The 60,948-nt window shown below is 36.9% G+C and overlaps 3 protein-coding genes across 5 annotated transcripts; 2 read left to right on the top strand and 1 right to left on the bottom strand.

Moving 5' to 3' along the window:
- Positions 1-1,185: 1,185 nt before the first annotated feature.
- LOC110793181 (translationally-controlled tumor protein homolog) lies at positions 1,186-3,344 on the bottom strand. The gene is made up of 5 exons (XM_021998029.2): positions 3,186-3,344; positions 2,393-2,466; positions 2,150-2,278; positions 1,914-2,071; positions 1,186-1,560 (listed from the first exon to the last, which is right to left on the bottom strand). The coding sequence occupies exons 1-5, from the start codon at positions 3,211-3,213 to the stop codon at positions 1,443-1,445; spliced, it is 507 nt and encodes a 168-aa protein (XP_021853721.1). The 5' UTR covers positions 3,214-3,344; the 3' UTR covers positions 1,186-1,442.
- A 7,622-nt stretch (positions 3,345-10,966) lies between these two features.
- On the top strand, positions 10,967-26,661 carry LOC110779262 (E3 ubiquitin-protein ligase RFI2). 3 transcript variants are annotated; one of them, XM_056826994.1, is made up of 6 exons: positions 10,967-11,456; positions 16,551-16,717; positions 22,761-22,810; positions 24,492-24,517; positions 24,598-24,985; positions 25,774-26,661. In XM_056826994.1, the coding sequence occupies exons 1-6, from the start codon at positions 11,300-11,302 to the stop codon at positions 26,231-26,233; spliced, it is 1,248 nt and encodes a 415-aa protein (XP_056682972.1). In that variant the 5' UTR covers positions 10,967-11,299; the 3' UTR covers positions 26,234-26,661. The 3 variants fall into 3 exon arrangements, with proteins under 3 accessions (XP_056682972.1, XP_056682973.1, XP_021839483.2); XM_056826995.1 differs by lacking the exon at positions 10,967-11,456 and adding an exon at positions 13,245-13,523; XM_021983791.2 differs by lacking the exon at positions 10,967-11,456 and adding an exon at positions 13,758-15,832.
- Positions 26,662-29,772: 3,111 nt separating this feature from the next.
- On the top strand, positions 29,773-33,217 carry LOC110793183 (scopoletin glucosyltransferase). The gene is made up of 2 exons (XM_021998032.2): positions 29,773-32,049; positions 32,315-33,217. The coding sequence occupies exons 1-2, from the start codon at positions 31,089-31,091 to the stop codon at positions 32,806-32,808; spliced, it is 1,455 nt and encodes a 484-aa protein (XP_021853724.1). The 5' UTR covers positions 29,773-31,088; the 3' UTR covers positions 32,809-33,217.
- Positions 33,218-60,948: the final 27,731 nt, after the last annotated feature.

The raw sequence follows: 60,948 nt of genomic DNA, 5'->3' as shown, positions 1-60,948 counted from the left end.
CGTGCTCCAGCGGACCAAAGGCATGCCCAGATCGTCGCGAGAAACAAAGTAGCAGATCTGAGCCTCGGTTTTGGTCTTGTTCAATCGATTTGGGTGTGTGAGAGAAGGGAGAAAATGGGATTTTGAGTGATGGGTTTGAAGAAGGGATTGGAGAGAAAGAAGGTCGTGAAGACAGAGAAAATCGAGAGAAGAGCAGCAATGGAGAATCCAAAAAAAATTGGGGGTAATTGATTTTGATTTTTGATTTTTTTAGATAATAGTTAATTAATTTGTTAAGAGTTTAATTAATTTAATTAAGGTTTATTAATGTAATTAAGGGTTAATTTATGTAATTAAGGGTTAATGTTAGGATAAATAGATAAAACGATTTATTAAGGGCAAAAAGGTAAACATACGCTAACGGGGACTTAACGTTCGTTAGCCTTTTGGGCATTTTGTGTATTTATACTAAACCTCGGGGGTATTTGGTGCATTCTGGAAAGTTTAGGGGTATTTTGTGCATTAAGGCAAACCTCATGGGCATTTCATGAAAAATCCGAAACAAAATTGATCGTATTAATACTACTCCCTCTGTTTCGAAATAATATGGATAATTTGAATTTTAATACTTTTCACAAATTTCAATTTGACTATCATTTGTAATAAAAAATTATAGTCGCGTAGGGTCTTGTTTGATTCGTCCCAAGCGTAAAAAGCTAAACTGTCCCCAGACCAGTACCAAATCAAGCAATTTTTGACATACTTCCTCGAGATATCCCCTACTCTCTCTAAGTTGTTCTTAAATACTCCGTACTCTCCAGTCTACTGTCATGAACTACCTAGAAAATTGAACCATCTCTTCATTGACATCAGTAACTTGCAAATGGCATCCCTCTCCAACCATCAACACCATCAACCATCACAATAACACACACCATTATATCAACATAACCTACACATCCAATTTACATACCTAATCTCATTTCAAATTGAGCTGTAAACAAATTTCTTCTCGGCACCATCACTCATATTAAGGACTTGAGTTTATAACTATCACAGACTCCGGCATGGAAGCATCCGTTGATTAGCAAATTCTAACAGCCTGTCCAAGGATCTCCATCTGTACGTGTCCAGTGGTACTGATATACATACGCCCCAGCCTATAGCGGCATAACCGAGTACTCATCAAAGGATGCGGATCAAGGATTGCTTATTCTCAAATGGGGAGTAAATATATTAATATATCCAGAATTCTCAATTGAACAAAACAGTGACACACAAGGGAAGGCTAAACCAACTGATTTCACCATCCCACTTTTCTCAAAACATACAAGAAGTCTGACAACAAGAGTTAACAAAAATACTGCAAAACTGAAACTTAAAACATCTTAACCTATAAATATCAGAATTAAGAATTAAGGCGAACCCCTCTTGAGAGATGGATCACACACAACTCCTTTCACTTAGCACTTGACTTCCTTCAGACCATGGGAGAAGTACAAGAAAGTTGGGTCAGCAGCACCCTCCTTGTAGTAAGCAAACACTGTGGCACATTCATCTTGCATGCTCTCACCCACAAAACTGCACAGACAGAGAATTTGCATTAGCAGAATTCCATGGAAATTAACTAATAATGCAGGTTTTCAAAGTCGACAGATGACACTTGCATTGAAATTAGCAAATTACTCAGCAGCATGATTTTAGAAGTACCCAACCCCATGTCCAACCCAAAAAAAGCCAACAAAGACCAAACAAACTAGTTCCAAAGATGAATAGGCTGATTTAAAATGTCACACAAAGTTCAATTACCCCAATGCCTTTTAAAACTCTAGCAAGGTAGGTTGGTATTTGATGCATGCAACCTTAATTCTATCAGTTATGGGTTGATAAAGAACAAAGATATGTTAGATAGAATATGAATATCAAAAACATACAATTGAAGGTCGCTGAGCTTAGACATAAGATATTTGGTTGCTGCCTCAACATTCTTCTTGAACTCGGCAGCTTGTTCACCTTCCAATTTGGCAGTCAGGTTCTTGATGTATCTCTTAACCCATGCAACAAACTGCTTCTTGTCATAGGAAGGTTGCTCCTGAAAAGAAAAATGTCAATTCCACGATTTAATAGCCAAGGACTTTCTTGCGTAAACTTGAATCTAGCCAACAATTACCTGGAGCCTGAAGACGTCAACAATGTCAACAACCTTTTGAGCTTGGTCATCGACACCTTCATCTTCTCCACCATCTTCAGCAGAAGGATTGGCACCAATGTCGATGTCAACACCCCCTTTGACAATCCACTGCAAAGTACAGGAGCACATAGCACCACAATAATTTAGTTGCAACTCAAATTACAGTTACAAAGAAAGAATAACAAGTTATAAGAATTGCTAAATGTACAAGGAGATCCATACCTTTCCTTCTACCTCCCAAAGGCATCCATTAAAGAGTTCCTTGTAGGGGTACGAGTCGGACAAGAGCTCGTCACCTGCAAATCCCAATAGCACATTAGATAGCAATCTTACAAAACTCACAATCTAAATACTTAGAAAGGTTCAAATTTGAACACAAATTCAACTACAAAAATGATCGTAACAAGGAATTATAGATATATGCATCATATAGACATATAGTTTGGCAACTCATGAAAAAACTAAATCCCACCATGATCAGCATAAGCAAATCGAACAATAACATCCAATCCAAAGCTAACGTATAAATCAAAACCCTAAACCAATATGAATATACATGATCAGAACAAACTGTAGAATTCCACATAGACAGCGCAACAAGGTGCAATATCCTATCATAAATCAAACAGAACGCAGATCTATTCGTCTAAAATGCTTTAAAATCACCATCAATCTTCCCAATTTCATCTACTTCAAAATCAATCAAACACGAAAATGAAAAACCCTAAATCTAAAACCCCAGGAAACAAATCAAATCCAAGAGATCTCATCATCAACACTAAACTCAAACAACCAATCAACCATAATCATCGTTAAACATGAAAAGTATTGAACTTTAATCAATCCCAGTCAATCGAATCTAAACTAAATCGGCCCAAAAAAAAAAACCCCAACTTTCCAGCAGAAAAATCCAGCTCAAAACAAATGGCACAGAACACTAAATCGTACACAATTTCAAAAAATAAAAACATAGAAAAATAAAAGAATAAAAGGGAGAAGAATAAGTTGGGATTACCGGTAAGGAGGTCCTGGTAAAGGAGCATGGTTGCAGAGTAATTCTCTCTCTCTTCAAACTTGGGGCTGTTCTGTGAGATTCGTTACGCAACCGAGCACCAAGAGAGGAGAGAGAAAGTGGGGTGTAAACGAGAGAGGGGTTTCGGTGGTGCACCTCCTTTCTATATTTATATATCTAGGGTTTAGCATATTATCTACGCACATCGGAATAATCTCTCCGTTTTTCGATTTCTTTAGTGTAATTTACCTTTTTGGACACCCTTCTTCTTTTATTTACGAGAGTACTAGTATAGAACTCGTGCAATTGCACGGTTTTATAAAGTTTGTATTGATATTTAAAATAAAACTAGTTTTTGGGCCCGTTCATCGATATGTTGGTACTTAGTAGTGTAATGGAGTTTAGAAGTTATGTTGTTTTTAAACTGGTGTTAGAAGGTGTTTAAATCAAATGACAATAATAAAACTTTACGGCCTATGAAATCTTGTCTTTTTAATCATTACATTTTTCTATTTATGTTCATCTCCCCTGAAAAAATAGATTCACTTTAAATCACCTATTACCACCAATAACATATCATTTGTACAAAAATCAAACAAAATTGTTATAGTGTACGACTATACTCATGATATCCAATTAAGGGAAATGCTTAACTATTGAACTATATTGACAAAACTTTTCTTATAGGAGAATTAAAACTATGTGTAAGTTCCCTAACAACAAACATATACAAATAAACCACCTAAAAGGCTCAAAATGTTGAAGACGGTTTACCCACCTTTAATCATTTGCATGGAAACCATACAGTATAAGATTTCCTTTTCTGCAAAATGAATTGTAACTAATTAAGCAAGAAAATAAACAACATACTTCCAATATGCTTAAGAAAAATCAAGAACAACGTGCTTATAGAGAGAGAGGGGGGAGGTGGTACTACAACTTGAATTGCATCAAAATGTTGAATTCAAACACCCTATAACCTCTTACCGTTTCAAAAAGGATAAGTCAAAATTCTATTAGCGGGAGGTTAAATTTTGAATGAACTCTACAGGAGAATGAGAGAAGATTTGGGGATTGAATTAAATTGACATTTAAACTAATTAAGGTTGGAGAGTTAATGGGAAGATGAAGAACGGGACGGTTGTTTAGGCATAATTAAGTTGAGTATCGGTCGTAATTTTTGGTACTCCCTCTATCTCATTTCTATAGTCCTATTTCTATTTCGAGCGTCCCAGAATTAAGAAAAATCAAGAATAATGTGCTTAGAGAGGGGTGGGGGTGGGGGTGGGGGTTGGTACTACAACTTGAATTGCATGCATGAAAATAAACAATTGAAATGTTGAATTAAAACACACTATAATCTCCTACCGTTTTAAAACGGACCAGTCAAAAAGTTTATTAGTGGAAGGTTAACTTTTGAATGAAAGCTACATGAGAAGGGTAGAAGATTTGGGGATTGAATTAAATTGACATTGAAAATAATTAAGGTTGGAGAGTTAATGGGAAGTTGAAGAATGGGGAAGATGAAGTAGGGGACGGTTATTACTATTAGGCATAATCAAGTTGAGTGTGATCCTAATTTTTGGTACTCCATCCGTCCCATTTTATAATTTTGTTTCTATTTCGAGCGTCCCAAAATTATACTCCCTTCATTCCTAAATGATCTTCCTATTTGGTGTTTAGGGTGGAAAATAAGAAAATGGAATCTTGTAATGACTAGGTGTAAGAGTAATGATTGGTTGTAAGAGAAAATAATAAATAAATGAAGAAAAGAAATAAAGAAGAGAGAAGAGAGAAGATATTTTTATTTAAGTAATAAAAAAATCATAAAAGTGGGGTTGGGTGGGTGAATGGGGAATGTGAATGAATTAAATAAGGGGTGGTGGGGAAATTTATGGTAAAAAGTCATATCAAAAAATAGAAACATGAAGATCAAATAGGAACGACATTTATAGAAACAAGAAGATCAAAAAGGAATGAAGGGAGTAGTCATGTTTCTATTTTTGGCCATTAACTTTTCTATTTTCCCATGTACTTTAATATGCATTGAAAACCCAACAAAACTTCCCCATGTACTATATTTCAATTATTTATGTACTATATTCCCTTTTCTATGTAATATATTCCAATTTCTCATACAAATCAATTATCAATGTATTATATTCCAATTTTTCGTGTACTATATGGGACAGGGGGAGTATAATTCTAATAAATTAAAGAGACGGGGATTAGTAGTATTCTACATGAAAACTAATAGCAATAAAGTGGAACAATGAATAACCATATTTTTTTTTATAACAAAAAGTAAATAGAAAGACTAATAAGGTTTGGACATGTGTCTTCAAGATGGGTTGCTTATGTGTAATTGAAATGACGATGGTTATGTTTTTTAAATACTAGGTATTGATTGTTTAATTAAGTGATGGTAAAAGTTTGAATTGTGCAAATCATACGGAGTAATTAATTAACAAATTATAGTTTTTATGACTCTTTACAATACACGTTGTTAATCTTACACATTTTAAAGACCGTATTTTACTATAATTTTTGTTCGTACACACGTTATGTATATGTTTTATTTTATTTTTTAGGTACCCGGACAATTGCACGATTTGAAAAGCTCAAATATTAAATTTATATTATTTTGAATATCTAAATGATCTAAAAAGTTTTTTCAATAAAAAATCATAATTTACATATCATGAAAAATTTATAATAATAAAGTTAAAAATTAAAATATTAAGTTGTAATATTCTTAAATTATGCTGAAAATTATTAGGTGCACCCGGATATACCGTGCACCCAAAGATATTTTTATGCTCAATGGTGGTCCATACCACATATTCTCCTCACATTTAAGGAGAAAATGTAATAGGATGCACCGTACACCCGAGTACGTGTAATGTGCTCTAAAATTATGTTGCTAGTTAAATCTAGAGATTAATAATTAATCTATTGCTATTTAGTTTTTTTTGGCAATGAAGTCAAACATACGTACATCAAAAGACTCAAGTCACATTTTCCTATTGCTATTTAGTTCCTCCGTCCATTTTAGACATTTGTGAGCATTTTTAAGGATTTATTATTAATATATATATATATATATATATATATATATATATATATATATATATATATATATATATATATATATATATATATATATATATATATATATATATATCCTACTCGAAAAATTAAAAAGTTTTGAACTTATAGAAGATATATAAGTAGAAATAAAAAAAAATCAAGTAACATCAAGCAATAAATTCTTTTTAGTGAAGAAAACAATAATTTAGGAACAAAGTAAGTTATTTATAACGCCCATTACATTTCTCTTACTTCCTATTTTACCTTTTTGTATGGAATAAAGATTAAGTCGAGAATGCGATCAATTTTTTCATAAATGTCATAATAAATCTAAAAACGAGGGTCATATATAGGTTATAAAATAATTTTTTCAATGGTTCCAACCATCTAAGTTACGAAAATTAATATAGAGGGATCGTCAAATATTTTCGTTCATGAATCCGTAGTATGTCTTTTTAATGTTTAGAGTAAATACAAATATAAACGACCTTGTTTTTTGGTTTTTCCCCTATTTTTCCGTCTCATTATGCATTTTTACATTCTTTAGTATAACATTTTATTTTGTTTGCCTTACGTTTCACCGATGTTTTCTTACAATGGTTCATGTTAATTGACCCTAAAACCTCATTTAGGACTTGTTGTTGTTGTTGTAATGAATTGTAGATATATCAGAACAATCTCCATTAATTATGTGACTGGAAAAAATTCTAATACTTTATCTACCACACGTCCACACCACCCGCCTAGCTAGGTACACATATTCGCCCAATATAACAACTCACCTTACCCGTTTCACCACCCACATTATCTGCTCGAGCAATCATCTTCATACAAAGCTTAATTACCTATCAACTTTAAATTTCAAAGTTTGTAAAAAATACTTAATTACTACGTATATGTTTGCATATATGTAGCATGAGTCTTATTAGGTCGATCTTGTGTAGCCTTAGATGTTAGAACTCTCTAATGTTAAGCAAAACATACTTTTGATACTATGAATACATTTAAATCCAAAATATCCATACTATGAATTCTATGAATACATTTAAGCAAAAGAGATAATTAACTCAAAGTGGTCCATACTTTAAAGGGTTTCTTTTCTACATGCTACTCAACTATAATTATCTCTTTCCTATATGATCATACAAACTTTTATATAAGGCGGATTTACACAAAAGACCGACTTGATATCATATAAGTTAAGCAGTGGAACTAATTAGTTAAGCACTGAAACCAAATAGTTAAGCAATGAAACTGATTAGTTTAGCAATGAAAACAATTACTAAAGCCGATGAATTGTACATTTGTAAAAACACCAGATATTTGTAAAAACTTTCAAACAATTTCTCTAAACCATACATAAAAAAGAAGAAAAACTACACATTTGTATAAACTTTCAAACAATTTCTCTAAAATATGCAACACTTCATGCAACTTCATTTACCACATGGGTAGTGAATATAGTGTACGCGCGCCTTTATATGGTAAATGATTTATGATTTTAACAAAAACAATTGCCCATTTAGACTGAACTTTGTGTTATAATTATTCTGTAATACCGTACATGTAACACTTTTATACAAAGTATCACGAAAATGAGCTTAAAAAAAGTATAATTCTATATCAAATTGTTAACTCATCTTAAACATAAATTTACTAATCATAGACTTTTATACTCCATATTTCTTTTTATTTTTATATGAAATAAAAAAAATATATCTCTCAAACTTGGTTTATTAATTAATTGGTAGTTTCCCCTATATCTTTATCAATTTAGGAACGAGAATGAGAATATAGCATGTACGTAGCAGACTTGCAACGCTGGTGCCTTAGTTTATATTTTCTTTGTTGTTTAGACTGTTGTCTGTTAATTTGTTGCCAACCTTTGTTTGTTATGTTGCCTGTCTTTTGGCTTTGGTTCGTGTCTTGTAATGTTTGTATTAACCGCCTCATTTTGGTTAATAATATCTGTTATTTACCGGTAAAAAAACATACAATATGTATGTAGCGTATTTCTTAAGTGGATGAAACTTACAAAATTAATTTTGAAAAAAGGTTAAAGTTTTAATACAATAGGAATTATATGTAGAAATACGATAGTGTATTTTCTAAGAGGTATATACTACCTCCTTTCCCGAAAGTTTAATATGCCTTGGAATATGTGTCCAAAGTATGAAAATTTTGACCGTAAATTTTCACTATTATATACATCAAAACGTTGTCATGTAAGGTCTTGTTAGATTAGTCTCGATATATATTTTTAGAATATTAACTTTTTATAATTTTTTCACGTACGGAATTGGATAAATTAGTGGTTAAATGTATTAAAATTCATGTAAATAGTAAGTGCAAAGAACTTTAAAGAACAAAGATAGTACAATATATAATTTCTACCAAAATAAATACACAGTATCTTTCATATAAACATGAATATTTTACAATTCAAATAATTTAATTGCACTTCACGGTTTAATTTAGTTCTATACTACCCACTAACTTTCGATTAACTATTAATCCTTTAAGTGAAAATAAAAAGATTTTATTTATTATAGAATCTGACATGTTCTTCTGTAGGATTTTTGATACAATATTTAAGTTTAGTTAATATCTTATGTGAATGTAAATAAAATAATAAGAAGATATTGTTGTCATAAATAAAAAAAGATAACATAATTCAATCCTTTTATTTAGGGGGAAAAAAGCGGGAAAACTTTTATTGTGAGAGCGACACGTGTCATCTTAAGTTTTAGGAGCCCCTCCTTTAGTATAGTTATAGATTATCTTAACCCTTTAAAAAGCAAGAGATGCCTCAAATTTCCTTAAGAATAGTGAAATTACTGTCAAACTCTTAAATCCTTCCTTGAAATAGACCCATTTTCTCTTAATAACAGTGAAATTACACCCCAACCCCTTTCACAGTTTCACACCCTTTTGTCTGGCTTTCGTTGCTGAAATGATGAGTACGTGTTCCTCCTTCTCCTCCTACTCACTGCTTTCTCTCTCCTTATCGTTTTCTTCTACTACTCTTCAAAAATGGTAAGAAAAAAAAAATTGTAATTATATTAATAGGGGAAATAAGGAGGAAACCCCCAATTTGCTCCACCTGCAATTTCGGCTTGCCGAGTTGGTAAAACATGATCAATAGCAATACCCACACATGTCAATGGAGATTTAGCGGCGATGGCGGTTGTTCTACCTCATCCTATCCTCCTACTTGCTACTTTCTCCTTCCCGCATCTCAATCTTTTCTCTAGGTTTCGTCATTCTTGTTGTGGCTTCACACATAATCACATTATCTTTTTACTACAATAAATAATTCACCGGCTACCCCACTTTCGTGCCAATCAAAATGTATCATTTAATAAATGGTTTTTTCATGAATACCCATGAGGTTTCACGGAATGCACCAAATACCCCTCATGTTTTCAAAAAGCACAATACGGAGTATACCCCTATTTAAACTTAAGTACACCAAATACCCCTCATTTTGAAGGTCTGTTAGGGCTCCGTTAAGTCATGTTTATAATTTACCAAATACCCCTATTAATGAACTTATTGCACTATGTACCCCAATTTTAAACTTGTTATACCAAATACCCAATTGTCTTTTAAAGTGTTGAATTAGCTTCTATCAGCTAGTTTTCTGAACCCTAAAGAACTAAATATGGCCGTTAGGTTCTTTGTGCTTATAAATAGTATACCGCTTCACATAAATTCTTCATTTCCCACTCTTTTTCTTTTTTTGATTTTCTTCTAACTTTCCATGAATCCTCATTCAAAAACCGAATCCTCTCCCATTCCATATTTATCATACATACGAGTGCCAAATAAAAATTGCTATTGTGGGAGAAGATTTGCCATAAGGAGCTCAGAAACGCCTAAAAATCTACAAAAGCTTTACTACAAGTGCAAGCCATGTGACAATTTCAAGAGGTGCAACTGGTATGCTGAGTAGAAACATGAAGAAGTCCATAGCGAGGGAAGCAAAGATGAACAAGGGCATGAAGAAAATAGGGGAATGCATGAAGAAAACAAGGGAATGCATGAAGATTTCATAGACAAGCTTTTGTGGATTTTTTAGTTGTTTCTGAGTTCCGTAGGGGTATATAGTGCAATAAGTTCATTAATAAGTATATTTGGTGAATTATAAACATGACTTGAAAGCCCTAACGGACTGTCAAAATAAGGGTATTTGGTGCGTTACGTGAAATGTTAAGGGCATTTCATGAAAAAACCATTTAATAAAATACGGAGGGAATATGATGCAAACCCTTATAGGATGGAGATAAGTACATCTAAAACAAGCCGAATAGAGAGTAACCAAAGAAAAATATATATACTTCCTCCGTTCCGGAAATATCGCACCATGGTTGACTTTTACTCATTTAACCATTACTTTGGCTCTTAATACCTTAAATCGCGTACAAATAAAAATTATAAAAAACTAATATTTATAAAATAATATATCGACACGAATCTGACATGACTCACAAGACTAAAATTCCTTACGTAGGAAACACAAAAAATGACCGAAGTCGTAGTAAAAATAGTAAACAAACAAATGGTACAATATTTTCGAAACAGAGTAATAAATATAAATATAAAATATTAAAATAGTACCCAAGGAATTAACACATTGATAATCCATTATTTTTGACAGGTCATGAAAATGGGCCCCCTTCTCTCTCACGAACTCGACCAGTTTTTCCCATAATCTATGTCCTTTCTCTCCCTTTCTCTCTCCTCCACCCTTCCCTTCTCCCAACACCACCCCACTGCTTCACCACACATTTCCCCATTTAAAGCCCTAATCTCCTCATCCTAATCCTATATTCCTTCAAAACCCACCTTCTGGATTCGGCGATTCAACTTCGATCAATCAACAGTTCTATTCCATGAGGAATAACCTACCCACTGTTGTATTTAATTTTTAATTTTATGCTAATTTAAGATAATCGAATCTCTCTGAAAATTCCGAATTAGGGTTTTATTAATCGAATTGGAAAAAAAAACTGAATTATAATACCATGGGACTTGATGAAACCGATTTAATTGATGACGGTGATGGCGGAGGTAAATCGTTGAGCTCATCCAACGTTTCCTGCTCAATTTGTCTGGAACCCGTCACCGACAATGGTGGTAGATCTTGGGCTAAGCTTCAATGCGGTCATGAATTTCATCTGGGTATGTGTTTTTGTGAAGTAATTTGAGATCTAGGTGTTCATTTTTGCCTATTTTTTATGCTTGTTTGATCCGATTACTTGATGAATTTTGTTGGGAATTTTATTGATGATGCTACTGATCCATGTGAGAAACTTTTAGAAACGAGTTCATATTATTAAGGATTAGGAAATTAGGGGTTGGTGTTGATGCATGATTGGGAAATTTAGGAAAATTGGTTTTTGAGAAAGGATGATCATGCTTTCGAAATTGAGCTGGAAGTTGTGCATGGATTAACTTAGCTAGAGAAGGGTAGTTACTGTTATCCTCAAATTATTTCAGCAGGAGAGTTGTGTGTTTGGGTTTGATTAGTATTGCACATGCGGCCATTGTCTGCCAAATCTTCTTTCTCATGCTTTCAATTATATATGATGACTATTTACAGATAAGGTTCGAGTATAATCTTTCGTCAGAATGTGTTAAACCTGTGACTTCTTAGATGTACCCTTAAAGCCTTATTCTTCAAAATGGATTAAAATGGGTTAGTGTGGCTCCCGCTTGTTGTGATATGGCGATGACAAGGTATAACTTCTGATGGATCATTCATGCAATTCACAGTTAATTATGTCTCAATCTTCCTGTTGCTTGATGTAACTGAAATGGCAACAGTGACAAGTGAGAGCTTTGGAGAGACTTCATAGGGTTGAATTTTCTGTTTCACTACAGCTAAGACTAAGTACATGGATTATTGGATTGTAAATTTGGAGAAAGTAGGGATGGTTATACGGAAAGTTTCCTCAGTTTTTATTTTTTATTTTTATGAAAATAGCAACCACACCCAACAGAAAATTCTATGAGATAGCGGTTGGAACTTAAGACATCTCTAGTAATGAAGAGACGGGAAATTGAGGATACCTCATCAGTTTTGAGTCAAATCAGAAGGGGTAAAATTAGGATTGAGGTGATAAGAGACAGGGTTGACGTAATTACTGATGGTAAGAGGATGTAAATAAGACTTAGGTTATTAGGACATGTTAGGAGGAGGCATTCCAATGCTTCAGGTGGTAGACGTGTGAAAAGGGGGATTGTAGGAGAAGAAGACTTAATTGTGGAAGAATCGAGATGAGATTGTGGAAGATTTATTCCATTCCTTCCTCCCTTGTGATTAGATTAGGTATTCGATTAGTCAAGCTTAAGTTTGTCCTATATTGCTCATGAATTCATTTTGTTACCAATGACCTGTTTAACCTTCTTTCGATTTTTCTGTTACAAGTGTTGCGACTCTTCGGCTGCGTGTTGGCACAAATATTATCAGTGTTTGCATCTAATTTTTAGGTTTTATTTCCTATTATAAATCCTTTCATTTTAATTTTCTTGTTGAATTTTTAAATACATTTTTTATTCAAACTCTCAATGTATTCTTTCCAAGAGAAAGAGAGTAAATCATTGCGGGTCTCTCGGAAACAACCTCGCCTGCTACTTCCGCTGTCCCTCTAAGTTTTCCCCATTTATTAGTTGTCACTATTTGAAGAGCCAAGGAAAATTCAAGTGAGTTGAAACATTTTTCCTTTCTTACTTAATTAAGATATATTATATGACTATATCCATTCACAATAGATGCACTATTTTGACTTTCTCAATTATCAACGCTCATCCTTGACCATACTTTCCTTAATTATCTATTAGTAAAAATTTATATGAAAAATATATTTTGAAAAATATGCATTAAAAACTATTCTAACAACATTTTACATTTTTTTTTTAATATATTAGTAAAAGGAAGTCAAAGTTAATAAGTGAATAGTTCAAAAACTCAAAACAGTTCATCTATTGTGAAACAAAGGAAGTAATATTCTTCTCTCTCCTCCAATAAGCATTTCCTTCCCATTTTCCGAACCACCCCGTTTCCTCCATACCACCACTATGGTATTATCCCCTCTCATCCTCTTCCTTTCTCAAACACAACTAGCCCTCCCCGACATGAAAGTCACCGGCATTTTTACTTTTCGGCGTCCTACCTCTCCCTCACCATTCCTTTCGCCTCTTGGTTTGCCGAACGGAACTGAAAAATTTGGATCAGAAATTCCAGCGGTGTGTGTGTCTCTCTTTTGCGGATTTGAATAACTTGTGACTTACTGTAATTTCTCGTTTATCTGAAATCTAAGAGTCTTCTTGTTTGATTTATGTTTTATTTTTACACTTCCTTTGTTTCCCTAAAATTGTAACAAGGGCGCTGGGAATAAAAATTAAGAAAGTGGGTGAGTGGGGAGAGGGAACCTCAAAAAGCATGAGAAATACCCACAAAACCAAGTGAGTAAGGAGTTTAGGAACTGTCAGTAAGGGAAAATTGGGTATTTGTAGTGTGAAAAGAGATATGAACTTCATTAAATAGAGATGTTCTAATATTTTTCAAACTTCCTTAATTGGTAAATGTTGCAATATTAGGGGAACGAGGGAAGTATATATTTTTCATTCTTTAGATCCCTGCTTCTCTCCTTAAGATTATGTGTATGGTGTTATATCAGTTGGTATTAGGGTGAGGGTGGTTTGTTAATGGTTTTGGTGATAATGGTGGTCTGGCATGTCTTGGTAAGGGGGCAAGGATGGTGGTCATGATTGACTGACGTTACAGTCTGGCGATGCGTTTAAGTGGGTGGATGGGTGGTGGGCGATGGGTTAGGGGATGAATGGGCAGCGCCGCTGGTGCTTCAGTAGGCGGTGTCCTGGTGGGTCAGTTGGGAAATGAAATGTGTGTCTGGGTAGTTTAGTAATGTAGATTGAGGTATTCAACAATGGCTTTGGGTGGTTAAAGAATGTTTTATTAGGGGGTAAGGTGAGTTAAGTGGTAGAGACATGTTACCAAAAAGGGAATGGGGTAAACTCAATGGACAACCAAAACAGGAATATGGGGCAAACTTGGAGGGACATAGGGAGTACTAGTTAGAAGTAAGCTCACTACTTCACTACTTGTATAGTTCCAAAGACTTTACTTTGGTGAAATTGAACTACATGGCCGAGTTGAGGTAGGCATGATATCTTTATAATGATTTTAGGACTAGATGTCAATTGATGGGAAAATAAGAGTCGATGACAAAAAAGTAAGAGAGTTGAATGCTCCACGGAAGCCAGGTTTCTCCCCTTGTCAGTGCTCTTGAAGAGAAATACACAAGTAAAGGCAATACTTGTCCTCCACGACCAGGAAATAGAATAAATGGTATTTTGATGAGTAATTTACAACATAAAACGTCTTAGACTAAGAGGCCCTAAAAGAAAACATCTCTTACTAAGAAAGCTTTTTGTATGGAGACATGGAGCTACTATTTGCGTCTTGACACGGGTAAATGTGGATGCTTAGCATCTAATTTTCACCCTTTTATTCAGATGAGGAGCGAGATTCCTTTATGGTGTTTTACCTTTCTGATTACTGAGAAGGCTTATGAGAGACCTGGAACTACCTGCCTTCTTTGTCGGTGTATTTTAACTACAATTCTCTTCCTCTCTGTTTCCGCAGCTCGGTTAATAATGATCATCTAGCAGAGTTTGACAGCAGTTTACTTGTTTATTTGTTGTCTTAGAAAGACACCAAGTTGCTTTCTATTAGAAGCAGAGACACATGAACTTCACTTGCAGGGTAAGCTTAGAACAAGCCTCACGAGAACTTTCAGAAGGGAGGCTAAGCATTGTTGAACTGTTAATTAGATGCATCTCATATGAGTACCAATGATGTTTTGATGCTTTGTAGTGAGATGAGTTGGCATCAACTTCTGTTATCTGAGTGTTTTGGTTGAGAAGAAGGCAAGAAGCTGAAAATGACTGCAGAGAGTGACTAAAGTTCTGTGGTTATGTGTATTTCCTAGGGACCATTTTTTGTTGAATAAACTTTTGTTTCCCCCCGTCAATTCCGGGTTGATGGAAGAGCTTTTAAATGCTGTAACGTGGAGAAGTTATATGCTCCAGACTATTGGTATTCACAGGCAAGCTTTTAAAATTCTTTTGGACATTCAAGCAGATGGAATATATTACTTGTAATTATTGACGAGCCCTCTGTTTGAACAAGTATCTTGTGAGTCGTTGGGTTGGACTTGGATCGTGATGCCACAAGAACCCCAAAACTGATCCCGGCATCACACATGCCTGTTTATGAATATAATAAGATATGCTGAGTGATTGGAACTCTTGGAATAACCGTCATCCAAATGAGTAAATGCCGTAAATCAAATATCTCCAACTGTAAAAGTTAATGCGTCTATCCCACGTAATTTGAAAGTTGGGCTCTCTCTTGCTTTTGATGTTCTGCAAACTTTCATGATAGCATGACATGGAAGGAGCATACCTACTAAGTACACTGTTTAATGTTTTGGGACAGGGACTTCATTTAAAGAGAAGATGTTTCAGGACAGGTAAAAATAGGTATTTGTGGATTTGAATTATTTTTCTTTATTTTTCGGCTCGAGGGGGGTTGGGGGGGGTGGAGGTGGTATAGGAACTAGAAAATGCCAATTCTATGGCTTGTTTGGTTTTTGAGTTGTTGCTAGTGTGCTGACAACTTGACATTGTTCCAAACTTGCAATAAAAGGACCTTTTTTATTTGACCAGGGGTTTTTAGGAACTAAGAAATGCCAATTTTATGGCTTGTTTGGTATTTGAGTTGTTGCTTGTATGCTGACAACTTGACATTCAGCCAAGCTTGCAAAAAAGGAGCTTTGGGATTTGACATGTATTTAGTATGTGAACTTGCATAGTTTGTGAATGTCACTTTTGCAAAAGAGGAATGCATTTGAAATATGCTTTGAATATTCTATGTCAATGATCAATTGATCATATAACATTGCATATTATAGCTGTGACATTGATGTGTTCTGGTGAACAATTTATCGTGAGACTGGCCCTTTTGCGTGTGTGTGTGTGTAAATAAATAAGTAGGGGCTTCGAATCAAAGAGAACTCCGTTGTTCGTTTCGTATATGCTCTTGGCTTCTATTAGTTGGCGGGGTTACTCCGGTATCCCTCTTTCAATGTTGAATTTGTTGGATACTTCTTTTGTAGTTCATTTGGTGCTCCTTTATTTGTTTTAGCTGATAATTACATTCCTGTATTCATAAGTCGTGGTGATCTGCAGATTGTATTGGTTCTGCTTTTAATATCAAGGGAGCAATGCAATGCCCAAACTGTCGGAAGATTGAGAAAGGTCAGTGGCTTTATGCTACTGGTTGTCGTTCATTTACAGATATTATGGATGACTGGCCCCACGATGAGGATCTTTATGACCTAAACTACTCTGAGATGGTACTTATTTGCTGTTATTTTATCAATTTAAGATTATTTAACATAGTCATGATTACGGTTTGGAATTTCTGTCTGTTAGTTTTTATGAGCATCTTTCAATTCTTGAGGTTGCTTTATTTGATTTCAACTTGGATCTAGGCTGGTTCATTTTTCCTAAATACTATTCGTGTATGTTCCATGAACATTAACACCAGTATAGTTATTTGGCTTTTCATGTCAATAATTTATTTAATTTTGGCTGGCTGACTGGCTGACTGGCTGTATTTTTCTGAAATTTGGTGAACCAATCTTGCCTAAGAGTTTGCATTTATTCATAAAAGTTTTCATGTGCTTTTCATCATTCTCTTGGCCCTATTCCTCCCCATCCTCCCTGGCCAAAATTGGGATAAAAGGAAGAGAGAGTGGGGGGTCCATGCTATCACTATCTGAAACTATATGAATTACTTGGACCAATTTGGATGTTCATGGATGGCCTTGTTCTGCTTTTCTGCTGGTTTGTTGTCTTCAGATTGTCATACTTTTAATTGCAATTTGTTCGTTTCAGTGGGTAACACATGAAAGTGATATTTTTCTCAGAGAGTTTGTTATTTGTTTCTTTAGCATGATATGCAATTTTAGTTGCTTTATCTCTTAGTGTATTTGATTTTATGAAACTAGCTTGCTCTCAGTATTTTGGAAAAGGGTATTGGAACCAGAAGTAAGGGAATGGTAATGCATTTTGGCGAAGAATCCCCCCCCCCCTGGTGATAAAAGATGTTAATTATGTAAATGCGTCCTCTTTGCTTTAATTGTTAATTAGAAGGTATGAAACCAGAAAAATCTTGAAAGTATAAGTGCTCTTAGTTCATGGTCTTTGAATAATCTTGTCTTACCTTTATACATTTTATATGTGCATGCTCGCTTGTCAACTGTGGAAATAGTAGTTCATATTCTTCTAGAAGCCAATGCTTTGTTATTGTTTTTTTGGATGTGTGCACTCGCGGTTGTGGTTCTAGGAAAGATGTTGACTACTTGGTTAAGCATCTACATAATTTAAACCATGCTTTCATGTGTTTATTCGTATGGTATTTTATCATTATATGATGAGTTTCTTTTAAAAACATTATCTCTTGTGTTAGATTGTAAGATACATCTAATTTGACGTAACTAAGTTGGATGATGTGTGAACCGTGGTAGAACCATGAAAACCGATGTCAAGCATCGGATTATTCTATGTCGATGGCCCATTTATTCAACAAGATTTGGAGGACTACCTATGTACCGCAATATTGGAGGAAGATCACCTTGTCACCAACCTATAAGAACAAAGGGGGGTGCTTAGGATTTCTCGGTATTTCTACGTATTAAGCTCATATGTCATACCATGAAATTGCTGGAGAGAATGATAGAGAAGATATTGAGAAATTAACACGTGTTTTGGAGAACCAATTTGAGTTTATGTCGGAGACCGTGAAGCTATACTTTTTTTATAGTGCAAATGGCGGAGGATAATAGGGCGAGGAAAGGGTTACACCAAATTGGAGAAAGCGCATGACAAGGTGATGAATGATGTGATGTAGTGGATAATGACTAAGAGGTGCATTTCTCCTTAGTATATTGACCTAGTTAAGGATATGTATCGGGACATTGCAAGGACTTGTGGTGGAGTAACACATGCTTTTTCTATTATGATTGGACTGCACCAATGACACCAATGACAAACATTGAGTCCTTTCTTCTCTATAACAATATTGGATGAATTAACTAGATCTATTAAGGGTGAGATACCATAGTTATGTTGTATGTAGATGACATTATATCGGCGGACGAGACTATAATTTAGATTAATGCTAAATTGGAGCAATGGGGCAACAAGTAGCATATGAAGGGTTTAGATTATTACATAGCAAACTTGAGTACATGGAATGTGGTTTTAGCATTAAGAGGGACTCGAGCGAGGGTGCAGTAGTGTTGACTAGTGTTGACCCTTAAATGTAAGGAGTTGCCCAAGAGTGAGTGTTTTATGTATATTGGGTTGGTTCCATAGAGGAATAGAGAAATTGACCAAGATGTAAACCATGGGATAAAGTCCAGGTTGCTCAAATGTAGAGCGAAAGTTGTATTGTGTGACCTAGAGGTGTTAATTGTGTTGAGAAGCTTGCGAGCAACTCAAACTCGACAAGCTACAGCCTGACTCAAGACCTTAACGAGCCGAGTCGAGCAAGCTCCTACTCGACTCGATATGCTAGTGAGCAACTAGATAACTTTTATTATTATTAATAGTTATGAATTTTTTTAATTTTAATTAAATGATTTGGCACCTTATTTAAGAGAAAATTGGCACTTACTAACTGTAAGTTGAAAATGTAAACAACTACATCAGTATTATCTAAACAATTAAACAATTTTTAACAAAAGATGGGAAAAAATTAGAACCGCAAACACATTTTTCAACTCCTTAAACCAAAGATGTTCATTAAAATAAGCCTTCTTATGCCTACCACAAAATTTATAGGGGAAACATGGAAAATGGAAGAATCAAAAGATGATGAAGACTACCACAAACGCTGTAAAGTGGGGAAGATTGATTGAGACTGAACAAGCAATGTAATAAATGTTAGAAGAAGGAAAATAAAATGCAGCAGATCATTATCATCCTCTTAGGCTTAGGCGCCCATATTACGAGTTACAAGGGACCAAGGGAGTGTTGGCTAGCTGATTATTGTTGGAAAAAATATTATACTCACAAATGTTGAACAAACAATGTAATAAAATGCAGGTGAAAGAATCCTATATGTTTTCTAAAAGCAATAACTGATTTTAATGGGGTTGCTCACATTAGTGTTGTTATTGCTAGCTCTACAAGGTACAAGGTTTTCCCTTTAATCAATTTTCATGCTTTTATCACAAATGGTAAACTTTGATGAGTTTGCCGGAGATTAAGAACACGAATGAGAGAAAAATGATGGAGGAACTTGATGAGTTCGCTTGAGATGGAGAGTTGTCTTATCTTTGATGGAGTTGAAGAAATGAATAGAGAGATTCTGAAATATATCTAGTCCCACATCAAAAGAAATCTAGGAGTAATAGCGGAATATGCTTATAAAATCGAAACACAAGCTAGTCAATCTGAAGTAAATGAGTCCCATTTCTAGGATTTTTATGAAGTTTAACAATGAGCCTATCTTTGCACTGTATTAGTTAATTTTGGGCCTAATTAAGCTCCATTGTTCGAGCGCTCCATGGACTAACCAGAGTTTAGAAGAAAATAATTTAGTATACTTGTTGAGTTCCGAGTCTAAACGAGCTCCAGTCGAGCTACAAGTATCTTTAATGAGTAGCGATCACGAGTTGAGCACGACTGAATTTTTTTCGAGTCAGGTCGAGCAACCAGGTTGGATCGACTCGCTCGGTTAGCACCCCTAGTGTGACCATATTGTCCAGTGTTACCTGATTCGCTAGTATGAGACAAGGCACGGGGACGCAATTCGCTACCTAATTTGCTAAATTAGACCAAAATTGTACCATTTTCATGTTATAATTTGCTTTTTCGGTACGCAGTTCGTGGGGGGATTGAAGAATTAGGTAACACTGATATTGTCCCTTTGAAATTAAAGGGACAATTCTCAGACGACCATTTGACCAACGCTATTATATGGAGTGTTATTATATGGCTCGGAATATGAGAGTAGCAAGTAAGCTGGCATGTGTATGTTGAGGTGGGTGTGTGAGACACCTTAAAGGATATAATTAGAAATGAATGCATTTAGGAGGAAAGTTGGAGACTTGGAGTTATGGATCAAAATAAGGGAGACTCGTTATGCTAGTTTGGGCATGTAAGACGGAGACTAGAAGATGCCTTGATAAGTGATAAGGATAGAAACTAGAGGGTTGTGATCATGAGGATCTTAGAAGTAGTTAGAAAAAGCGGAGAAAGACCAGAAGATGATTTGATGGAAGGAGTCAAGGATTTGATAATGATTTGAAGAATTTGGGTTTTTGAATATAGTGGTGAAGATGTTAGTCGTAGTGATTGAAGCCTTATTGCCTTATTCTTCACCTTTTTTTGTTTGTTCATTATGTTGTGCATTTTGTAATGTGAATCTCCTGATCTACAATGACGAATATGAGAATATCTAACTTCTGTCTGGATCTTTCCGATTCAGGCGGCTAAGGAATAAGAAATGGTAGTGGTTACAATTGTAAAGATAAGTGAGTGTTAGGTAGGTATGAGAAAAATTAAAATAAAATAAAATAAAATGGTGGTGGCGGTGAGTTTGGGCTAATCAGCTAGTGGCACAGGTAGTACTTTGGTAGCACTTTGTCGCTGGTGGTGACATTACTACGACAATAGTATCTGCAAGGTGTGGTATTGTTGGATCGGTTGAGGTGTTAGACGGAAGTGAGGGTGAATGGGAGGAGAGTTTCATGATGGAATGGGTATCCGATTCCTGGTGTTGGGTTGCTATTTTTCTCTCCTTCCCTGGTCATTTCCAAAGTTGGGGTTTGGTGACTCTTGGGTCAATATCAACTTTATTTTGGGTATTACGGAGTAGATATAAAGGACCTTTTTATTTCTTTTATCAAATTTTTGGTTGTTACTTGTTAGAGTTCTTTATTTCATATCACACTCAGCTTTTCTATGTTTAACACCTTCCATCCCATGCCCCATACATCGACAACCACTGCATCTTCCTAGGCAACAGCCCTACCTTTTGATCCCAAAATCTCTGCCACTATGCTGGGAGCATCAGCAACTACTTACATAGAAACAAAGACTGTATCTCAGGCCTTGGTGGGTACTGTTAAGATTTGTGTGTAATCACTTGAGTCTCGATCAAAAGGCATGGATTTTAAGTGGATTAGGAGGCATTAAGGGGCAAAGAGGGGGATGGGAGGAGAGAATGAGGTTGTTTGGAAAACGGTGGGTCAGAGTGATATGTGGGGTGGGTTGTAGGATTGTCCCTTTTTCCCTGTAGATGAAATCTCATTTTTCACTTTCATTGACTAGAAACACCCTATTCTACATATGAAACTAAGAGACCCCTGAATTAGCATCAGTTGGGGAAATAAAACATGTTAGTGTAATGCAAACTTAGAAGTTTATGTAAAGACCTGCTGTTGTATCCCTATCATTGGGGGGAAGGCGGGACATGAGCCATGGGACATTAATAGAAGATGCAGCTCAAATGATTCCAGGGTTGTGCCATAAGACTTATTAGATGTGATTGATCAAGCATTATTTTAAAAATAGAAGTAGTCTTTTGTTGCTCTCATTGTTACTGCGTAACCTCTCATTCACCAACACAGTAGCTGAATATCTGTAGTTTTGTGGAAATTGAGTTGTCAATCACAAGGCCATGTTGAATTCGCTTGTTTGCTGATCAATTATTATCTTATTTGCGCTCAACTTTGAGAAGAATTAGTAACTATTGCACCCCAGTCTGCCCCTTAAGAAATGTGGTTTAACAGTTGTGGACACGTGGCTCAGAACTGGTGTGCTTCCTCACTACATGCCCCTTAATAGTAGGGGCTGAAGCATCCTAAGACCCAGATATCCTTGCTGGAAGGTGCTGAATTTTGTGGATGTATGCACTTTGTATATGCTTATTTTGTTCTCTGTAATATCTGTCAAAGTAATTGCTTGTGGAAATTAGGTTTCTTTTTGGGCCACCTCTAGGGAATTTAAGTTACTAATTAACTTCTAGTGTCTCATGTGATGACCTTACGTATAATTTCTTTCCTTGCCGTGAGTAATCTGCATTTTTCTTTATGTCCCTTAAAATGCCATTATTGTCCTCTTTTGTATAATGCTGGTGGATATAGGTGTTTGTATAATTATAAGGTGGTGTTATTTCTTCTGTTCCTTGTTGAATCTTCCCTCAGCTTTGCTAGAACTGTATACCTTCTTGTTCACATTCTTAAATTTAGGATTTTGTATATTAGTGTCTATTGTCAATCACTCTACAATATTATACCAAGACAATCAGCTGTAATTGCTTTGATATGCATCTGTATGTATCAGGTTTATTCACTTTAATTTGTTCATTGTTTCCATTTGCAGTTTGGAGTTCAATGGTGTCCGTTACCGTTTTCACGGCTTCCCTTATTGGAGTAAGCATGCCTTCACGAATTAATATTCAGTTATACTGTGCTCTAGATTTCTTAGCAAAATTTGTAGATTGTGTCCTATTACATTCTTTTTTACTGTCTCTGAGATACAAATTCTTCCCCAGCCCTGTTTGCAATTATACAGTTGTTTAGAACAGAGTAGTGCTTGTTATCGAGCTGGAATCATGCTTGCCTTGTTGCCTGTATGCAGCTCTAGCTCATGGTTAACAACAGGTTTTTCAGGTAGGTTTGTTAGTTTGTTAAGGCTACTAGGTCTCACCCCAAAAATAATTATGTGACCCACCCTTAACTAGCGCAAATTAGAAGGTGCAACCGGGTTAAAAACACATTTTTACGGTTTAAAATCATATTTTTTCAATTTAAAAACACATTTTTGCGGTTAAAAGCACAATTTTACAATTTAAAAGCACATTTTTACAGTTGAAAAGCACATACATTTTTTCAATGTTCTTTTTATTTTAGTGATTGTGTTGTACTTCACAATATGTGCTTTTAAAACGGATTGTGTTTTTTGTTTGTAAAAATGTGCTAGTAAATATGTGCCTTTAAACAATTAAAATGTGCTTTTAGAAGGATTAAAAATACAAAATGACCCGGTTGCATGTAGAGCTACATGCAACAGGGTGTATCTTCTACTAATTGACAGATCCTGTGTTGCATTTTGAGTTACTTCTTCCCGGTACCCGTCTTGGAACACACTGTTTTTATTAGACTCTTGGGGCGCTTCAACCCAAAATAGACAACTTTCTATAATTCACTTGCGTGACCAATATGTCTTACTTACATTATGTACACAATCATGATTGAGTGCCTTGTTCTCTCTATACATAAGATGGGTTTCTGTGAACCAACTAAAAGCTCCTCCAACTAGGGATTCTGTATAAGTGTATAGTCTCATGATTTACAAGATGCTCTTCTATTTGCATCATTGTCAGCATGGATAATACTGGTTCCATTTGGAACTTGTAAGAGAAATACGATGGTGCAATTTTTTTGTTCCGGGGGAATTCACAGTCTTTTTGGCTGAAGGATATAATTTTAAGGTTAAGGTGAAGTTCTTTCAGCATTCAGAGCAACACACGTCATTAAAGCGGCCTTCTTCAATATAATTTGTTACAATCAATGACCGACAATGTAATTGTACTAATTTGCCCAGAAAAATGTGCTTGGCCAGGCATTACTTACAACTTATTTCATGTCATTTTACTAGGTCCCTTTCCTTGTGTCATGATTTCATGCAGTCTACTAATTCAAATAATTATCCATCCCATTCCATGCCTGCGTCATGATGGTCAATGTACTGGGTTATGGTGGTTTACATCGATCTCGGGCTAGTAATGAATGTGAATAATTATATGAACATCATAGGTGCATGGTGGTTTATCATTCTTATTAAATTGTTACTCGATAATTGGGCTTTCTTTATTTTTGTGTGGATCCATGATTTCCCTTTGTAAGTAAAAGATGTTGTGTGCCCGTGGTGCCCTACTTTAAACTTGTGAAGGTTGTCCAGATTAACTGTACTCTTGGTCATTGTTTTTTTTTGGACTTTTATGTTCTATTCTAGTCCAAGTATTTGAGTACTTGACTGGTAATCTGCCTTTTTTAATCTATTGCTGATCCATAACTGCTTCTTGATGCGTTACTTTTCTTATCTTTGCAGGGAGGGGGAGTTCCCATCTACTGCTTGTAAGTTTTTGTTATTGTCCGGTAACAAAATTTAACTGAGTGTATAGACAATAATTGGTATATTTCTTGTGCTTCCACAGATCATGATTTTTTGGGTCAACAAGCCGTTTTTGCTGAACATACAGCTGTTTCATCTTCTACACATCAATGCCCCTATGTTGCATATTATGGACCAATTCATTCCTCATCCTCAAACTCTGTTGGAAGTGTATCTGATGGCTCCAATTATAGTAATCGTTGGGGGGGGCCATCTGGACCCAATGAAATGCCAAATTCGTATGCCTTTACTGGCATGGACCCTCATTACCATGGTTGGGAGCAACATTCCCTGAGCTTCTCAGCTAGTGGCACTCGGTTGGGTGCTTCTGATCAACCTTCAGCTCCATCTTTGACTCCGAGATCATCTCGAGTCAATTCTGATTTATCTAGATCAGGGTCATTTGTCCATCCATTTGTCATAAACCACAGGTATGTGCTGACAGCCACAACAATGCTCTTTGTTATTCATCTTTGTTGCTTTATAAGCTTTTTTTAAGCTTCCATCCTCTTGCTTTTAGGGCCTTTTGGGGTTGCCCAGCTGGTAGAGAATGTAGTTTGCACATTTACCATGGATATTCAATCTAGCCTACTTGCTGAAGGTGGTATAAAGAAAAATAGGACTTCAGAAGAGCACCAACTATCCAATAAAGTAGAACTTCCTATGGAAAGAGCTTTCTAAATATAGGTTTCTGTGCCCACCCTTGTAGCTGTGGTACTCCTCCCCCTATCTTTAAAGAATAAATCTCCCATACGGAGTTTGGTTCCTCCTGCTCTCTTTTCCTTTTAGTTTGCATTGTGTGACGGACATATGCTTGCCCTCATTTTTTCTAGTAGGGGAAGGGACTTCTTTTTGGTGCTAGCTTAAAGATCGATTTGTTACTGTGATATGCTTTTGATTATCATGTTAGAAGCGACAACTTTTGTATATACAACTCGATTCAGTATCAAGTTTTACCATATTCTCTAGAGCTTATCAGGCAATGTGGTTTATGATTCTGATTCTTATTTGCACACGACATCACTTTCCCCCTTTGTGTGTTAAATACTTGCTGTTGAATTATAGGCTTGGCTTGGAGGTCCATGGTATTGCGTAACTGATGGAGCAACAAACTTTATTTTCCATTTTGATCATCCTATATGACCACTTTTGGGTTTCATCTACATGTATAACTTATTTTCATTCAGTGTCATTTACTCTATGTTTATTATTATCACAGTTCTGGCGGTAGGGTCGGAAGTTCAGTCACCTCATCAATGATTCCACCATATCCAGGAAGTGCAGCTCGAGCTCGTGATCGTGTACAAGCTCTTCAGGCATATTTTCAGCCACCAAGCAGTTCTCCTCCACCGATGTGGGCACCCATTATGTCAAGTACAAGAAGATCCAGTGGTCATCGAGGTATGTCCCAAGGGGCTGCTCCAATGCCCTCATCATCTGACCAGTCATCCGGAGGATTCTTTGTATACCCACCAGGTTCATCCACTCGGAGCTTTCCTGAACCGGAGAATCCAACATCCAGCAGATTCCACGGGTGGGAAAGAGATCATTTGGCTTCTTTTCCATTAAATCAGGGTGATAGAGATTCCAGTTGGCTTCCCCACCAGGTTGTTGGTGGTGGGTCCAGCAGTTTCAGACAAAGGCATGGATCTGAACGGACACCACAAAACCGGTCATGAAAGACCACCACCACCCCACCCCGTCCATCCTTTTTCGTTTTTGGGTGAAAGCGGAAAAGAAATTGGAAATATTACAACTGCAGAAACCAAAAGAAGTATGTAATGTGTGAAACTGTGCAGAATGGTTTTAATTTGGTGTTTCACTAGGTCAAGCGAGACTCCTACATGTTGTTGAGTGGGTCCTGAAATGGTCCTTTTGGCATTAAAAAGCTTAATTGCTTTTGAGGGTAAGTAAAATAAGACATTGAATCCTGGATGACCTGTGGTTTTTGCGGGGAGGTGTCTGTATGCCTTAGGAAGTGAAGTGGAGTTATCTTGCTAGAATGCCTCAAGGTTTGCGAGTAAAGGGGGAACTGAACTCTGTTGCATAAACTTAATCCCCGTATATTTGTGATATTTGTATGCTAAAATTCATGAAGTTCTAAACATTTATGCCGTCTCATTTCATTTTTAGTGGTACCAAGTGCTTTGCTTCGATCAAAGGTTTTAAACTCGATGAGACAGGACCTTTTGGCAAGTAAGCTAATAAACGAGGTAGGACTTGCATTCAGTTCTAGAATTGCAATGAGATAATTTACACACATAATAAGTGAAAGGTTCGCTCATGGTTTTTGTTAGACTAAGGTCTGTGGAAAGGCGGGTACTTATTCGGCCCCGTTTTTGGTGTTGTAGGGGAGGGATTGACCTTTTTAACGCATATTTAGTTGTACCTATGCCCCCCATAGTCTTTGCAAACACTAAGTCAACTCCTGGACTAAACCGCTGTTAAAGATCTATAATCAACCCATTAGTATGATCAAGGGAATGTTAGTTCATCAATTATGTTCTCTCCATAATCAAAATTGCTCTATACTTTCTCCGTATTTATTTAAGAGATATACTTGGTCGGACACGGGTATTAAGAAGAAAATTGAATGAAATAAAATAATAAAGTAAATGAGGTTGAGTAGATATTTTAATAAGTAAACAAATGGGGAACATGTTATTTTGGGGGTGGGAGGTGGGGTGAGTTTATGAAATTATTTATTTAATAGGATGATGGGTCATAGAGTAAATTAGATATATTATTTAATTAGATGGTGGAGTTGATAAGTTACTAAAAATGAAGTGACTCTTAAATAAATACGACCGAAAAATACAAGTGTATCTCTTAAATAAATACGGAGGGAGTACCTTTTAAATCCCTTTAGTCTGATGAGCAAAAAGTTTTACATGCACTTGGCCACCTAGGTGCACCTAAACTATAAAAAAAATTGCTCATTGTGCTTACTTCCAAATCTTCTAATTGTAAAATTTATCAAATGAGCAAAATAAGAAAAGAAACACGACGGTGCACTTGAGTGCATCTGTGCATGAAAAATGTTTTATTGACATAAAAAGATGTCGTTTCCAGAATTTGTAGCTCTTTGTATTTCTATGTGCATCAATATAGTAGAAATGGAAGTTTATTGTATAATCATTAGGAAATTTGCACCATGGTAATAATATAAACGTCATAAACACCAAAATGTCCCAACACAACGTAGGACTAGATAATAAATCACCTCCACAAAGTGTCATAATGAACATTTGAAGAGTACAAGAAACCGTCTTTCTGTTCACGGTTGATGGTTCCATCACAAAAAATGAAAAGTTAATGAAGAAATTTATTAAAACAAAGAAAAAGTAAAGACATAATCACATGAAACGGAATTATTACCATAGTGTATAGGATCCTCGATCAGGTTCGATGTTGTTGTTACTATGCATTGGTTCCGAAGTACAAGTATTATATGTAGTCATCATTGGCGTTTTTAGTTTAGCTAGTACCTCAACCCCCAACATTGAATTCTCTACATATATTCTGAGATGTTCTACATGTTGGTTTATGGTTCCTGTGTTCAAGCGCTATTGTTCTGAGTTCTGACCACCCACTCATCTTCCCTGTTCTTCATGCAATACATTTAAACCGGATATTCACATTTCTTTGAACATTTTTCTCACTTCCCAACAATGACAACATCTACCCTTTTCCCATTACACACACATTTTTCTTTCAACTTTGTTTTGTTGATTTTTGGAAGTAGCTTAACTGAGTTTTGAGTTTTGAGTTTAAAGTTTAAACACACAAGCTAGGTTTCTCATAGTATCCCTGTTCAAGTTTTGGCGGCCTGTTTTCGCAAGCTCGTCTGGAATATCCGGGACTTCAATCAGAAGATTCAGAACGGTGCCAATGGATTTTGCTGCTCTAGTTAGCTAGATATGGCTGCATATCCGAACCCTGTTTTCTAACGAAGTTTTGGTTTTTGATGCACGTACATGGTAAAAATACGACTCTAACTATTACCAAAATGTGTTGGACACACCTTATTAAATATGATATGGAATTTAAAGTACCTAATTGAAACTTATTAAATCGTATCTGATTGAAACTTATTATGCTGGATCTAATTGGAACTTTTTAAATAGGGTTTGGTTGAAATTTATAAAATCAGTCACGAATAAAATTTGTTGTAATTGAGATTTTTTAGATAAGGCTTGATTGAAATTTATAAAATCAGAGATGATTAGAATTCGTTGTACGTCTTGTGCCTAGTTGAAACTTTTTAGATAGGGGTTGATTGAAATTTATAAAATCAGACATGATTACAATTAGTTGTACATAATTAAAACTTTTAGTTAGGGATGGATTGAACTTTATAAAATCGGAAATGATTAGAATTGGTTGTACCAGCTTGATTGAACCTATGAACCTATGAACCTAATACTACGTAAAATTATTTTGATAGTGAAAAAGGGTGATGATAAAGGTCGCAAATTGCGACAACATTTAGTTGTCGCAATCTTACGTGTCGGAGTTTAATTGGTACATATAGGCGCCACGTAGGCTATGAGTCATCATAATATTTTTACTATCAATGCAAAAATTTTACTATGTAAATAAGGTAATCGGTATAAAAAAAGAAATAAATTAGAAAATTAAGATTTTCCTACCTTTATTTTAAACATGTATAATAGGATATATAAACTAAATATTTTAGATTCCAATTTAAATCATGACACATAAGCATGCCATGTCATCATTGTGACACGGCTTAAAGGTCGCATGTTGCGACCTTTATCATTTTCGAGTGAAAAAACACCCTGGGTGATTCAGAATTCCTCCCATGAAAAGCACAAGGATAAGGGAGTCCATCGACCACCGATTAGGGCCAAATCTTCCCAAATCAGACGCGCGCTCTCTTTGTCACTCCCATCTATACGCAAAAATCTGCAAAGCAAACATCTAAACTGGGTTGTCTGGGATTTCCACAAATCCAATTCCTCTCTTTTATGACCCAATTAAAGCTTGTGATTTGATCTCCATTCAAATTCAAATTTAAGCGACCAACAATTTATTAATTGGATGTAATGATGTGAATGTTAGTATCCTTGATCGAGATCTCAAGTTCAATTATGGTTTCCAGGCATCCGTCCTTTTTCTTCAACAACTCAAGGTTTAATCTTTTCTATTTCTTTCTTTCTCTTTTCTCTCTCTCCTATTTGTGGGTGATGTTGATCTGGGTATTTGCGTTGACTTTGATTTTAGTAAAGAAGTTGAATTGGGATTGCAATGGGCCAATGGCCCTATAATTTGATGTGGGATTTTTGCTTTTTTTTTTTTTTTTTTTTTTTTAAATTTCACATGGTTCATTATTGAAAATGATACTCAGATCCTAATATTTTGTTATTAGCTTTGAGTTTGATTGATTGCTACGGAGTATTGACTATTGAGAATTGAGATGTAGTCACTCTCTTGTTTTATTTGCTATATTTGACCTAAATGGTTTTGACATGTGCATATGAGAATGCTCCGTTTGGGTCTGAAAAAATATATAACGCAATCCGTCGTTGTTCTCTATTTAAAAAGTCTTGTTCTATAATCGGTAGTGATTTAAAATGCTATACTCACAATATAATAATAGTTTGCATTCTGCCTTACGTAAAGTTGCTAGAGTACGATTAACCTCTGGATTTGAAATCACTTTTTTATTTAGTACCAAACAAAATACTTTGGTAGAAGAAGAATAGTAGTTGCATTTTCTCATGTGGACAGAGTTTTGTAAATTGGTTGCATTTTTATTTGGTACTCACAAGTCAAAGATTAATGGTATTTTTCGTGGACGAAACTCAATTTTATTACCTGAAATTACCATTTAGCCTTTAATATACCACATAAGTTACTATTTTGTCCTTAACATACCATTTCTAATCCCTACCGGTTAGAAAATTAGAAGACCCTGTTTCCCCATTTACATTTCTGGTGGCTTAACATGGATAATTGAATATACTGCAAAGTTTAACGTCCATGTAGGCTCTAGTCATGTTACATGTAACCTGGACCTGCTTTGCACTCAATAAATTAAGATGAAAATTGAAAAGATCGCAAACTCGCTAATAAAGTTGTGCAACTTTTTATTCCATTCTCTGGCAAGGGTCGCCATTCGTAAAATGCCTCGTCAGCTTATTTCGCCTGCTCATGATCTTGCGACCTCTGCTAGGAACAGGGTGATTCTTAGGCTTCGTTTCTAGCTTAGTTTGTTTCCTTGCTTTTGTTGTTTCTTTCTTAGTCCTCTTGTTAAAAAAAAAAAAAAAAAAAAACTTAAGGTATGGACTATGTAATCTATATGACATAAGCGCGTATCATGTGTATGATTAAATTTTTATTTTTGACAACAATTCATGTGTATGATACTTGTACGTATCAATATATTGTAAGCCATCCATTTAATGTTATAAAGTCGCTCATACACTTAACTTGGAGCAACCAATATTTTTTCTCTCTCTCTCTCTCACTCAAAATTCGTATAATCCAAAGTCCAAACAAAAGCTCAATATGGCTGTTGAAGCTCAAGAGCTTCATGTAGTTTTCTTCCCTTTCCTGTCCCATGGCCATATGATTCCAACCCTCCACATTGCGCGCCTCTTTGCTGCTCGTGACAATGTGAAAGCAACCATTATCACCACCCCTCTCAACATGGCCACCTTCACCAAACCAAATGAAAACAGTACGGAAACCGGAGCACCAATTATCAACATCCAAGTATTCAAATTTCCAGCAAAAGAAGCCGGTTTACCCGATGGATGCGAGAACCCGGATCAATTGTCAGGGCCTGGAATGATCAAAAACTTCTTCAAAGCTACAGAGATGCTAAACGAGCAGCTTGAGCAGTACTTGGAGAAGATCCGACCCGATTGCCTAGTCGCAGACATGTTCTACCCATGGGCGACTAAATGTACATCAAAGTTCAACATCCCGAGACTAGTCTTCCATGGGTTTAGCTGTTTTTCTCTTTGTGCTCAAGAAGTTATCAGGCTACATGAGCCTTATAACAATGTGTCTTCTGATGATGAGTTATTTGTTCTTCCTTCAATCCCACATGAGATACAGTTAACAAGGTTACAGATACCAGAAGCTTTAAGGATAGAAGAGGAATCCTTTTTGAAAAGCACAATTAACAGGGTCATTGAGTCAGAGGTCGAGAGTTATGGAGTAATTGTTAACAGCTTTTACGAGTTGGAACCAGATTATGCAGAATTTTTCACTAATGAATTGGGAAGGAAAGCGTGGAATATAGGTCCGGTTTCAGTTACTAACAAAAGCCCTGATGTTAAAGCAATAGATAAACACGAGTGCTTGAAATGGCTTAATTCAAAGAAGCCTAATTCAGTGATTTACATATGTTTTGGTTCCACAGCAAGATCCATAGATCCTCAACTACATGAGATCGCAATGGGTCTAGAATCATCAGGGAAACAGTTCATCTGGGTTGTGAGGAATAAGAGCAACTCCAATGGTGAGCTACAAGATGTTATAGCTAAGTTTGCCACATCAAATTTCTAACTACAATTGATTAAAACTACAAATTATCACATTGGTGGGCTACAATATTTTGTAGCTCCATATAATATTTAATATAAATAATTTATTTATTAGAGCTATATTTTTTTTGAGCTACGTAGCCTAAAATAGCTACAAGGTATTAACAACTGCTTATATCATTGTTGTATTAATGGTGGGCTACCTGCTCACATGCTTTTTTTTTATTTTTTTTTGAGCAGAAGAGGGAAAGAATGAAGAAGTGTGGTTGCCACCTGGATTCGAACAACGGACAGAAGGCAAAGGCCTAATAATAAGAGGATGGGCCCCACAAGTGTCAATCTTGGAGCATGAAGCCATTGGAGCATTTGTGACTCACTGTGGGTGGAACTCGACACTAGAAGGGATCACAGCTGGTGTACCAATGGTTACATGGCCTATGTTCGCTGAGCAATTCTATAATGAAAAATTGGTGACTGAAATATTGAAGATTGGTGTCCCTGTTGGCGTTAAGAAGTGGAGTATGATGCCTTCTGTTGAAGATATGATAAAGGGTGAAGCTGTAGAGATGGCATTGAGAGAAATCATGGATGGAAAAGAGGTGGAGGAGATGAGAAACAGAGCGAACAAGTTGAAGGAAATGGCGTGGAAAGCTGTTGAAGAAGGTGGTTCATCATACTCGGACTTAAGTGCATTGATAAATGAGTTAAGAAATTATCAAAGTGACCAACTTTAAATTTTTGTCTAGTGTTTTTAGTCTTTGGCTTCATGAATACACTTCATGGTTGCGACGAGTCCGGATCCTCTAAAATTATAATAAAACTCTACAAGGTAGAGTTGTATCTAAACCATACATTTTAAAATCAATGGTTTATATTGATGAGGAAAAATAGGGGAATTTTGAAAAGATAATATATGAACCATTGATTTTTCATTCAATGGTTGATATGCTCAAACTCTACCGTGTAGAGTTATTTTAGAACTCTAGAGGATCCAAAACCGCTTGCGATTGATCTTACAAGTTACAACATTTCGCTATTGTTCGTAATTTACTACTCCGTATTATTATTGTTATTTATCATTTTCCTAAGACCATTTCACCAACTTATGTTTGATTTATTCTGAATTATCTTCCACTTTTATTATCTCTAAGTTGCCAATATATTATATTCAACCTAGAAGCGGTGGAGTAGGAGTTGTGCTTTACGATGCAGATTAATGATTGTGGATTTGTGGTGATTGTATCAGTTATGTATTTTCTCTAAATCTAAGCAATGAGCTAGTGTGGTCAGATCACATGCGTAGTGGTCCGTACATATTACTCCCTCCGTTCCTAAATTCTCTTTCCATTTTCCTTTTGCACACTTGCCGATACACATTTTACATCGTCAGTATCTCTAATTACGTGTTATTAAAAATTATAAATTTTCATATTGTTAAAGTATTCATTGAAACGAATCAAACAACACCCACATGAATATATATATTTTTTTTACATATTGAACATAATTCAAAAAATTCTCCTCTATTGTAAATAGTGTCAAGATTTCAAATAGGAAGAACAGTCAGAAACGGATGAAGTGGTATATTACTTTTTTTTGCCAAAAGATACCGTGGAATAAATATTACTTTAAATTTATGTAAATGAATAAAAGTATTGTAGATTAATTAACTCAAATAGTCAAATGCTTATCACATTATTTAATAATCTAATTATGTTTCTTAAATGGAGTTATGGGATTGTAGTGTAAATTAAATAGCAATTACTCAGCCTAAGAAGCATGTGCCTTAGGTTGAATTATTGTCAAAATTGATTGAGAAACTGTCTTTTTGATTGGGCACGTTAACAACTAATACTATCCTGCATGAATTGAATTACATAATTATTTTAATAATTTAAGACCAATTCCCTTGCTTACCCATAGGGGTTTAAATAAGCCAATACTCTAAAAACAAGCAACTCGAGTTTGGACTCGGATAAACCTCAGTTTATGTTCATTTTATTTAATAACTTGGTCGAGAACAAAGTTTAAATCTCATTTGATAAATAAGCTTGAACATGAATCTATATGTACTTGTTCGTATAAGTTCATGAATCTTATTAGGGTGTTATCTTCAACTTATATGACCTTATGTAAATAAATTTTAAGTGTTTAAAGTTCAAATAAGTTTCAATATGATCCTAAAAGCCTCAGTTGTTTTTTAAAATTAAAGTAATCGTGCATTCTCTCACGTTGTAAAAACAAGTCATCGGGTCGGGTCCGGGCCGGGTCATCTTGGGTCTCGAGCCATGATCAGGTCGGGTTGTGTTGGATCATGTTAGGATATTAATATTGACTCTTAGAATAGGTAATATTCTAGATTACATTTAGTCAATAATTACCAAATATACCTAGCTTAATTGTAGCAATTTAGAATCCTAATTGTAGCAAATCAGAATCATTAGAGTCAACTAACTCCTTGATACTAGGAGTATGTCACGCAATATTTTATGTAATTGCTATGTAAATGGCTGTATATATTGACAAGATTACAGGAATAATAATCAAGCAATTCTACCCTATTCTCTATTTCTTCATGGTATCAGAGCCACGCGGCTAAGATACGTACACTACCTATCACCATCATGGCCGGTGGAGAGGATGCACCTCCACCTTCTCGAAATGACCATAACTCACCTTTTTTTCTTGGCTCACAAGACAGACCCGGTGATCTGATAACTCCGGTTCGACTTCGAAACAATAACTATGATGAATGGGCAAGATCTGTGCGTCTTGCGCTTCTGTCTCGGCGTAAATTCGGCTTCGTTGATGGCACTATTCTAGAACCTAAAGCCCCCTTCACCACGGAGGATTGGCAAACTATTCATTCGATGCTTGTTTCTTGGATAATGCACACTATCGACCCAAAGGTTAAGTCTACTATCTCCTTTACTGATGATGCAAAGCTTTTGTGGGATGAATTAAAAACACGTTTTTCTGTTATTAATGGCCCAAGAATCCAACAATTAAAATCTGATATTGTTAAATGTGAGCAACCTAAAACTATGTCTATTTCTACATATTTTGGGAAGATTAAGGTTTTGTGGGATGAATTAGCTAACCATGAACCTATCATTACGTGTAAATGTGGTAAATGTGAATGTAATTTGGGTAAGGTGCATGAACAAAGGAGAAATGATGAACGTCTCCATCAATTTTTGATGGGTTTAAACTCTGAATATTATACCCAATTACGTTCTGCTTTGTTGTCTCAAGAACCTTTACCTAGTCTTGATCGTGCTTATCAACAAGTAACTCAAGAAGAACGTATACGTGGGATTACCCGGGCTAAAGAATCTCCACCAGAAGTGGTGGGCTTTGCTATCCGACCAGAAGGTCGTGGAAGGGGGAGACAAGAGAAGGTAGATAAATCTGGGTTGTTGTGCTCACATTGTCATCGCACCGGGCATGACATTGTCAACTGTTTTCAGCTTCTTGGATATCCTGAGTGGTGGGGGGATCGGCCTCGCACTCAAGGTACTGCTCGTGGTAGAGGTGGAAGTAGTCGTGCTACGGAGTCTCTTGTGGTTGGCCGTGGTAGAGGCGCAACTGTACGGGCCGTGAATGTAGATGCAAGCAACTCTATAGTACAACCATCTACGCCATCTCCAGTTCCTCTTCCTACCATGACTACAGAACAGTGGCAGTCCATAGCTGCCATGTTTGGTAATCTCAAATCTTCTTCTACTGATCGGTTACATGGTGAGTTCTTCTCTACATCCTCTTGGATAATTGACACAGGTGCTTCTAATCATGTAACGGGAGATGATTCATATTTTTTCGACGTTCACAATATTGTTGCATGCCCCGTCGGACTTCCTGATGGACAACAAATTGTTGCTACCAAGGAGGGCAGTGTAATGCTTGCTGAAGGATTTTGCTTAAAAAATGTCCTTTATGTTCCTAAATTGCATTGCAATTTGATTTCCGTTACACAACTTATTGATGACATGAAATGCTTTGTTCAATTTGCTTCTAATATATGTGTTATACAGGACCATCAAACGAGGAAGCAGATTGGAACGGGTGAAAGGAGAGATGGACTTTACTTTTTCAAGCAACCGTCAACAGTGCATGCTATTACAGTGGATGGTTCTTGTTCTTCTTCTTCGGTGGAGCTTTGGCATCGACGACTTGGTCATCCTTCGGAGAAAGTAGTAAAGTCATTACCTTTTTTCCGTAATTCTAGTGATAAACTTCATAAGCCATGTGATATTTGCCCTCGTGCAAAACAAACTAGGGACTCATTTCCTATTAGTGATAATAAGGCTTCTCGTATTTTTGAGTTAATTCATTGTGATTTGTGGGGGCCTTACCATACTGTTTCTTCTTGCGGGGCTCGATATTTTTTGACTATTGTGGATGACTTTTCTCGTGCCGTTTGGGTATTTTTGTTGATTGATAAATTGGAGGTTTTCCAAATGTTTATGTCATTCTTTGCTATGGTTGATAGACAATTTGGTCAAAAAGTTAAAGTAGTTAGGAGTGACAATGGAACAGAGTTTAATTGTTTAAAAGATTATTTTCTTGCAAATGGGATATTATTTCAAACCTCATGTGTAGGAACCCCACAACAAAATGGGAGGGTAGAGCGTAAACACCGTCACATTTTATCTGTGGCAAGAGCCTTACGTTTTCAAGGTCACCTTCCTCTTTCTTTTTGGGGTGAATGTATTTTGGCGGCAAGTCATTTAATCAATAGGACACCCTCTAGTGTTCTAGAGAATAAAACTCCATATGAAATGTTATTTCACACCTTACCCAACTTTAATGAATTACGTGTGATTGGATCCTTAGCTTATGCCCATAATCAACGAGCAAAGAGTGACAAATTTGCAAGTCGCAGTCGAAAATGTGTGTTTGTTGGATACCCGTATGAAAAAAAAGGGTGGAGGCTTTATGATCTAGAAACTAAGACTTTTTTTGTTTCTAGAGATGTCCAATTCTTTGAAAATCATTTCCCATTTAATGAGCATGTTGATACGATCGCTCCTGATATTACTATTGGAAATATGAATTTGGGTGATGATGATTTTGCTATGGATAATCAAGACACGTTGACAACTCAAATTCCTAACCACCAACATCCTAATACTTCTCCACAAGAACCCACAAATCCCATTTCCCTTGAGCCCACACAAAATACCCCACCTGATTCTACACCTCCTACCCAACATGAGCCCATTAATGATCCAACAAATGATACCCATATTACTACCCAACCTGACTCCCTTCAAAATATACCCCCTGAGCCCACTACTGAACCTTCGCCTATTATCCCTCATAACCCAATTTTGGAATCATCTCAATCTACAAATAATGGGTTGGACCAACCCTCCATTGCAACCCAAGACATTACTACAGGGGGGCAAACAGAGTCTATTTCTCTTAATGATACTCAAATGGGTCGTGGGTTTCGAAATAAGTTCCCTTCAGTATTGCTCCGTGACTATGTTACTAGCACTGTTCGCACAGAAAGTCCATCGTCTACCTCTTCATCTTCACCTGTGCCATCTTCTTCCTCAGGTACACCATTTCCTATAACACATTATATTAATTGCGATAGATTTTCTGTGAGACATCGAAAATTTCTTGCAGCCATACTAACAGGTTGTGTACCGAAATCATTTAAAGAAGCTATGACGGATGAAGGTTGGCGTAGTGCTATGCAAGATGAAATACGAGCTTTAGAGGATAATGGTACATGGACTATGGAAAAGTTACCACCTGGTAAACGTGCTCTTGGCAATCAATGGATTTATGTAAATAAATATGACGAAGATGGTAATATTGTGAGACTCAAAGCTCGATTGGTTGTTTTTGGCAATCATCAAGTTGAAGGCTTAGATTACTACGAGACATTTGCACTTGTTGCAAAGATGGTGACGGTTCGTGCTTTCTTAGCCATTGCAGCATCTAAAAATTGGGAGCTGCATCAGATGGACGTTCACAATGCATTTTTACATGGAGATCTCGATGAGGAGATCTACATGAAACTTCCTCCTGGATTTCAGTCATCTGATCCTCATATGGTATGTCGCCTTCATAAGTCTTTGTATGGTTTGAAACAGGCACCTAGATGTTGGTTTGCCAAACTTGTTACCGCCTTGAGGGAATATGGTTTCCTACAATCTTATGCTGACTATTCACTCTTCACTTTCTCTAAAGATGCGGTACAAATTAATGTGTTGGTGTATGTTGATGACCTCATTATTGCTGGAAATAATTCCGCTGCTTTGAAGGCATTTAAGGCTTATTTGAGTGCTTGTTTCCGTATGAAAGATCTTGGAGCCCTTAAATATTTTTTGGGCATTGAGGTGGCCCGTAGTCCGTTAGGAATATTTCTTTGTCAACGGAAGTATTCTCTTGATATTATAACTGAGACAGGTCTCTTGGGTGCTAAACCAGCCACTTTTCCTATGGAACAAAACCATCGTCTAGCTCATGCTTCTGGAGATTTGTTGTCTGATCCCGAGTCTTATAGGCGGCTAATAGGTCGTCTTATCTACTTGTCTGTCACACGCCCCGACTTGGCATACTCTGTTCATGTTTTATCACAATTCATGCAACAACCACGACAAGAACATTGGGAGGCTGCTATACGTGTGGTTCGCTATTTAAAGGGATCCCCTGGACAGGGTATCCTGCTTCGGGCCGATAGTACCCTCTGTCTTACTGGATGGTGTGACTCTGACTGGGCGGCTTGTCCCATCACTCGGCGTTCCCTCACAGGTTGGCTAGTGTTTCTTGGGCATTCCCCTATTTCTTGGAAGACCAAGAAACAACATACTGTAGCCCGGTCTTCAGCTGAGGCCGAGTACCGTTCTATGGCTTCTATTACTTGTGAGTTAAAATGGTTGAAAGGACTTCTACTAAGTTTGGGTATTCAACATCCCCGTGCTATTGGATTGTATTGTGATAGTCAATCAGCTATACATATTGCTCAAAATCCCGTCTTTCATGAACGAACAAAACACATAGAAGCCGACTGCCATTTTGTACGTGATGCTATACAAGATGGTACTATTCTCCCTTCCTATGTTCCAACTACGGTTCAGTTGGCTGACATCTTCACCAAACCTTTGGGTAAGAAGCAATTTGAGTTTCTTCTCCACAAGTTGGGCATTTTTGACCCTCATGCTCCAACTTGAGGGGGGGTGTTAGGATATTAATATTGACTCTTAGAATAGGTAATATTCTAGATTACATTTAGTCAATAATTACCAAATATACCTAGCTTAATTGTAGCAATTTAGAATCCTAATTGTAGCAAATCAGAATCATTAGAGTCAACTAACTCCTTGATACTAGGAGTATGTCACGCAATATTTTATGTAATTGCTATGTAAATGGCTGTATATATTGACAAGATTACAGGAATAATAATCAAGCAATTCTACCCTATTCTCTATTTCTTCAGATCACTTTATTACTCCGGTGCAGGTCGGGTTTGGTCGGGTCATGTTGGGTTTTTTCCATATCTGGTACAAGTCGGGTTTGGGTCGAGTCATGTTCGGGTCGGGTTCAATTTCGGTTTTTGGTCTTATATAGTCGGGTTTGAATCGGGTTTAGGATTAAGTTCGGATTAGATAATTTTCGAGTCAGTGAAAATGCAGGTTGTGCTCACTCTCGGACACTGGTTAAGATCTGATTTAGTCATCTCAAAATATTCAAGCGTAAAGTATTTACTCCACAGGTCGAGTCACTAACATGTTATGTGGTAAAAATCGGTTTAAGGTCATTGTCAGGTCGGGTATCGGTTCAGATCATTGTTCAGTCGGGTCTGTTCGGTTATCGGTTATCTTTCAGTCTGGTGTCGGGTTCGGATCATACAACATCAGTTTAAAATCGGTTATTGATTTTTTCGGGTCGGGTACAGATCGGATTTCGGGTTACCTGTTTTGCCAAAATTTTGGGTCATGGTTGGTTACGGGTTCGGTCGGTCCAGGTCGGATTTTTGGGTCGGGTTAATTTTTGACAGCTTTACTCACGTCCCAAAAACATACGAAGTATCTCACATGGCACATGCCCATTACGTACTCTTTCTGTATTAATTTAAAAAAAGAAGAATAATTTTCTATGAAATAGAAGTACAACAAAGTTATGGGTCTTATAGTAGCCTTGCTACAATAAGAAATCTGCAACTTTTTAAGTGACACCGACAAAATATAAAAATTATAAGGCCCATTTTTATAATATTGACAAATTTGACACAGAGCCTCTTATTTACTTGGGCCGGACATGGTCAGGGACAAGGGTACGACGATGACAACAATGGCGAGGCTACAAAATTAGTGCAAGAGCTGTTGCCGGAGCTAGTTGTCGAAGTTTTGAGAGCCCTAACAAAGTATCATGGACGGGCCTTTCGACCGCCCACGCGGCGCTTGAATCTCCGAGACTTGATCCAGGCCAGCCTACCCCATATGCGCAACAAGCATCGAACACAACAATAGTAGAGGAAACAACACGTAATGATACTAACCTACATTAAGATACATGCATCAGTAAAGGCATACAGGCTCATGGGAGTTGCTGTTAGGTTATGATACATATGACAATTCATAAATCATGCGGAAAAACCATAAAGCCAGGAAAGCATATTATATTCACATAATCATTTAGCATAAAATTGATGCATACATGTTGTAGCGTGCCTTCCTTAGCTGCGCCCGAACCGAACAAGAACAAGTCTTTAGGACTCCAAATGTCGTCCCTCCGTAGATAGTCCACAGTACGTCCGGATCCGCCTCAAGTTAGACCAACTAGAATCGCCCTTAAGGTTACTAGGAATTTCGGCTAGTGTTTGCAAGTGTATGGCTAATTTTATTTCAAAAACTTACCATTTGAATACTTCAATCGTACCTGCAAATAATGACCCTAGGCCCTTATTTATAGAGGTATGGAAAAGGAACTGGAATCCTATTAGGATACTAATTAGTTAAACTAGAATCCTAGTAGGACTCTAATTAATTAATTTTATCCTTTTAGGATTAGGAATTTAATCATCAAACAAATCCTACACAATTTAGGTTTCGTATGTGAACACAAACTCTACACGAGCATGACCCACGAGCGTGCAAGCCATGCCCGCGCACAGCCCACACGGCCGCTCGGCCCACGCGAGCCGCAAGCCCACGCGAGCAGCAGCACAACTCGCAGCCTGTTGCTGCGCGCGCTGCGCGCGCTGCCATGGCCTGCTGGGCCTGGCCTTGCGCTGGGCCTGGCGTGGCCTTGGCTGTTCGTGTGGCGCGCTTGGCTTGCTGGGCGATGGCCTGGCTTCGTGCTGGGCCCTCGTCCGGCAGGCCTCGTCCGATGCTTATTCGTACGATACGCTTCCGATTAAATTCCCGGTTTCGGAATTCATTTCCGATACGAACAATATTTAATATTTCCGATTCCGGAATTAATTTCCGTTTCGAACAAATATTTAATATTTCCGTTTCCGGAATTATTTTCCGATTCGGATAATATTTCCGATTCTGACAATATTTCCGTTTCCGGCAATATTTCCGATTCCGGCAATATTTCCATTTCCGATAATATTTTCCGATATGTACCATGTTTCCGTTTCCGGCAACATCTACGACTTGGATAATATTTATATTTCCGATACGATCCATATTTCCGTTTCCGGCAATATCATCGTTTTCGGAGTATTCATTTCTTGCTTGTGACGATCTCAGCTCCCACTGAAACCAAGATCCGTCGATTCCGAATATCCATAGATAGAGTATTTAATGCCATTAAATACTTGATCCGTTTTCGTACTATTTGTGTGACCCTACGGGTTCAGTCAAGAGTAAGCTGTGGATTAATATCATTAATTCCACTTGAACTGAAGCGGCCTCTAGCTAGGCATTCAGTTCACTTGATCTCACTGAATTATTAACTTGTTAATTAATACTGAACCGCATTTATTAGACTTAACATAGAATGCATACTTGGATCAAGGGCATTATTTCCTTCAGTCTCCCACTTGTCCTTAGGGACAAGTGTGCATTTCCTAATTCCTTTGTCGCTCGATGCTTGCTCTTGAACATAAGGTAAGAGTTGTCATCCTTATTATGTCCAGAGGTGTTTCTCGGTTTCAGAGTTCAACTGATCAAATAAAAAGATAATCATAACCTATGATTCATCCGAGCACGGCCATGCATTTCACAGTTTCTAGCTCTCCGAGTGGCCTTGTACAACTTTTAAGCATCTCATCCCGATTTATGGGAGGACAATCCCAATCTTGCGATCTTGAGATTAGACTTCGTTTGATAGGTGATTACCTGAGCGTTGCCTTTATAGCCTCCTTTTACGGTGCGACGGTTGGTCAACGTCAAAGCAACCAGTTCTTAAACAAGTAATCTCAAATCACTCAGGTATTGAGGATTTAGTGTCTAATAATTTTAATGAAATTTACTTATGACAGATTTTCATCTCTTACAGTAAAGTTTCATAGGTCTGTCCGATACTAGTCTTCCCAAAGTAAGTATCTATGCAAATGATTATGACATTGCCATGTCCACATAGTTCAAGAAACAGAACTACTAGTCATCTTGCATTCTAGTCGTCTAACGTTTTCTATGCGTCCAATTTTATAGAAAACTCCGACCAGGGACCATTTTCAACTTTTGACATTCAAGTTCACTTGATAGACATTTCTTAGTCACAGGACTGGTCCTGACAGTCTATCTTGAATATATCGTCAAATTGAAGGGACTCATCATTTAATACTAAACCAAGATTAAATGGAATATGAAAAATACATTTCATATATGATAAATGTTCAACCCCAACGTTTTACAACCATAGGCCTCTAACCCATCTTTAAAACATTTCATGGAATTCAAAGCTATGCTTGATTTCCAGTGCTACAATGTGAGTGTTGCTTCTCACTTGTTGTATAGGTTTAGTTATCATGCTTTGCTAATCTTAATATCCCTTTCATCGAATGTTTTTCGAGATAGGATGATAAGATCTTTTGAGTTTGTTTATTATGTGATCTAGTCTTTCTTACTTAAATAGTGGTTCTACGCATTTTGCAATGAAGAACCATCAAGTCAGCAGACATGTGATCCAGCCAAGTTCAGTGAAGAACTTTTAATGTAAACAACTCAGTTTTATTGCTTCTTAGGCAATAAGTACTTCTACTTCAACTGTATAGGTTGCTAGTGATGCTTTGGTTTGGATTTTCTTATCCAAGAAGTTCACGGATATGTGGAAGACTTTCCAGCTGTATCTTAGAACATAGAAATTAATATTTAATTTCCCACGCAACAACTCATGGTCTCCAATCCATGTTGCCATTTCAAAACACGATGCTCTATAGCTCGTCCTTATCAATGGTTAACTCCAAAGGGTCTTGCTTGATCCTTTGCCAGTGTTTATGCATGTAGCATCAATATTTAGCATATCTTTATTTTCTTGAATCAAGAACTATTCCTATGTACCTTTTCAAGTACCATAAGTATTCTTGATCTCAATCTAGTTGATCTTCACTTAGATCAATAGAGATTGATATATGTTCGTCATGCCTAAAGTCATACGATACGTTTTTGGCGATCCTCACATTATATCATACATGATAAATTCTTTTGCAGAATAATTCTCAATTGAATCTTATTCATGTAACTTTAGCTCATCTAGTTTCAGTAGATACTAAATCCAGCTAAATTCTTTGACATATAATATAGGTTAAGAATCTTACTTAGATCCTTTGATGTTTAACTTAGTAAGTGCTTATACATAGTTCAAACATTCATTACTTAGATTTATTCACAGGGGTCGAATATCTCCAATGGAGTATTTCGTGTTTGATTTAGTAAATGCCATTACTTAATCCAAAACAATAATATAAGATCTTTGTAAATAGATCTTAATACCCAGTATGTACTAAGTTTCGCCTTGGTCCGTCATTGATGAATAATTTCAAATCTAAGTCATTAGCATTTGAATGTTATTTCACAATAGAGAGATATGTGTGTGATACACATAGGACCAATTAAGTTTTTATGTACTCCCACTAAACTTCTTATATATCTATAAGAATCATGTACATTTTATGAAATTAAAATACTTATTAGCTTCACTAAAATATAATTCCAATTCCCAATTGTTTGCTTAAATCTGTACTTAGATTTCATAAGCTAGTATTTATTTCAAGCATTATTTGGATCCACAAAATCTATGACATGCCATGTACATAGTTTCTTCCAACATTTGACTTAGGAATACGTTTTGTCATCCAATTTCCATATGTACCAATATGCAATCATTGCTTGAATTATAGACTTGAGCATTACGATTATGCATGAGGTTTCAACATAATCCATGCCATGAATTTGCTTGTAACCTTTTAGAAACTAATCTAGCTTTGTGTGTGAACACAATTCCATGTTTGATGGTTTTTATCCTTAAAACAAACTTGCAACCAATAGGTGTGAAACTATTCTTGCAAATCAACAAAATTTCAATTTTGTCATCAAAACATTGGTTATGTTTTATGGCCTTTAACCATCTAAAACATTTGAGTCTATATATGGCCTCTAACCATTTTAGGGAATCTGGGTTTCGTCATAGCTTTCTTACAGGTCACAAACTCATTAATAGTTTGACTGCAAGTTGTAGGTTTCTTCACTATCTAATAGAAGAATCTCATAGTTTCATTGACCTGAACTCTATGCCTACTTGGGTATAGAACATCAAACAATAGAATATCAACAGGAATTTTGAGAGTCCTTTGAATATTCTGTTCTCCTTGAAGCACTTGTAAAGTCTTCTAAGAGATGTCTATTCTTTAAAGCCACTTCTAAAGTCCTTAAAGAATACGTGTTCGGATTTTCTAAAGAACTTCGAAAAGCCTCCTGAATGTCCGTTTATGTTTGTTGTTTGCCTCGAAGACTTCCGAGGTCTATTTTCTCCCACTTGTCATTTTGGAAACGAATCTCCAAAAGGACATCATTTCGAGAAAACAAACATTATGTTCTCAAAAATTCGTGGTAGAAACAATACCCTTGTGTCTCATTTGAATAAATCACAATGAAACGTATATCTATTCTTGGGCCTTAGTTTGTTGAATAACAAACACTAAGCTCCCACTGAGTTTAGGAACTCTCTAGATATATGATGAAAAGATATTCTGAAATTACTTTTCAATAGTTTTGACGAATTTGGTTTAGTTTGGTGGTAGTTGAGCATTTTGTTTTAGAAATTATAGGAAAAGTCTTTATGATTCATCATTGATCGAATCAAGTACTAATTGACTTCGATCATTCCAACGTAGATATGCCATATCTTATGGAGCTAGATTGTGAATTTTACGACACACAATCATTGATGATCATTCTTGAATTAAGTAATCATCAACATGATCTTAACCTAGATCTTTATGATTTCTTGCCAAGTGGGATTTATACTTCTGAATCTTTGAACTAGCGAAACAGATTTAAACTTATATCAAATTGAGTAAATAAACCTATATTCACTCAAATCTGTGTGAAATAATAAAGTCATAAAACCTTTCTTTAGCTATGAACTCTATTGTCTAGGCGTTCTAACAATAGTTCATATCTTTTGTTACTTTCAACAAGTAAGACTAGCTTGTCTTGAATGATCTAGAAATCAATCAACTTTCAAAAGTACATCAAAACAGAGCTTTTGAATGTTAACTTGTTGACATGGTCTAAGTAACGATGCCAAAGATTAGTGGAACACAAATCAAGGGGTTGATTTGAACCTAGTAAAGTTCTTATTTGTTAAAGAGTTGTTTGTTTTAACCAAGCATATTGACTCAACCCGTAATTGACCATTTCATTCAAATAAACAAACAAACATTGTTTTTGTTTTTCTTGAATGTGAGTCTTTCTGTGTTTGAAAACAGAAATTTAGGTATGCTGATTATGGAACAAAATAGCCATTAAGTTCCAGCCTATGAAAGGACTTAAAACAAACTATATGACCCTACAACTAATGTAGCATTGCCATGCTTCATTTCTCACTTGTAGGCCATTAGTGTAGCCTAGCTTCCATTGTTTGAGTTATTACCGAAGTAAGAACCTCAAGCGGTATATGATACCAAGGAAGTTTGATTGCTAGGTCACTTTTCTTTAAACATAAACTTATAGGTAGAACCGGAATCGTAAATTCCTTTCATTTGTTCCTTTGTTTTCCTATTTCTTGTACCCTTTCTTATAGTCTTAAGAATTGAATTCTCTAGTGTTGACTTTTATACTTTGTTAGACATGTCCAATGTCATTTTATCAAAGTTCTTACCATTTATGTTGAATATTCTGTTTCAACTAGATGATCTTACCAGAAGCTTCTAAAATTCTCTAAGCATCGATCTATTCAAATGTCTAGGAACTAGACTCATTCGAGAATTAAATGGAAAAATATATTAGGTTGTTAACCATTGGTAAAGCTGAGCGTGCTACCGCAGCCCATCGCTGGGCGCAGCGCTCGTCGCACGTCGCAACAGGCAAGCTGCTCGCCATCGCTGGGCGCAGCGCTCGTCGCACGTCGCAACAAGCACGCTGCACGCCATCGCTGGGCGCAGCGCTCGTCGCACGCACACTAGCGCACGCTGCGCGCGAGGCTCCGCATGCTTGCGCGAGGCAGTGCGCGCTGTGGCGCAGCATGCTTGCTGCCCACACGCGACTGCTCGTGCCTTGCTCTCGCCCTTGCCCATGCGCCCATTGCTCACAGCCCACGACATAAGGCAGGGCTGCTGCCTTGTGCTCGTGCACCATGCCCTTGCTCGCTGCATTCGTACCGCATGGGCGACGAGCTCCCTTGCTCGTCGTCGCATGCCCGCACTATAAAACACCCCTTAAGGGTAACACGTCGCGTCCATTGCTTTGTGCGTGCAAGTTACATGAGCGAATCGCATAAAAAATTAAAATTTATATTCAAAATTAATGACAAATTAATAAAAAATATTAATTTCATAATTTTAGGGCGAAAAATCGAAAATTTATTATTTAATTGATTTCCGATTAACATGGACTCAAGTCTAGGTCATAAAAATTTAAAATTTAACATAAATTTACAATTTTTATGGTGGTTTTTAATCATAGTTATCTAATTAAATTATAACTAATTATGAAAATCAAATTAATTCTAAATTATTCAAATTTTCAACAAATTAATCATAATTACAAATTAGATTGCATAATTAACAAGGCTAGGCATTCAAACTTGTTAAACATATACAGTAGGTCAATCAAAAATTCAAGATTTATCAACAAGAATCGCAAATATTTAATTTAACATCTTAAATTTACGAAATTTTGCATTCGAAAAACTAAAACCTCCGAAAAGTCATAGTTAGGCTTCGAATTTGAGAATTCTGGGTTCGGCCGAAAAATATTCTTTTTTGTCAAAATTTTAGAATGCCTTTTACATGCGGAATTGACACAAAAATGACTCGATTTGGATGAGTAACGAAGAAACTGCCGAAAAACTGCGTACGTATAATTAAATAAACGCAATTTGCAATTAATTAACAATTACGAAAATTAATCACCCCTTTTAATTCTTGCAAATTTGTAACATTTAACCATGTTCATGCAATTTAGATTATGAATATAATAAGAGGCTCGTGATACCACTGTTAGGTTATGATACATATGACAATTCATAAATCATGCGGAAAAACCATAAAGCATATTATATTCACATAATCATTTAGCATAGAATTGATGCATACATGTTGTAGCGTGCCTTCCCTAGCTGCGCCCGAACTGAACAAGAACAATTCTTTAGGACTCCAAATGTCGTCCCTCCGTAGGTAGTCCACAGTACGTCCGGATCCGCCTCAAGTTAGACCAACTAGAATCGCCCTTAAGGTTACTAGGAATTTCGGCTAGTGTTTGCAAGTGTATGGCTAATTTTATTTCAAAAACTTACCCTTTGAATACTTCAATCGTGCCTGCAAATAATGATCCTAGGCCCTTATTTATAGAGGTATGGAAAAGGAACTGGAATCCTATTAGGATACTAATTAGTTAAACTAGAATCCTAGTAGGACTCTAATTAATTAATTTTATCCTTTTAGGATTAGGAATTTAATCATCAAACAAATCCTACACAATTTAGGTTTCGTATGTGAACACAAAATCTACACGAGCATGACCCACGAGCGTGCAGGCCATGCCCGCGCACAGCCCACACGGCCGCTCGGCCCACACGAGCCGCAAGCCCACGCGAGCAGCAGCACAGCTCGCAGCCTGTTGCTGCGCGCGCTGCGCGCGCTGCCATGGCCTGCTGGGCCTGGCGTGGCCTTGGCTGTTCGTGTGGCGCGCTTGGCTTGCTGGGCGATGGCCTGGCTTCGTGATGGGCCCTCGTCCGGCAGGCCTCGTCCGATGCTTATTCGTACGATACGCTTCCGATTAAATTCCCGGTTCCAGAATTCATTTCCGATACGAACAATATTTAATATTTCCGATTCCGGAATTAATTTCCGTTTCGAACAAATATTTAATATTTCCGTTTCCGGAATTATTTTCCGATTCCGATAATATTTCCGATTCTGACAATATTTCCGTTTCCGGCAATATTTCCGATTCCGGCAATATTTCCATTTCCGATAATATTTTCCGATACGTACCATGTTTCCGTTTCCGGCAACATCTACGACTTGGATAATATTTATATTTCCGATACGATCCATATTTCCGTTTCCGGCAATATCATCGTTTCCGGAGTATTCATTTCTTGCTTGTGACGATCTCAGCTCCCACTGAAACCAAGATCCGTCGATTCCGAATATCCATAGATAGAGTATTTAATGCCATTAAATACTTGATCCGTTTACGTACTATTTGTGTGACCCTACGGGTTCAGTCAAGAGTAAGCTGTGGATTAATATCATTAATTCCACTTGAACTGAAGCGGCCTCTAGCTAGGCATTCAGTTCACTTGATCTCACTGAATTATTAACTTGTTAATTAATACTGAAACACATTTATTAGACTTAACATAGAATGCATACTTGGACCAAGGGCATTATTTCCTTAAGTTGCCTCATATGGGACACGCGGGGCCCGAGCATCGGGAAAATGTGAACATGTGACAAGCTACCCCACCTAAGCCACAAACGCCCTCGTGTGGCGCTCCGAGGCTTTCCGCTCGTTGCTTCCGAAAGCACATGTCGCCCATACTGCTCTCGTACAACACAAGGGACATGCATCCACCGCGCTCGCCAAACGATCAGCAAGGATGCTAGCACAACGAATCCCACTCCTTAGCACCACAACGCATCTCCTCTTTAGACACCTCGCTTGTTGCACGCATTTTTTCCTGATCGCTCAACACATCCCTTTCAGTAACAGGTTCCGCCATGTAGTAGTCACGACATACCCCTCGGTCCATCAGGGGCGCTCCTCCTCGAGCTCGCTCGCCTACTCACTGTTAGGTTATGATACATATGACATTACATAGATCATGCGGAAACAACCATTAACCCAGGACAACATATTATTTACACATAATCATATAGCATAATTTAGATGCATACTCTTTGTTGCGTGCCCTCCCTAGCTGCGCCCGAACCGAACAAGAACAAGTCTTTTAGGACTCCAAGTGTCGTCCCTCCGTAGATAGTCCACAGCACGTCCGGATCCGCCTTAAGATTGACCAACTAGAATCGCCCTTAAGGTACTAGAAAATTTCGGCACTTTTGAGCAAGATGTGTGTTTGATTTTCTCTCAAAAAACTCACTTTTGAATACTTTGAAAACTTGTGTATAAATTATGACCCCTAGGCCTTTATTTATAGAGTTATGGAAAAGGAATCGTAATCCTAGTAGGATGCGAATTAATTGGAATTAGAATCCTACATGAATTCTATTTAATTAATTTATCCAATTAGGAATAGAAATTTAATCATACACTGACTCTTGTAGATTCAGGAATCACGCATGAGCACAAACTCACACACACACGGCAGCCACAAGGGCTGCCCATGCGCGTGCGAGCAGCAGCCCGCGCAGCACGGCCCACGCAGCCGTGGCCCTTGGCGCGCGCTGGGCCTGCCTTGCGGTAGGCCTGGGCGCTGCCTTGGCTGGGCTTGTGGCGCGCATGCTTGCTGGGCGATGGCCCCGGCTTCGTGCTGGGCCTTCGTCCGGCAAGCCTCGTCCGATGCTAATTCGTACGATATGCTTCCGATTAAATTTCCATTTCCGGAATCTATTTCCGATACGGACAATATTTAATATTTCCGATTCCGGAATTAATTTCCGTTTCGAACAAATATTTAATATTTCCGTTTCCGGAATTATTTTCCGATTCCGGCAATATTTCCGATTCTGACAATATTTCCCTTTCCGGTAATATTTCCGATTCTGGTAATATTTCCATTTCCAATAATATTTTCCGATACGTACCATGTTTCCGTTTCCGGCAACATCTACGACTTGGATAATATTCATATTTCCGATACGATCCATATTTCCGTTTCCGGCAATATCATCGTTTCCGGAGTATTCATTTCTTGCCTGTGACGATCTTAGCTCCCACTGAAACCAAGATCCGTCGGTTCCGAATATTCATAGATGGAGTATTTAATGCCATTAAATACTTGATCCGTTTACGTACTATTTGTGTGACCCTACGGGTTCAGTCAAGAGTAAGCTGTGGATTAATATCATTAATTCCACTTGAACTGAAGCGGCCTCTAGCTAGGCATTCAGCTCACTTGATCTCACTGAATTATTAACTTGTTAATTAATACTGAACCGCATTTATTAGACTTAACATAGAATGCATACTTGGACCAAGGGCATTATTTCCTTCAGTCTCCCACTTGTCCTTAGGGACAAGTGTGCATTTCCTAATTCCTTTGTCGCTCGATGCTTGCTCTTGAACATAAGGTAAGAGTTGTCATCCTTATTATGTCCAGAGGTGTTCCTCGGTTTCAGAGTTCAACTGATCAAATAAACAGATAATCATAGCCTATGATTCATCCGAGCACGGCCATGCATTTCACAGTTTCTAGCTCTCCGAGTGGCCTTGTACAACTTTTAAGCATCTCATCCCGATTTATGGGAGGACAATCCCAATCTTGCGATCTTGAGATTAGACTTCGTTTGATAGGTGATTACCTGAGCGTTGCCTTTATAGCCTCCTTTTACGGTGCGACGGTTGGTCAACGTCAAAGCAACCAGTTCTCAAACAAGTAATCTCAAATCACTCAGGTATTGAGGATTTAGTGTCTAATAATTTAATGAAATTTACTTATGACAGACTTTCATCTCTTACAGTAAAGTTTCATAGGTCTTGTCCGATACTAGTCTTCCCAAAGTAAGTATCTATGCAAATGATTATGACATTGCCATGTCCACATAGTTCAAGAAACAGAACTACTAGTCATCTTGCATTCTAATCGTCTAACGTTTTCTATGCGTCCAATTTTATAGAAAACTCCGATTAGGGACCATTTTCAACCTTTGACATTCAAGTTCACTTGATAGACATTTCTTAGTCACAGGACTGGTCCTGACAGTCTATCTTGAATATATCGTCAAATTGAAGGGACTCATCATTTAATAAACCACAAATTAAATGGAAAAATGAATTCTTTTCATTTATTGTGAATGATTAACCAATAATGTTTTACAAAGATTTAAACTCTAAAACTTTAAAACATTAAACAGAGACATCAAAGCCATTCTCCAATATGCTTGATTCCCATAGCTGCAGTGTGCGAGTTGTGCTTCGCTTGCGGCAGAGGTTTAGTTAATGGATCTGATATGTTGTCATCAGTTCCAATTTTGCTTATCTCGACTTCTTTTCTTTCAACGAACTCTCGTAGAAGGTGAAATCTACGAAGTACATGCTTGACTCTCTGGTGGTGTCTAGGCTCTTTTGCCTGTGCAATAGCTCCGTTATTATCACAATACAGGGCTATTGGTCCTTTAATGGAGGGGACTACACCAAGTTCTCCTATGAACTTCCTTAGCCATATAGCTTCCTTTGCTGCTTCATGTGCAGCAATGTACTCCGCTTCAGTTGTAGAATCCGCAATGGTGCTTTGCTTAGCACTTTTCCAGCTTACTGCTCCTCCGTTGAGGCAGAAGACAAACCCAGACTGTGATCTGAAATCATCTTTGTCGGTTTGGAAACTTGCGTCCGTATAGCCTTTAACAATTAATTCATCATCTCCACCATAGACCAGGAAGTCATCTTTGTGCCTTTTCAGGTACTTCAGAATGTTCTTGGCAGCAGTCCAATGCGCCTCTCCTGGGTCTGACTGGTATCTGCTCGTAGCACTGAGTGCGTACGCAACATCCGGGCGTGTACATATCATAGCATACATTATTGAACCAATCAATGATGCATATGGAATCCCACTCATTCGTCTACGCTCATCAAGTGTTTTTGGGCACTGAGTCTTGCTTAGAGTCATTCCATGAGACATGGGTAGGTAGCCTCGCTTGGAGTCCGCCATCTTGAACCTATCAAGCACCTTATTGATATAAGTGCTTTGACTAAGTCCAATCATCTTTTTAGATCTATCTCTGTAAATCTTGATGCCCAATATGTACTGTGCTTCTCCTAGATCCTTCATCGAAAAACATTTCCCAAGCCAAATCTTGACAGAGTTCAACATAGGAATGTCATTTCCGATAAGCAATATGTCGTCGACATATAATACTAGGAAAGCAATTTTGCTCCCACTGACCTTCTTGTATACACAAGATTCGTCTGCGTTCTTGATGAAACCAAAGTCACTGACTGCTTCATCAAAACGTATATTCCAGCTCCTGGATGCCTGCTTCAATCCGTAGATTGACTTCTTTAGCTTGCATACCTTTTTAGCATTCTTTGGATCCTCAAAACCTTCAGGCTGTGTCATAAACACAGTTTCTGTTAAAACGCCTTTTAAGAAAGCAGTTTTGACATCCATCTGAAGGAAATAATGCCCTTGGTCCAAGTATGCATTCTATGTTAAGTCTAATAAATGCGGTTCAGTATTAATTAACAAGTTAATAATTCAGTGAGATCAAGTGAGCTGAATGCCTAGCTAGAGGCCGCTTCAGTTCAAGTGGAATTAATGATATTAATCCACAGCTTACTCTTGACTGAACCCGTAGGGTCACACAAATAGTACGTAAACGGATCAAGTATTTAATGGCATTAAATACTCCATCTATGAATATTCGGAACCGACGGATCTTGGTTTCAGTGGGAGCTAAGATCGTCACAGGCAAGAAATGAATACTCCGGAAACGATGATATTGCCGGAAACGGAAATATGGATCGTATCGGAAATATGAATATTATCCAAGTCGTAGATGTTGCCGGAAACGGAAACATGGTACGTATCGGAAAATATTATTGGAAATGGAAATATTACCAGAATCGGAAATATTGCCGGAAACGGAAATATTGTCAGAATCGGAAATATTGCCGGAATCGGAAAATAATTCCGGAAACGGAAATATTAAATATTTGTTCGAAACGGAAATTAATTCCGGAATCGGAAATATTAAATATTGTTCGTATCGGAAATAGATTCCGGAAATGGAAATTTAATCGGAAGCGTATCGTACGAATTAGCATCGGACGAGGCTTGCCGGACGAAGGCCCAGCACGAAGCCGGGGCCATCGCCCAGCAAGCATGCGCGCCACAAAGCCCAGCCAAGGCAGCGGCCAGGCCTACCGCAAGGCAGGCCCAGCGCGCGCCAAGGGCCACGGCTGCGTGGGCCGTGCTGCGCGGGCTGCTGCTCGCACGCGTATGGGCAGCCCTTGTGGCTGCCGTGTGTGTGTGAGTTTGTGCTCATGCATGATTCCTGAATCTGCAAGAGTCAGTGTATGATTAAATGTCTATTCCTAATTGGATAAATTAATTAAATAGAATTCATGTAGGATTCTAATTCTAATTAATTCGCATCCTACTAGGATTACGATTCCTTTTCCATAACTCTATAAATAAAGGCCTAGGGGTCATAATTTATACACAAGTTTCAAAGTATTCAAAAGTGAGTTTTTGAGAGAAAATTAAAACACATCTTGCTCATAAAAGTGCCGAATTTTCTAGTACCTTAAGGGCGGTTCTAGTTGGTCAATCTTAAGGCGGATCCGGACGTGCTGTGGACTATCTACGGAGGGACGACACTTGGAGTCCTAAAAGACTTGTTCTTGTTCGGTTCGGGCGCAGCTAGGGAAGGCACGCAACAAAGAGTATGCATCTAATTATGCTATATGATTATGTGTAAATAATATGTTTCCTGGGTTAATGGTTGTTTCCGCATGATCTATGTAAATGTCATATGTATCATAACCTAACAGTGGTATCACGAGCCCCTTATTATTTTCATAATCTAAATTGCATGAACATGGTTAAATATTACAAATTTGCAAGAATTAAAAGGGGTGATTAATTTTCGTAATTGTTAATTAATTGCAAATTGCGTTTATTTAATTATATGTACGCAGTTTTTCGGCAGTTTCTTCATTACTCATCCGAATTGAGTGATTTTTGTGTCAATTCCGCATGTAAAAGGCATTCTAAAATTTTGACAAAAATAGTATTTTTCTGCCGAACCCAGAATTCTCAAATTCGAAGCCTAACTATGACTTTTCGAAGGTTTTAGTTTTTCGAATGCAAAATTTCGTAAATTTAAGATGTTAAATTAAATATTTGCGATTCCTGTTGATAAATCTTGAATTTTTGATTGACCTACTGCATATGTTTAACAAGTTTGAATGCCTAGTCTTGTTAATTATGCAATCTAATTTGTAATTATGATTAATTTGTTGAAAATTAGAATAATTTAGAATTAATTTGATTTTCATAATTAATTATAATTTAATTAGAAACCTATGATTAAAAACCACCATAAAAATTGTAAATTTACGATAAATTTTAAATTTTTATGACCTAGACCTGAATCCATAACAATCGGAAATCAATTGGATAATAAATTTCCGATTTTTCGCCCTAAAATTATGAAATTAATAATATTTATTAATTTGTCATTAATTTTAAATATAAATTTTAAATTTTTATGCGATTCGTTCAAATAACTTGCACGCACGAAGCAATGGACGCTTCATGTTACCCTTAAGGGATGTTGTATAATGCGGGCATGCGACGACGAGCAAGGGAGCTCGTCGCCCGTGCGGCACGAATGCAATGAGCAAGGGCGTAGTGCACGAGCACAAGGCAGCAGCCCTGCCTTGTGTCGTGTGCCACGAGCAATGAACGAATGGGCATGGGCGAAGGGCGAGCCAAGGCAGTCGCGTGTGGGCAGCAAGCGAGCTGCGCCACAACGCGCGCTGCCTCGCACAAGTGCGCGCAGCCTCGCGCGCAGCGAGCGCAAGCTCGCGTGCCACGAGCGCTGCGCCTAGCACTGCTCGCGCGCGCAGCGCGCGATGTCGCTCGCCCAGCGAGCGATGTCGCGCACCAGCGAGCGATGGCTCGCGCCAGCGAGCGATGGCTCGCGCGCGCAGCGCGCGATGTCGCTCGCCCAGCGAGCGATGTCGCGCCCCAGCGAGCGATGGCTCGCGCGCACAGCGAGCGAGCCAGCGCGCCCAGCGAGCGATCTCGCGCGCGCACTGCGAGCGATAGCTCGCGTGCGATGGGGCGCTGTGCGGAGGCTTGCGATGAGACAGCAGCAGCTATGCGACGAGCACATGGGCTGCGCGCACATGGCCAGCAATGGCTGTGTGCGTGCGGCCCATGGGCATGCAACGCGTAGGGTGTTTGCGTTACGATTAGATCGTTTTGAATGTTTAATTTGAAAATTTCAGTTCACGTAATTTTAATTAATTTTAAAATTAATAATTTGAATTAATTTCTTGGATTTTAATTTTGAATATTATAATTATAATAAATGGAATTTATTCTAATTATTTTACTAAAATTAAAATCATGAATTAATTTAAATGCGACTGAAATTAAATTAAATTTTTGGATTCAATTATAAATTTATATGAGCTTTAAATTTTAATTAAATTTGTATGTTTCCGGTTAGACTAGAAATACAATTTTATGTTTAAAATTAGTAAAGCATATGAATTTATTGGTTTGAGTGGGAGCGCTTTTTAGTCATAAACTCTTGATTAGGTCTACAAATCCTTAAGGTTAAAACAACTCGATTAGAATTAATAAGGACTGAATAATTGGTAGATTATTGGTGCCCTTGATTAATTGCTGCAAATGTTTACGTGATGCATAATGTGTTTTACTAACCAGCTATGTGGGCCATTCATGATAATGAATGGGTGAATGGTATATATTGTATATGTACTGTTTTGCAGGTTATGAAGTGACTAGTATGGCCCAAATAGGATAGAAAATATGGTCTGCGTACCATTAATTTGAATGTAATTGGTCTAAAGCACCAAAGTTGTTTTTCAATTCAAATATGGTCTGCGTACCATCAAATAGTTGTAATTAGTTATAGCTTATCCTATTTGAAGAAAATGGTCCCTCCCACGGAGATTTTTTAAGACGGACTTTGAAGTCAAAGCTTCAAGATGAAGTCGGGCCATACTAGATCACAAATATCTTATGCATGTTTTAAGTTATTTATTGCTTTTAAATATGTCTTAAAATGCATGAGATCAAAAGCTTGATTATGTTGCATGATTAAGGATTTTAGTTCACTTAAAATCTAACCAACATAGTAAGAGCCTTAAGTTCCAAACTTAAAAATTGAGTTAAAAGGTGCCATGCCAAAATATACACTTGCTTGGATATCCTTTACATCAATCTAGTAATAGTTTTCGCTCAGCGAGGTGTTACTTATTGGTCCTAAAGGGGCAAGGTACACAAATAATTGTGAGTACATGTTAGTTTTGGTGAAACTCAACGATATAAGTAAGGAGTCCTTTTATGTCGTGGCAAATTCGATAGGTTTACCTAATAAGTTCTTAGACGTACCTATCAACCAAGAATAGTTTCTAGACTATTAGCAAAAGGCTTTTGCTTACCTAAGATGTTCTAGGATTAAGTCGACAAACTGTGCTTAGTTCTTCAATGATTTTAGGATCTTGGAATCATTTTATTCACACCTGCCGGAACAATAAAATCGAATAAAATGCTAATAACTTGTTTGAATTGCATGGTTGCTTTAATTTCAAGTTATTATTCATGATAAATGTTTAGACTTTGCATGCTTCAATGTATGTTTTAATTATTGTTTATAATTAAATATCTTGCACTGCAATAAATCCTTTTAGAAAGGTAACAGTAAATTTCCTCGATTGGTAGTGAATCCAAGAACGATTCACGGAAATGAGAGAAAGTGAGCAATTTAAAATGTACGTTTCTTATATCGACTTTTATGGTTGTTTTCGAGTATCAAAGTCGAATGGCAAACCGATTGGTGCTTGTGAATTCAAAATACAATGTGGTTTTGAGATCATAAAGCATTGAGTTTAAACGCTCAGCTTTACCAATGGTTAACAACCTAAAATCCTTTTTCCATTTAATTCTCGAATGAGTCTAGTTCCTAGACATTCGAATAGATCGATGCTTAGAGAACTTTAGAAGCTTCTGGTAAGATCATCTAGTTGAAACAGAATATTCAACATAAATTAAAATGGTAAAGAACCTTGTTGGTGACATTGGACATGTCTAACAAAGTATAAAAGTCAACACTAAAGAATTCAATTCTTAAGACTATAAGAAAGGGTACAAGAAATAGGAAAACGAGGAACAAATGAAAGGAATTTACGATTCCGTTTCTACCTATAAATTTATGTTTAAAGAGAAGTGACCTAGCAATCAAACTTCCTAGGTATCATATACCGCTTGAGGTTCTTACTTCGGTAATAACTCAAATAATGGAAGCTAGGATACACTAATGACCTACAAGTGGGAAATGAAGCATGGCAATGCTACATTAGTTGTAGGGTCATCTAGTTTGTTTTAAGTCCTTTCAAAGGCTGGAACTTAATGGCTATTTTGTTCCATAATCAGCATACCTAAATTTCTGCTTCAAACACAGAAAGACTCACATTCAGAAGAACAAAAACAATGCTTGTTTGTTTGTTTATTTGAATGAAATGGTCAATTACTGGTTGAGTCAATATGCTTGATTAAAACAAACAACTCTTTAAAGAACTTTACTAGGTTCAAATCAAACCCTTGATTTGAGTTCCATTAAATCTTTGGCATTGTTGCTTAGACCATATCAACAAGTTAACATTCATAAGCTCTATTTTGATGGACTTTTGAAAGTTGGTTGATTTCTAGATCAACTTAAGACAAGCTAGTCTTACTTGTTGAAAGTAACAAAGAATATGAACTATTGTTAGAACGCCTAGACGATAGAGTTCAAAGCTAAAGAAAGGTTTTATGACTTTATTATTTCACATGGATTTGAGTGAATATAGGTTTATTTACTCAAATGTGATATAAGTTGAATCTGTTTGGCTAGTTCAAAGATTCAGAAGTATAAAATCCACTCGGCAAGAAATCATAAAGATCTAGGTTAGATCATGTTGATGATTACTTGAGACCAAATATGATCATCAATGATTGTGTGTTGTAATTTCACAATCTAGCTCCATAAGATATGGCATATCTACGTTGGAATGATCGAAGTCAATTAGTACTTGATTCGATCAATGATGAATCATAAAGACTTTTCCTATAATTTCTAAAACAAAATGCTCAACTACCACCAAACTAAACCAAATTCGTCAAAGCTATTGAAAAGTAATTTCAGGATATCTTTTCAATTATATATATCTAAAGAGTTGCTAAACTCAGTGGGAGCTTAGTGTTTGTTATTCAACAAACTAAGGCCCAAGTCTAGATATATGTTTCATTGTGATTTATTCAAATGAGACACAAGGGTATTGTTTCTACCACGAAATTTTGAGAACATAATGTTTGTTTGCTCGAAATAATGTCCTTTTGGAGATTCGTTTCCAAAATGACAAGTGGGAGAAAATAGACCTCGAAAGTTTTCGAGGCGAACAACAAACATAAACGGACATTCCGGAGGCTTTTCGAAGTGCTTCAGAAAATCCGAACTTATTCTGAAAGGACTTTAGAAGTAGCTTTTAAAGAATAGACATCTCTTAGAAGACTTTACAAGTGCTTCAAGGAGAATAGAATATTCAAAGGACTCTCAAAGTGCCTGTTGATATTCTATTGTTTGATGTTCTATACCCAAGTAGGCATAGAGTTCAAGTCACTGGAACTATGAGATTCTTCTATTAGATAGTAAGGAAACATAGAGTTCTGGTCAATGAAACTATGAGATTCTTCTATTCGATAGTGAAGAAACCTACAACTTGCAGTCAAACTATTATCATGTAGATTAATGAGTTTATGACTTGTAAGAAAGCTATGACGAAACCTAGATTCCCTAAAATGGTTAGAGGCCATATATAGACTCAAATGTTTTAAATGGTTAGAGGCCATAAAACATACTCAATGTTTTGATGACAAAATTGAAATTTTGTTGATTTGCAAGAATAGTTTCACACCTATTGGTTGCAAGTTTGTTTTAAGGATAAAAACCATCAAACATGGAATTGTGTTCACACACAAAGCTAGATTAGTTGCTAAAGGTTACAAGCAAATTCATGGCATGGATTGTGTTGAAACCTCATGCAAAATCGTAATGCTTAAGTCTATAATTCAAGCAATGATTGCATATTGGTACATATGGCAATTGGATGACAAAACGTATTCCTCAATCAAATGTTGGAATAAACTATGTACATGGTATGTCATAGGATTTGTGGATCCAAATAAATGCTTGAAAAGGAAAGCTAGCTTATGAAATCTAAGTACAGACTTAAGCAAGCAATTGGGAATTAGAAATGTATTTTAGTGAAGCTAATAAGTATTTTAGTTTCATAAAATGTACATGATTCTTATAGATATATAAGAAGTTTAGTGGGAGTACTTAAAACTTAATTGGTCCTATATGTATTACACACATATCTCTCTATTGTGAAATAACATTCAAATGCTAATGACTTAGATTTGAAATAATTCATCAATGATGGACCATGGCGAAACTTAGTACATACTGGGTATTAAGATCTATTTACAAAAATCTTATGATATTGTTTTGGATTAAGTAATGGCATTTACTAAATCAAACACGAAAGTCTCCATTGGAGATATTCGACCCATGTGAATAAATCTAAGTAAAGGATGTTTGAACTATGTATAAGCATTTACTAAGTTAAACATCAAAGGATCTAAATAAGATTCTTAACCTATATTATATGTCAAAAGAATTTAGCTGGATTTAGTATCTACTGAAACTAGATAAGCTAAAGTTACATGAATAGAATTCAATTGGGAATTATTCTCCAAAAGAATTTATCATGTATGATATAATATGAGGATCGCCAAAAACGTATCGTATGACTTTAGGCATGACGAACATATACCAGTCTCTATTGATCTAAGTGAAGATCAACTAGATTGAGATCAAGAATACTTATGGTACTTGAAAAGGTACATAGGAATAGTTCTTGATTCAAGGAAATAAAGATATGCTAAATATTGATGCTACACGCATAAACACTGGCAAAGGATCAAGCAAGACCCTTTGGAGTTAACCATTGATAAGGACGAGCTATAGAGCATCGTGTTTTAAAATGGCAACATGGATTGGAGACCATGAGTTGTTGCGTGGGAAATTAAAATAATAATTTCTATGTTCTAAGATATAGTTGAAGAGTCTTCCACATATCTATGAACTGCTTGGATAGGTAAATCCAAACAAAGCATCACTAGCAACCTATACAGTTGAAGTAAAAGTGATTATTGCCTAAGAAGCAATAAAACAGGGTTGTTTAAAGTTCTTCACTGAACTTGGGTAGATCACCTATCTGCTGGCTTGATGGTTCTTCATTGAAAAATGC

The sequence above is a fragment of the Spinacia oleracea genome, chromosome 4 (genome assembly GCF_020520425.1).
Source record: "Spinacia oleracea cultivar Varoflay chromosome 4, BTI_SOV_V1, whole genome shotgun sequence".
Taxonomy (NCBI): Eukaryota; Viridiplantae; Streptophyta; class Magnoliopsida; order Caryophyllales; family Amaranthaceae; genus Spinacia; species Spinacia oleracea.
Note: the sequence above shows the minus strand (reverse complement) of the source record. Positions and strands in the feature narration are given on the sequence as shown.

What these genes read in the sequence shown, in the direction of transcription:
- LOC110793181 (XM_021998029.2), bottom strand. Translation starts at nt 3,213, where the DNA reads ATGCTCCTTTACCAGGACCTCCTTACCG. An exon ending in TTACCAGGACCTCCTTACCG is followed by an intron (nt 2,467 to 3,185) that starts GTAATCCCAACT and finishes TGGGATTTGCAG; the next exon opens with GTGACGAGCTCTTGTCCGAC. An exon ending in TTTGGGAGGTAGAAGGAAAG is followed by an intron (nt 2,279 to 2,392) that starts GTATGGATCTCC and finishes TGTACTTTGCAG; the next exon opens with TGGATTGTCAAAGGGGGTGT.
- LOC110779262 (XM_056826994.1), top strand. Translation starts at nt 11,300, where the DNA reads ATGGGACTTGATGAAACCGATTTAATTGATGACGGTGATGGCGGAGGT. An exon ending in CGGTCATGAATTTCATCTGG is followed by an intron (nt 11,457 to 16,550) that starts GTATGTGTTTTT and finishes GGTGATCTGCAG; the next exon opens with ATTGTATTGGTTCTGCTTTT. An exon ending in TCACGGCTTCCCTTATTGGA is followed by an intron (nt 22,811 to 24,491) that starts GTAAGCATGCCT and finishes TTATCTTTGCAG; the next exon opens with GGAGGGGGAGTTCCCATCTA.
- LOC110793183 (XM_021998032.2), top strand. Translation starts at nt 31,089, where the DNA reads ATGGCTGTTGAAGCTCAAGAGCTTCATGTAGTTTTCTTCCCTTTCCTG. An exon ending in GAATAAGAGCAACTCCAATG is followed by an intron (nt 32,050 to 32,314) that starts GTGAGCTACAAG and finishes TTTTTTGAGCAG; the next exon opens with AAGAGGGAAAGAATGAAGAA.